General features: G+C 54.7%; 6 protein-coding genes across 19 annotated transcripts in view; 4 read left to right on the top strand and 2 right to left on the bottom strand.

Moving 5' to 3' along the window:
* FKBP5 (FKBP prolyl isomerase 5) overlaps nt 1-10,355 on the top strand; it is a 17,545-nt gene extending 7,190 nt beyond the window's left edge. For 5 of the 6 annotated variants that reach the window (XM_042888010.1, XM_042888015.1, XM_042888014.1 and 2 more), the window contains 10 exons: nt 1-2; nt 666-810; nt 929-1,071; nt 1,659-1,773; nt 5,132-5,288; nt 5,878-5,968; nt 6,808-6,891; nt 7,429-7,614; nt 8,086-8,325; nt 9,543-10,355. The exon at nt 1-2 is cut by the window's left edge and continues 127 nt beyond it. In XM_042888010.1, coding sequence (XP_042743944.1) covers nt 1-2; nt 666-810; nt 929-1,071; nt 1,659-1,773; nt 5,132-5,288; nt 5,878-5,968; nt 6,808-6,891; nt 7,429-7,614; nt 8,086-8,325; nt 9,543-9,626 — 1,247 coding nt within the window. In that variant the 3' untranslated portion in view covers nt 9,627-10,355. Of the gene's footprint in view, nt 3-665; nt 811-928; nt 1,072-1,658; nt 1,774-5,131; nt 5,289-5,877; nt 5,969-6,807; nt 6,892-7,428; nt 7,615-8,085; nt 8,326-9,247; nt 9,318-9,542 lie in introns of all 6 variants that reach the window. The other variant, XM_042888011.1, reaches the window with a different exon arrangement.
* Nucleotides 10,356-11,831: 1,476 nt separating this feature from the next.
* Nucleotides 11,832-17,842, top strand: TULP1 (TUB like protein 1). The gene is given in 14 exon segments (XM_042888033.1): nt 11,832-11,928; nt 11,931-11,984; nt 13,238-13,372; nt 13,476-13,622; nt 14,072-14,209; nt 14,293-14,406; nt 14,584-14,718; nt 14,809-14,897; nt 15,084-15,254; nt 15,741-15,853; nt 15,987-16,095; nt 16,244-16,342; nt 16,587-16,758; nt 17,548-17,842. Coding segments are annotated over 14 exon segments (1,707 nt in total). The 3' UTR covers nt 17,682-17,842.
* Nucleotides 17,843-21,529: 3,687 nt separating this feature from the next.
* Nucleotides 21,530-42,043, top strand: TEAD3 (TEA domain transcription factor 3). 4 transcript variants are annotated; one of them, XM_042888007.1, is made up of 13 exons: nt 21,530-21,709; nt 30,121-30,374; nt 33,322-33,386; nt 34,725-34,787; nt 36,794-36,805; nt 37,159-37,296; nt 37,472-37,515; nt 37,597-37,658; nt 38,068-38,201; nt 38,310-38,483; nt 38,825-38,965; nt 39,169-39,321; nt 39,804-42,043. In XM_042888007.1, the coding sequence occupies exons 2-13, from the start codon at nt 30,239-30,241 to the stop codon at nt 39,915-39,917; spliced, it is 1,236 nt and encodes a 411-aa protein (XP_042743941.1). In that variant the 5' UTR covers nt 21,530-21,709; nt 30,121-30,238; the 3' UTR covers nt 39,918-42,043. The 4 variants fall into 4 exon arrangements, with proteins under 4 accessions (XP_042743941.1, XP_042743940.1, XP_042743938.1 ...); XM_042888006.1 differs by having other exon boundaries at nt 34,725-34,976; XM_042888004.1 differs by lacking the exon at nt 21,530-21,709 and adding an exon at nt 34,914-34,976 and having other exon boundaries at nt 30,151-30,374.
* A 781-nt stretch (nt 42,044-42,824) lies between these two features.
* On the top strand, nt 42,825-46,141 carry SMPD2 (sphingomyelin phosphodiesterase 2). 2 transcript variants are annotated; one of them, XM_042888008.1, is made up of 11 exons: nt 42,825-42,926; nt 43,481-43,557; nt 43,946-44,042; nt 44,127-44,203; nt 44,267-44,360; nt 44,446-44,535; nt 44,794-44,876; nt 44,981-45,113; nt 45,195-45,299; nt 45,369-45,525; nt 45,735-46,141. In XM_042888008.1, exons 2-11 carry the CDS (start codon nt 43,508-43,510, stop codon nt 46,079-46,081), a joined length of 1,233 nt encoding a protein of 410 aa, XP_042743942.1. In that variant the 5' UTR covers nt 42,825-42,926; nt 43,481-43,507; the 3' UTR covers nt 46,082-46,141. The 2 variants fall into 2 exon arrangements, with proteins under 2 accessions (XP_042743942.1, XP_042743943.1); XM_042888009.1 differs by having other exon boundaries at nt 43,468-43,557.
* On the bottom strand, nt 46,140-57,398 carry MICAL1 (microtubule associated monooxygenase, calponin and LIM domain containing 1). 2 transcript variants are annotated; one of them, XM_042888002.1, is made up of 24 exons: nt 56,928-57,398; nt 54,018-54,279; nt 53,099-53,306; nt 52,911-53,027; nt 52,585-52,839; nt 52,254-52,354; nt 51,914-52,171; nt 51,442-51,557; nt 51,224-51,350; nt 50,811-50,883; nt 50,290-50,440; nt 50,031-50,221; nt 49,820-49,929; nt 49,687-49,740; nt 49,525-49,602; nt 49,086-49,254; nt 48,887-48,993; nt 48,315-48,795; nt 48,163-48,233; nt 47,964-48,062; nt 47,775-47,868; nt 47,600-47,699; nt 47,443-47,516; nt 46,140-47,360 (listed from the first exon to the last, which is right to left on the bottom strand). In XM_042888002.1, the coding sequence occupies exons 2-24, from the start codon at nt 54,276-54,278 to the stop codon at nt 47,230-47,232; spliced, it is 3,426 nt and encodes a 1,141-aa protein (XP_042743936.1). In that variant the 5' UTR covers nt 54,279; nt 56,928-57,398; the 3' UTR covers nt 46,140-47,229. The 2 variants fall into 2 exon arrangements, with proteins under 2 accessions (XP_042743936.1, XP_042743937.1); XM_042888003.1 differs by lacking the exon at nt 56,928-57,398 and adding an exon at nt 54,357-54,425.
* A 358-nt stretch (nt 57,399-57,756) lies between these two features.
* On the bottom strand, nt 57,757-64,520 carry LOC122189158 (inositol 1,4,5-triphosphate receptor associated 2-like). 4 transcript variants are annotated; one of them, XM_042888034.1, is made up of 15 exons: nt 64,412-64,520; nt 63,266-63,414; nt 62,551-62,597; nt 62,158-62,234; nt 61,983-62,037; nt 61,667-61,742; nt 61,501-61,528; nt 60,787-60,927; nt 60,547-60,678; nt 60,203-60,350; nt 59,704-59,756; nt 59,158-59,208; nt 59,002-59,078; nt 58,788-58,907; nt 57,757-58,531 (listed from the first exon to the last, which is right to left on the bottom strand). In XM_042888034.1, the coding sequence occupies exons 2-15, from the start codon at nt 63,379-63,381 to the stop codon at nt 58,372-58,374; spliced, it is 1,281 nt and encodes a 426-aa protein (XP_042743968.1). In that variant the 5' UTR covers nt 63,382-63,414; nt 64,412-64,520; the 3' UTR covers nt 57,757-58,371. The 4 variants fall into 4 exon arrangements, 2 of the variants coding, with proteins under 2 accessions (XP_042743968.1, XP_042743969.1); XR_006181719.1 differs by having other exon boundaries at nt 58,441-58,531; nt 59,002-59,074; XR_006181718.1 differs by having other exon boundaries at nt 58,444-58,531; nt 58,724-58,907.
* Nucleotides 64,521-66,299: the final 1,779 nt, after the last annotated feature.

Below are 66,299 nucleotides of genomic sequence, written 5' to 3'. Positions count from 1 at the left end.
AGGTGAGTGGGACCTGCAGTTGTGGCCATTTGTCATGGCCCTGGGGCCGTGTTCTGTCCCTGTATTCCTGGTAAGACGGACACTTCTGAGCATCGAAGGATGGAGCGAACACACTGCACACGGGTTCAGTCTGCTGAATGAATTTCACTGCTATTGTGTTTCTAATCAGATTATTAGCCTCAAATTCCACAAAGCATTTTTGTGTGTGACTCACAGACATTAGAAAGAGCACATTACTTAGGTCATGCAGTCTGCCTCGCAGCTCCTGGTTCTCATTCGGGGCCATTTCTGGATAGTTCTGCTTACCAGCACTTGCTCTTCTCCAGCTGAACAGGACCTTCCCTCTAATAATAGCATCCTCCCCTGTTGGGAACTGCTTGTTCCAGGCTGTAGCAATATAAAAGAAAAAAAAACAAGCGTTGACAAGAAGCGAGGAGTGAAACAACACACCCCCATGAGTAAAGCCCCATGCAGGGGGAACTGCACTGGTGTGGGGCTGGGTTTTAGGAATCAGATGGCTTGCCTACTGCCTTCCCCTGTGTTAGGGCAGCATTGCAGGAGAGGGTTTAAATGTGTACACATGCCTGTATTTTTTTTTTATAATGGATATATATGCATCCTAAGCTCAGCGCAGACTCTTTCCTGTGGGTGGATTTTCTCCGTAGATCATCAAGAGACCCGGGAACGAGGATGAGTTCCCTATGATTGGAGACAAGGTGTATGTGCACTATAAGGGCAAGCTGTCCAATGGCAAGAAGTTTGACTCCAGCCGCGACCGCAACGAGCCCTTTATCTTCAGCCTGGGCAAGGGTAAGGGGACGAGGGACTCCCGTGTCCCCATGGGATTAAGGAACAGCTTTCTGGGGTCCCGCTCTTGTGGGCTTTCTTTTTTTTTTTGGGTTCCTTCCTGATGCCACCTCTCTCCCAGGCCAGGTGATCAAGGCATGGGACATCGGGGTTGCTACCATGAAGAAGGGTGAGGTCTGCTACTTGCTGTGCAAACCGGAGTACGCCTACGGGGCTGCTGGCAGTGCTCCTAAAATCCCCTCCAATGCCACCCTTTTTTTCGAGGCAAGTACAGGGCTGGGAGATCTCTCTGCTTTCTGCCTTGCCAGCCAGCTCTGAGAAAGAGGAAAAAAAAAAAAGCCAAACAAAAAACAGCTTGCATTCCTGAAACGTGTCCCTCTGCTCCAGGAACCAATGCCAGTGTTTTTTCAGCAATGTGTGTCTGAGCCGAGAGTCTGCGGTGGGGAGCAGCCCTGTGGGGAGAGCCGGCACAGCCTGGCTGTGCAAAGGCACGCGAGTGGGGAAACAGCTCGGGAACACCTCCAGGGGTTAAAAATCTGCTCCTGTGCTCCCCCTGCACCTCTCAGCCACGGCTGCGCTCTTCCCTGCAGGATTAATAAACTCAGTTTTGCTGTTACTTTGTGCTGCACTTCAGGTACTGGATGTGGCCCAATTTCTAATAAATTGGGTGTATTATGCTGTGGCTTGGAGCTGGCTTTTATGGGCAACTTCTGCTTGTCAGCTGAGCACAGAATTAGTTTGCTTGGCTCTCCGGCTTGGGGATGAACTGTTGCTTTGTGGATTTTCTGTTGTTTTTCTCCTCTCCTTCCTCTCCACCCACAGTTCTGCCTACCTTCCCTTTAATCCTTTAGATAGAGTTGCTTGATTTCAAAGGCGAGGACCTGTTTGAGGATGGAGGGATCATCCGGAGGATCAAGAGGAAAGGAGAAGGCTATTCCAATCCCAACGAAGGTGCTACAGTGGAAAGTGAGTACTGGGTTGGGAGCTGCCCTTGGCACAGCATGTGACAGCTGTTCCAGAACTGCTGGCTCGGAGGGTTTTACTGGAAAACCTTGAGCTGCGGGAGCAGCCAGCTGGGGATGGAGCCACTGCTCAAGGACGGACCGCACTCTGTTTCTCCAGTCCCTATGGGGTCTTGGGGTCAGCCTCTTTCTTTTTTGTTTGCCCCTCCCTTGTCTATGAGTGGCTCCAGGATGTGGTTGTATCCAGGACCAGTGAGGTGGATGCTGAAAACTCAGGCTGTGAGTTGGATTTCAGCCTGTAGCACTGGGATTGCTGAGGTTTTTACTTAGTGTGCAGCTTGCCGGGTGCTTGGGCACATCTTTTTGTCCAGAGGAGGAGGCAGCAGCCTCTCTGGTCTCCTTGTTGCTACGCTTATTGCTGTTTTGGTGGTTTTCATTGCATCCGCTGCAGCATGGGCTCTTTTCCTTCTCATGTGGCCAGAGGACAGTTTCAAACTTCTGGTCATAGCTGATGGGGGATGAATTAACACAAAAGGGGTCTGTGGATTCAGTGTGGTCCATAGTGCATTGCAGTTCATTCTGTCCAGTTCCTCGCTCCCTCTCTGTAAGCGGGACTGAGTGATTCTGGTCATGTTTATGGAGCGAGCATCTTACTCAGGTGGGGAGAGCCAGGCTTTTGTTTCTCCTCCTGCGAACAACTCAGCCATAGAAGTGGAACTAACATGCCATCTCTGTAAGGCATCTAGTTTCTTATCCCCATTCCAGAGCTCCTGTTCGTTCAAGAGAGTCCAATTAACTTCCATTAGTGAAGGTGAAATTAGATCTGAACTTACAAAACTCACTGTCTGTTCCTCTCACAGACTTTCTTAAGACGATGTTCTTGTCTCATGCTGATCTATCTGCCTGTCACGTGGCTGGACCCTGCTGGGAGTAGGGTTTCAGGCTGCCTTCCCCATCTCTGAGGTTAACCTGAGAAACAGGCTAAACAAAATGACAACCAGCCCCATTTCCTCCTGCCTTTTTAACACTGGAGCTCTGTGTGGGGCTGCGTTTCTCTGCACCTCAAAGCTGACCTGTTCCTATTTCAAGTGGATGCTTGGTTGCAAGCAAACACAGAGAACAGGAGCACACACACAGTCAGGATAATAGAGATGAATTCCCTCGGAGGCAGTGCTGCGTAGAGCAGGAGCACTGCGCCAAGGTGGCTACGGGTCCTTTGCACCAACCTGCGATCTGGGGCCAGAGACCGTAAATGCATCCCAAGGAGAAAAGATGCAAAGGAGCAGTGAGCCAACCTGGCAGTCTTGCAGGGAAACATTTTGGGTGCAGAGAGGCTTTTTATTTTTCAAATGCATTGCTGTTTACCTCAGAGTACTTTGCTTGAGGCTGGTTTGCAGGGTCACCCAGCAGCAGAGGTGGGACCCCAAGGAGCAGCTTTGGTTTATGGGAGTGCACAGGCAAACTCTCTGTTCTTCTCGCTTCCCACCAAATCCAGCATCAGGGATAGCTCCCAGGTGCCCGAAACCTCTGTTTGAACCATGCTGGGGAAACATGTGCACTAACCAGGGCGAGCACCTCCAGGCTGGAGTTTCATAAGCAGTTCTATCAGTTAGAGTTTTACAGGCTGTAGTTTGCAGGTCCATTTCCTAAAACACGGGCTGCAGTCAAAATCCCACATTCCAGCTTTTGTTACAACCTTTCCCCACCCCCTCCCCCTCCTCTCCATTTTAATCTGAGTACAAATTGCTGTCAGCACATCAAGTTCATGTGCCAGCCGCACTCGGTACACTGTGTTCTGAGCTCTTCAAAAACAAAATCACTGCAGGCACCGGGAGAACAATAAGTCAGCACTGCAGCCGAAGGGATGTGCAGAGCCCGGCGGGGGCTTTTCTTGCTGTAATCCAAGAGCAACCGCAGCCAGCTGACCTGCTTCAGATAGCGCTGAAATGCTCCTAGAAACCGGAGCAGAGATTTCCCCGTTGCTAGTGTACAATTAGAATAGAAGGAAAACTCTTCTGCTTCTCTTGAAGCAAGGGCTGGGAGCTCATATTCTTCTGGGCATACTGTTGTGAGGAGGGCTTATGGGATCACTGCTGTGTTCTGCTGGTGACAGGTGACCCAGGGATCCGCAGTGCCGTGTGCTTGGTGCAGGGCCACGGACAATGGGTGCAGAAAACACAAGCAGAGACAGCAAGGAGCCGTGAGGTTGGTGGGCTGCTTGTGCTTTAGGCTGAACGTTCCATTTTCCCAAGGAGATCAGCAGGGTTTAGCCCTGGAGTGGACTTGCAGGAGTGTTTTCCATCATGCAGCCTGGCTGCACAAAGCAGAGTGCTGTCCTCGGCAGCGCATCAATGAATGGCCAAATCATCCCCACTTAGAAAAGGGGTTAGTTTCTTCCCAAGGCTCTCACCTCTCCCCATTTTACTGACATTTATATTGGCAGTAGAAACCTTTCTGGCTTCTCAGCAGCATGCGTGTGAGAAGCTCATGTCCATCCATCCATGCTGTTGGGTTCTGCAGCAGTGAGCAGCTGCAACATACTTAAGCACTTTTGGAAGCATTAATGCCTAACCATGATTTTTTTTTTTCCCTTGTTGAAGGCTTTTGGGGAGTTTTCCTGCAGTAGGTGGGAGTGTCTTATGAGATTGCTTTTATTTTGTTTGCTTTGAGTGCAGGGAACACCCGCTGTCCCCCATGCGCACACCATCCTCAGGATTGAATAAATGAGGAACGATCTCAGGGTGGAAATCATGCCAGGAGCACCAGGTGGCAAATTTGCCGGGTCTGCTGTTCGTTCTCCAGCTCCATGGGCTGGAACAGTGTGCTTATTGGTTGAAGACAAAAAATATAAATGTTTATTTTGTACTTTCGGTTCAGTAGAGGCAGGAGAACATGGCCTTGTTTTCGAGGTGTAATGCGAGCGTACAGTGTAGTATAGGAGATCTGTAATCACCGTGATAAACTCCACGTGGCAGTGTGCCAGGAGCAGTATCCAGTTCCAGTAAGGCTGACTCGTGCAGTGCAGCACAAGAGGAACATATTAGTCATAATGTTTATCTGTTGTCTGGTCCTTGCTGGGATGAGATATGGCTGCACTGCTTTTTAGCAATGTTCTTCAAGCCCTCCCACCCCTGTCTGCTCACTGTCTCCCCTGATGCTTCCAAGGCTCTGGCTCAGCTTGGGGGAGGATGTGGGATTTTGGGGTCTTGTGGTCGGTCACTGGATGGAACTGCCCCATCTCTGCTCCCGCTTCCTTAAGTGCCACCTATATGCAAAATCCCTTGGAAAATGGTTTATGGGGAGCCACAGGGCTCAGGGCCCACACGGTGCTGACTGCCTGTGGTCTTCACTCTGTCCCACAGTTCACCTGGAAGGGTTCTGTGGTGGAACCCGCTTTGACTGCAAGGATGTGAAGTTTGTAGTGGGCGAAGGAGAGGACCACGACATCCCTATTGGCATTGACAAAGCGCTGGAGAAGATGCAGAGGGGAGAGCACTGTGTCCTCTACCTAGGGCCACGGTAAGGGATTCTGCGCCCATGCTGCTCGGTGCAGGGTTGAAACTTCCAATATTGGAGGCCATTGGAGCATTTGTGAAAATGCAAATGTGCCAACAGAACTTCTCTGGGATATGTTAGTATCACCAGCAGGGAATGCCAGAGTGGTAAGTGGGAGGCAGGTACTTGAAAGGGGTTTTATCCAGCTGTTGGCGCTCAGGAAATCACTGTTCCTTGTCCTGACGCATGATGAAAGCTGTGTAAAGCCAGGTCTGATGCACCTGTGTGCATCTGGAGATGCACATGTGTAATGCATCGTATGCTGCAGCATATATTTGCTTCTAGAGGATAATAGCACTCCAACCCAACAGCATTAGCATGGAGCCGGTTGTGAGAACAGCAAGCCACTTGGTTGTGTGCTTGCTAAAATGAAGATACAGGGGATTTAGCTTTCCTCCTGCTTTTTAAAGATGCTGGTTGATGAAGGGGGGTATTTAGGAGGAGAATGGCCGAGTCAGCAGAGGAAGGAAGGGGCTGGGGGGAGGCTGGTCCTGGGGGGAGGCTGTGGGTGCCCTGACCTCCCCCCCGAAAGCTTCTTGCTTCTTCCCTACAGATACGGCTTCGGCGAGGCAGGGAAACCCAAGTACGGCATTCAGGCGAACGCTGAGCTGGTGTACGAGGTCACGCTGAAAAGCTTTGAGAAGGTGAGGGCAGGACTCCCCCGCACTCCCCACACTGTGCTCACCCTTTGTCCCTGGCCTGGCTGCGCCAGGGCCCCTGCCGAAGTGGAGACGTCAGCAAGGATCGCTGTGTTCTTAATTTGTTCTTGTGTGTTAGTTTGTTTCATTTTTCTGGCCAAGCTCCAAGGCTGGTCCTCTTATTTGTTCCTAACCTTGTTCCTTTTGTACTTTTTTTCTATCTCCTTGGGCTGCACAGAAAAAAAAATATTAAGATTTGAGTCCTGATGGGAGAGGGTTGGGGTGAATGCTGGAGGGGCTGGGGATGGGGACAGGGACTGGGGACAGCATAGGGATAGGGCAGGTGCTGCTGGTCCCCTAACCTTGGCTGGAGCAGGGATGATGCCAAGACCCTATGCTGGGGAGAGATCTTCCTTTTTTTTTTTTTTTTTTTTCATTCTGTGGGGTTGCTATGTGTGTACCACAGTGGACAAATCATGCTGTATAGCTGGGCTCAGAGTGCATCCTATCCCTGCAGTAGTTACTCTGCACCCCAAGGCATGCCCTTTGTGTGCTCCATGAATGTTTCCTATTCCCTATCTGCTCCACTCCTTCAAATTCAGCACTCTGTCCTGTGCAAGACCACCTTGCTGAGCCCCACTCTATTAAAGAGAAATCCTCCAAAGCTTCCTGGGGCTGTCTGGATTGTGGCATCCCATTAACTTTGCTCTTCTTACCGCTTCCTAAGGGTGTGCATGCAGGTGGGTCTGGTGCTTTGGAGTTGCATGGTGTGTTGATCTGGCGCTGTTCCCACCCTGCAACTGCTGCTATGCCTTGGGGTGGTGGCTCTGAGCTTGTCTTTGCAGGCCAAAGAGTCATGGGAGATGGACACCAAAGAGAAGCTGGAGCAGGCTGCCATCGTCAAGGAGAAGGGGACAATGTACTTCAAGGTTTGTGACACCTGGATAGAAGCAGGGAGCTTGCACTGCTGGGCCCTTGGAGCAAGTCCTGGTTCACCTCACTGGGTCTTCAAGGAGTAAAAATATCAGAAATGTCCCCTCCCAAAAAGTGCCAGTCCTCTGCCAAGTCCTCTCCCTGCGTAACAAATACACTCCATAGGCAACGCAGCATTACTGGGGCCATGCAGCCTCATCCACTCCTGCCTGCCCAGCTATTCGCTGTCCTCAGCAGATCCACTGTCTTTCTGAGTCTGGATTCATAAAGTAGAATCATAGAACCGTGGAATGATTGGGTTGAATGAGAACTTAAAGATCATGAAACTATGGAACGGTTGGGTCAGAAGGGCCCTCGCAGCCCTGCCGCCTTCCTCCCCACCTCAGGACACCACCAGGGATGGGGCACCTTCTGGGCAGAAGTGCTGGATAACCTCACTGCCCTCTGAGTAAAAAGCTCTGCCTAACATCAAACCTAAACTTCCCCTTTTTATTTTAAACCCTTCCCCGTATCCTGTTTTTGCTCCATCTCAGGAAGGCAAATACCTGCAGGCGGTGATTCAGTATGGGAAGATCGTGTCCTGGCTGGAGATGGAGTATGGCTTGTCAGAGAAGGAGTCAAAAGCCTCCGATTCCTTCCTGCTGGCTGCCTTCCTCAACCTGGCCATGTGCTATCTGAAGCTGCGCGAGTACACCAAAGCTGTTGAGTGCTGTGATAAGGTATGGGAGCACAACTTTTGTTTTACTCTTCCTTTCCTATTCAGTTTGTCTTCGCAGCAGTTTCCAAAGGGCACTGTGTTGGTGGCATTAAGAACACTTAACTATTTTATAAAAGGCTCAAATTTACAATTGTTTGAGTTGGAAGGGACCTTTGAAGGCCGTCTGGTCCCACTCCCTGAGCTGCACAGTGATACCCACAGCTCCGTCAGATTCTCAGAGCCCTGTCCAGCCCCGACCTTGGGTGTCTTCAGAATTAGGCATCCACCAAAATTTAGGAATCTTGCCTCTGGTTCTTCATTGCATAAGGCTTGCTGCCTTAACTCAAATGGAAGTTACCAATGAGACGCATCTGTGGCTCTCAGGAAGCTTTCACTATAAGGAAATAACATGAAGCTGGGACAAAAACTCACAGTATCCATAGTGAACACGCTGCTGAGGGTTGCTGGGTTCTGGAGAACTCTGTGCTTGCAGGCGCTGGGGCTGGACCAGGACAACGAGAAGGGCTTGTACCGGCGGGGTGAGGCCCGGCTGCTGATGAACGAGTTTGAGCTGGCAAAATGTGACTTTCAGAAAGTGCTAGAGGTGAACCCACAGAACAAAGCAGCCAGGTCGCAGATTGCCGTCTGCCAGAAGAAGACAAAGGAGCACAATGAGCGGGACAGGAGGATCTACGCCAACATGTTTGCCAAGTTTGCTGAGAGGGATGCAAAGGTTTGTCGTGCCTGGAGGTTGGGTTTGGGATGCTCAGCATGGTGATGGGGCTGAAACAGAGCAAATGGAGACTGGGACAAGGATGGAGGTCTGGATGGCAGTTACAGGTCACGCGTGGGCTGCAGCTGTAGGTCATGCATGAGTTCATAGAATTTTAGAATCACCACGGTTGGATAATACCTACACAATCATGCAGTCCAACCATCTACCTATCACCAATATTTTCCACTAAACCATGTCCCTCAGTACAACATCTAAATGTTTCTTGAACACCTCCAGGGTCAGTGACTCCACCACCTCCCTGGGCAGCCCTTTCCAGCACCTGGCCACTCTCTTGGAGAAGTATTTCCTAATGTCCAACCTGAATCTCCCCTGGTGCAACTTCAGGCCATGAGGGTCGTATATGTGCTACAGCTATAGGTCTGTGTGGGCTGTGGCTGTAGTTCACTTATGGACTGCAGCTGTAGGGCTGAATGGGCTGCAGCTATAGACTGTGTGTGGGTTGACAGAGCAGCATGGGAAGGAACCCCTTGGTTCTTGGTCTGTTGCACACAGAAGCTGTTGTCAGGTGCTCACTTGTCGATTAAAGTGTTTAGGACATGGGCCCGTGACAGCTGGCAACAGATTTGGTGTTTGTGCTCCAGGTGCTGTCCCCTGCCTGTGGCGATTGATGACATGGGTAAAGCAAAATCTCAGCCGCTCTCTGGCAAGGCCGGGGGGAGTTTGAGACATGATAGTATGAATTTCCTGAATCATATAACCCAACACTCTGCTCCTCTGCTTATATAAGAGATCGCTTTCTTGTAATAGGCTCTTATCCAAAATTCCTTCAAACAAAAACCAATGCACAGTGTACCATAACGGGAGAGGACAACTTTGCAGTCTGTGTGAGTCATTTTTGGTATAATCTCTTCTGAACCAGTGTCTGAAAATGAGGCGGTGGAATATGTGAGTGCAGTGGACAGGGAGCAGCTGTGGCCCAGCACCAGGAGGTGGGTAGGGAGCGGGGCTGTGCTCAGCTGCCAGCTGTACGTGGGCTGCAGGATGTTGTCCTGCACCCGTGGGTCTGGCTGCAGCTATAGCTTGTTGTGTATGGGCTGCACCAATTGATTGGCTGCAGCTATATCTCCATGTATAGACCACAGGTACTGCCCAGCACGTGGACTACAGCTCCATAGCCCATCATTCCTGTTTCTTGCTCTGTATTTCTCTTTCAGGAAGCAGCCAGCAAAACCAGAGTAGAAAAAGAGGCAGCGACAGCATCATGTGATGAAGGCAAAGAGACAGAGGGGCACGTATGATGGAGGAGGTGGCAGAAGGGCAAGCCTCCTGCCTTCAGCCTGTGCCAAGAACTTTGCCAGGACTCAGGACCTGCTGGTGTTTCCTTGTAAAGTTTGTTCCAGTTTGTGTGATTGTGGAAGCAAAAGTGCCTCGCAGAGATCAGACCAGCCCGGTGCTGCTGCCAGCTGCGAGCAGTTGGATGGTGTGGGACCACCACCAGTGGAACAACCGCCTTCGCAGGGGTGGGGGACAAAGAAATCAAAGCTGGAACTCCTGGCTTCAGGAGGCTCACCTTGCTCTATGTCCTCTGGGAGCAACTGGGATGTCGAAGCAGTGTGGCAGGTTGCAACCAAGCCTTCCTCATGCACTGCCTTCCTCCTCTTTCTTCTCACTGTAGGGCTGGGGGAGCTGCAACAGGGTGTCCGGACCCCACTGTGCTCACTGGTTGTGTTCCCTGTTCAAATTTTTCAACAGAGGTTTCATGGCCCATAGGAACAAAAATAATTAAAAAAAAAGAAAAAAAAAAAAAAAGAAAGAAAGAAAAAAAAAAAAGGAGAGAAGCAGTGGTCAGGGATCAAAGGGGAGGTTCTTGTGGAACTGGTGCTGCACGGTGCCATCCTCCAGCCAGCCCTGTGAGAAAGGATGTGGGCACTGCCTGCAGAGAACAGCTTTCAAGTTTTTATTTTTACTGTCTGGTCTTTGTAATACCCATTGGAAGCTGGAAAATAGAGAACTGAAAAAAAAAATAAAAATTGGTTAAAATAGAAAAGTGCTTCTCTGCTCCATCCCAGAGGGGATGCAGCAGTTTGAGTGTGTTATGGAGTTATTGCTGTCTTCTAGGCCTGGTCCTGCTTTGGAAAGCTGTTTGTAGTCCTGCTTTGAGATTCTGCTTTAGGGTATTGCTTGGGGTCCTGCTTCGGGGGTGTTGCTTTAGAGTGCACCTTTGGATGCTGCTTTGAGGTCTTGCTTTGGGGTTCTGCTTTGAAATGCCCCTATGGGTGCTGCTTGGGGTCCTGCCTTGGGGTCTTCCTTTGGGGTGCTCCTTTGGGGTCTTGCTTTGTGTTGCTGCTTTGGAGTCCTGCTTTGAGGTGCCACTTTTGGGTTGCAGCAGTGCAGACATCCCATCCAGGGGAGTTTGTCCCAATGCCTTCATTTGTTCAGCACCACCGTTTGGGAGATTTGGGGCTGGTGTTTCGGGGTTTCGCTTGCCACAGGTCTGGTTCTGGGGTAAAAAGTTGAATGGAAGTGATGGCTCTGCAAAAAAATGTTTTCATTTTGCAAGCGGGGCAAACAAGTCACTTTGGATCACTTTGGATCAGCTAAAGTCATGTTTTCCTTAGGAAACGACTCTGGCTTGCTCCACAGAAACTTGTAACTCTGGCTACACGGCTCGAGGGTGGCAGTGTTGAGCACACCATGGCTCAGGGTGCTCCTCTCTGCGTGGGGTGTGCAGTGTCCAAATGCCACCTAGTGGCACTGGGTGCTGCAGGGAGCAAGGCTTCAGTGGGTTTGATGCTGCAGTGGGGTTGTGTTGAGGAAGGAGTGGGTTTGATGCTGCAGTGGGGTTGAGTTGGGTAAGCAGTACGTTTGGTGCTGCCATGATGTTGAGTTGGGTAAGCAGTAAGTCCAGCAGGGATCCTTGGCTTTTCTGTGCAAACCAACCCCAGTTCTGTGTTTCTATCCCCAACAGTGGGTGAGAAAAAGGAGGCAAGCCACAAACAAATCCCTCAGGTTCCCTTTTATTGGGATTACTGCGACAGCTGTCACTCTCCCTGCAGGGCCGGCCAGCCCTGAAATCCTATTACTGAGTTTCAAGAGAAATAAAAAGTTAATCATCTCCTCTGCGCACTCCTGCGCTGCTGGCACCAGGGCTGAGGCTGCACCCATGGAACCAGCTCTGATCCTATAGGCGCTGCAGCGATGCCACTGCAGACTGAGATCCTGCGTGAGGTGTGGGCCATCGACAGGTGAGGTCCCTTTTTCTCCCTTTTCAGTTTAATGGTTTGTCTTAGTGTAATTCTGTCGAATTTTTTCTCTTTTTCTCTTTTTTTTTTTCTTTTTTTTTTTTTCTTTTTGCTTGTTTGCTTGCCTCAATGGTCAGTGCCTCGGTGCTTGGTGGCTTGCAATGGGAAAAGCATTAATTAGGGCACATTCCCGCTGGTTAACCTCACTGCCATCAGCACTGACCAAAGCAGAGCCCAGCCTGTGCTTGGCCCTGTTGGGATATGGGGAAGCTGCTTTGGAAAACTGCTATCCGTTTTGGCTCACGTTCATCAAAAAATAAACTTTCCAATGGGGCCAGCCCTCACCCATCTGCTTCCTCTGCCCACAGCCCCAGCGAGGAGCTGAGCAGCCCTCAGCAGCAGCGGCTGAAGCAGGTGAGGAGCAATTCTTCTACGGGCTGAGGATGGGTGCAGCCCCTGGCCACATTGTGGTGGGAGTGGAGTGGGGTTGGTGCTCAGTCCTGGGTGAGTGCAGGCGTTTGTGGGACCCTACTCTGCTTCTGATCTGCGCATCCTTCCCAAGCCCATCTCCATCCCATCAGATGGGGCCTCAGCTCCTGATTAGTGCTTTAATTAATCATTTCAGCTGTCAGCAGTGTCACTTTCCAGGCTGTGACCCCTTCTAGGGGTGGCTGCATTTTGAGGCAGCCCTTTGGGACAGACCCTGACAGGGGTCTCGGCAGCAATCTGAGTACTCTGCTGTTATTAGCAGACTTTGTTAAGTCTGCTAACAAAGTGGAGGGCCATCCTATCCCTGGGCTGCTCAGGTGATTAAAGGAGGGAAAGAGCTTTTTTGTAGCCAGCTGAAAGAATTTGGGATTTGCAGCCCCACCACGAGACCCTGAGGAATATGCACTAGGAGATGGCAGTGGGTTAGTGCTGTGGGGCAGATCCATCCTTTTGTGGTGCTGAAGTGCTGGGGGCTCTGCCTGGGAAGGATCCCCTCAGAGCAAATCCCTCACAAAGGGGGGATGCTTTGCACCCAGATGTGATCAGTGCTGATGCAATCAGTGCTGCATCACTCCTGGGGGACCCCGACCAGGTGCCCTCTCCCTCTGATGTCCCCTGCCTGGTGCTGAACCACATGCTCTGCATTTGGTAAATCAGCATTATTTATAGCCCAGGGTAAAGAGGATTAGGTGTGCTGCCTTTAATCCCCCACTTCCTCCTGCCCTGCTTCTGCTGACCTCGATCCTTGCAGCTCTGGTGTCCCTAGCCTGTCTCAGCACATGGCCTTCAATCTCCACCCCACAATCCGGTTTCCATAGGAAACACATGTGGGCGAGAGGAGCCAGAGGGATTTTGGTCCCCACACTCCCTGTGTATCCCTTGTGGCTCACATATGGTGGTATGGCATCATGTCCCCCATCCCCTGGACAGGCATGGTGTGGTACTGCTGCCCTCCAATCTCTCTGCTAATGGCCCGTTCTGTTTCCTTCCTGCCATCCCTCTGTGGGCCAACCCCATGGTAAGTTGTTCATGTAACAGTGCAGCACGTCCCTTGCAAGAGCTTTTGCAAGAACAATGCAAGAGCTGCCGTGCTCACAGAATCCCTTTCCAAAATGCACCAGTGTGCTCCAGCTGCTGTAAGAGCAGATGCTGAACCATGGCACGGTCGGTCTCTGCAGCATCGTCTGTGGGGCAGAAGCTGAAGAAGAAACGGCAGGAGCCAGCAATGGAGCCCGAAGCCAAACCACGACGGCTGCGGGTGAAGAAGCCAAGTGATCCCAGGGGTACCGAGGAGCCCCATGGCCCAGTGCAGGGTGAGCAGCTTATGGGGGCCCTCTGCCAGCTCCTGTTCCCTCCAAAGCTTATGCCCCATGCACCCATGGTGCTCCTTGTCAAACGGGCTCTTGAAATGTGCAGGGGTGAAGAAAGTGGGGAAGAAAAAGGAGAAAGGAGAGGAGGAGGGTGATAAGGAGCCCAGCTCCAAACCCCTCCGGGAGCCTCGGAAGAAAAAGGAGAGCTCAGCGCCTCGATCCCATGTGGCCAAAGGCCAAACAAAGCAGCAAGGTGAGGGGACATGGCGGGCAGCAGCCACCCTCCATGGGCACATGGAGGTTGTACCACAGCATGGTACAACCACATTCCCTCACGTACCATGTGTCCCCACGAACCACAACCCTGTGTGTCACAACCCCAAGCACTTTGTCCCCACTGTCCACCCCACTCATATCCACAGCAATTCTGCATCCCCTCAGGGTGCTTTTTGCCCCCAAATCAGCCTCATGCATCCAAAAAGGATGGGGAAACTCCAGCCCCATGTCCCCACGCCTCATGTCCCCACTCACCACATCCCTATGTCCACGCTATCAGTTTCTGCAGAAACCCTGCATACCCCTGTGGTGGTTTTTGTCCCCAAATCAGCCTGATGCATGAAAGGTGGGAACCCCCCAGATCCATGTGTGTCCCTCTGTCCCTTGTGTGCCACCACCATCTCTCTGCTGTGTCCCACTGGGCAGAGGTATCTGAGGAGGAGGAGGAGGAGGAGGAGGAGGAGGAGGAGGAAGATGAGATGGAGAGTAAAGATCCTCCCAAAAAGCTGAAGAAGAAACTGACGAAAGAGCCACCCTCAGGGGATAAGAAGCTGAAAGCAAAGGGTGAATACACAGGGGTGGCACAGTCCCAGTCCACTGTCACCATGTGACCTCTGTCACTGGCTGTCCCTGGTCTGGCCCTCCAGGTGACAAAAGTGATGCTGACAGCAAAACCAAATCTACCAAAAGCGCCAAGAAGGAGCTGATATCTGTGTTCCATGTGAATGGGGAGAAGAAGGAGAAGAAGAGCAAAAAGAAAGGTATGAGGTGAGCGGGGTTGGCATCCTCATCCAGCAGCTCCCACGATGTGTGATGGTGTCCCCATGTTCCCATAACCCTGTGTTCCCATGCACCGTTTTCCCATATCCCCACATCCCTGTGTCGCTTTGTCCCTGTGTCTCCATGTCCTCATGTCCCCGTGTCCTTGTGCCCCCCAGCTGCCACTGGCAGTGATGAGGAGGATGACTCTGATGCCAGTACCAAACCTATCCGATCGGGTAAGAAGAAGAATCCGGTGTCACTCTTCCAGACTGGTGGGGACCCTCCCAGAGAGAGAAAAACCAGGAAGAAAGGTGGGAGCAGCGCTAGGGGGCTCCAGGGCCATGGGGGGCCTGGCTATGGGGCATTATTAATGATGTGTTGGCATTCTCTCCTGTCTACAGCCCCTAAAGCAGCAGAGAGCGAAGAGGACGCCTTGGAGACACAGCAGAAGAACTCCAACAAGAAGGGCAAAGGGAAGAAATCTAAGAAGGTAATGGGGGGAAATGCCAGAGACACCCATACAGTGGGTCAGGAGCCTCCCCTGGAGTAGGTCTGCATGGCCATACTGCCCCCAGAGCCAAATCCTGAGGGCACGTGGGGTGTAAGGAACTGGGAAATGGCAGTAAATGGCACAGGGCTTGGGATCCCCCAAAAAAGCTGTGGTGTGGCCCTGCAGAAGGAGGAGAGGCCGCTGTCACCTGTCATCGAGGTAGACAACCTGGAGAAGTTTGTGCTGTCCCCAGCGCCACAGGGGGTGACCATCAAGTGCCGGGTGACGCGGGACAAGAGGGGTATGGACCGGGGCCTGTACCCCACCTACTACCTGCACCTGGATAACGACAAAAAGGTGAGCAGGCAGGGGGCCGGAGACCCATGGGAACACCCAAGGAGTGCACCCATACGGTTTTTAGGGCATGCCTATGCGCACTCCACTGGGTTACTTCTGTCTCATTTTTCCTTGGAAATGCCAAAGTTGATGCAAGGTATGATGCCAGAGAGGTAATGCTCGTGCCACGCATAGGGACACTGACAGTGTTTTGGGGCTCAGCTGCGCCACAGTGGTGCTGGTGGTAGGTCAGTGGTTGGATTTGCTGATTTTAGTGGTCTCTTCCAACCTTAACGATTCTGTGATTCTATTTAGGGACATGGCTTAGTGGCCATGGTGGGGATGGGTTGATGGTTGAACTGGATGATCTTAGAGGTCACTTTCAACCTTAATGGCTCGATGACTTTACAACTTACACAACGTCACAGCCGTGTCCCCATTGCACAATGCAACATGCGGAGGGTAAGGTGAGGTGACAGCTCTGTCCTAGCCACGTCATGCCCCCAGGTCTTCCTGCTCGCTGGGAGGAAGCGTAAGAAGAGCAAAACCTCCAACTACCTCATCTCCATCGACCCCACAGACCTGTCACGGGGTGGGGAGAACTTCATCGGGAAGCTGAGGTGGGTGCCACCAATTTTTGCACATCAGATGTGGGATGGGAGTGGGATCAGTGCAAAAGGAGAGGCTATGGATGGTGGGATTTGGTGTGAGATAGTGATGCTGGTGGCACCAAATCTTGTCCCTCTGCTGCAGGTCCAACCTGATGGGGACCAAGTTCACCGTGTTCGACAATGGCTCTAACCCTGATCGGGCCAGCGCCGATTGGTCCAATGTGCGGCAGGAGCTGTCGGCTGTGGTTTATGTAAGAGTTCCCCCCAGCAGAGACTGAGGGATCACCAACCTGCACTCCCTTGCTGGGGCATCACTGGGGGCTGCAGAGCCATGGAGCCGTGCAATGAGGCTGCAGCCCACAGCAGTTGCTTCTTTTATGAATGGGGCATCTCTTGCAGGAGACCAATGTGCTGGGGTTCAAAGGGCCCCGGAAGATGACAGTTATCATCCCTGGGATGAACTCAGACAACGAGCGGGTGCCCATCCGGCCCCGAAATGTGAGTCAGATGGCCAAGGATCAAGTGAGGATGGAGCCAGCAAGCCCTCTGGGCTGGGTTTGATGGGGTTCACTTGAGGTTCACCTGGTTGAGGCATCCCTCAATCTCAAGGCACCTCTGTGGGAGGTGGAGGTGTGGCGTTAGTCTCTTCCCAGCCATGTCCTGCTTCGGAGTTGTGTGCTCCAGAGCATCCAGGGACAGCATCCCACTGTGTGCCAAGTCTCACCCTCTTTGCCCTCCCCAGGACAACGATGGGCTGCTCATGAGGTGGCAAAACAAGAACATGGACAACATTATTGAGCTGCACAACAAGGCACCGGTGTGGAATGACGAGACCCAGTCCTATGTCCTCAACTTCCACGGCCGTGTCACCCACGCCTCCGTCAAAAACTTCCAGATTGTGCATGGCAGTGACCGTGAGTGGAGGGATAGGGTGCAGGGGGGACTTGGCTGACTCCCAGCACCCATTTTGCTGTTTATTTCTTGCTCAACTGCTCTGGGGTTTCCCTGCGTTCTGCTCCGGCAGAGGGAGCACGTGGGTCGTGCACGGTCATGCAAAATAGGGCATGACTCGATCCTGGAGGGTGCTGAACTCTATAGCACCGCAGCATCGCCGCCAGCGCACACCCCATGCGTGCTCCCCATATGCACATCTTTGGTGTGCATCATGCCTTGGGGATGGTCCCTTAGGGTGACCCTTTAGGGTGATGGACACAGGATCCGGATGTGGCTCAGGGGTACATTTGTACCCCCTTTGCCAGCGGCACTGCCTGCCCCACGGCAAAGCAGACACGGCCCCATGGCAAGCATCCCAGCATGGGGCAGCACTCAACCCTCGTCACCTGTCCCGCGCAGTCAGAAGCCATCGGCACCCGCGGGTGTTGAGTTACAGGACAGAAAAAAACCTGTCGGGGGCCCCCGGTTATTTTTACAGATTTCCTGCCACCCGTGCTTTGGTAACAGTGAGTGTCCCATGGGGGGCAGTAGGCTCTGGTTCCCAGGGACAGGGTGCTGGGGGGACCATCTCCTCTGAGGTGCAATGCAAAAACGCTGCTTTTTGGTTAATTGAGCTGCAGGGCAGTGCAGCAGCAGCCAGTGTACGAGCTGGGCATAGGTGCCCCCTTCACAGTGCCACTTGGAAAGGGAAGGTGTGGGTGTGGGAGCCGTCCAGCCCACACCAACACACTCTCTACTCTGTCCTGCAGCTGATTACATTGTGATGCAGTTTGGACGTGTGGCAGATGACGCCTTCACCATGGACTACAACTACCCGCTGTGTGCCGTGCAGGCCTTTGCCATTGCTCTCTCCAGCTTTGATGGAAAGCTGGCCTGCGAGTAGCTCCATGCTGTCCTGTCCCCATCCGCCCCCCTGGTTCCTGTGTCTGACACCACTCCATTGGGCACCACTCTGTCAGGCACCGTTTTGTTGGGCACTGCTTGCCTGGCTGTGGGCAACTTCCCTGGGAACTGGTTACTGGTCTCAGACAGAAGGAAGAGTTAAACCTGAAATATATATCTTTTTTAGTTTCTGTTTTGGGTTTTGTAGCGCAATCTTTAAACAAGAAGAGGATGTGATCTCCTTTGGTTGGCGGTTCTTCATACCCACACCAAAGGTCACCCCCAGCCGCCAGCAGCACCCAATACCTGATTTCATTTAAGAACTGTCAGCAGGAACAGTGCTGTTTCTTGGAGACAAATCTCCAGATTTGTCCCAAATTGCCAGCCTAGTGATGCTCTTCTGTTTTCCAAAAGCTGCATGGCTTTGGGCTTCATGAGTCATCACTGCACTGGGGGCAGATGGAGCCCTACATGGGTGCATGCATAGCCCCATCCCTTACCCTCGTGGGAAAGCTGGAAGGAGAAACAACTGGTGTGGTTTAGGGCCAGCATCTGGCTAGGTGCAGCCAGCAAATGTGGGGGAAAGCCAGATCTTGCTGCCCAAATCCAGCTGCCAACCACACATTTGTTTGAGATTGGGAAAGGAACAGCTGATGGTTAGGGACTGCCTCCATCGGCACTTGTCTCAGTTTCCTGTGCATTTGTGGGAGGCAGGAAGCCAAAGCTTGGTAAGAAAGTGGGGTTTGGTATTGGGGTCCCCAGAGTGCCCCCTCTCAGAGCATCACTTTTCTCTGGGAGTTCCTCCCTCCAGCACACCCAAACATTTTTTTTTTCAAATATTACTTGCAGTTCCCCCAAATTGCCAGCCTGGGGTGCAGCCAAAGAGAGCAAAAAGCAGCACTGTGTTGGAGATGCAATGCAATCCCATCCCAAACCCATCACCCATTGGGTTGGAGACACAACACCATCCCATCCCAAACCCATTGCCAGCAGCAGCGATTCTAATGTGCAAGCACTGCATGCACAGCCCACAGCAATTACAGCATCAGCCACCTCCCCCAAATCACTTACACAAATCCTCCTAAACCAAACCAACTGCAGCATAAGAAGCAAATGAAAGCAATTTAATAGGGTTCTGGATGTTCGGGCCCTTTGTTTGCCCTGGCTGTTAACACCAGTGGAGATAAAGAATTGAGGCAGTTGCAATGTGTATCTACTTTGGCCGATGGAAAGTGTGACGGATGCTCAGGCAGACCAATGGGTGAGGATGAGGATGTGTGCGTGGGTGTGGAAGGAATGCTTGCTGCAAGTAAAGATCAAAAAAAAAAAAAAAAAAAAAAAAAGAAGTAGAGAAGAAGAGGAGGGAGCTTATCAACTTCTGAGGCCAAAGTGTGCATTGTCCTCAGAGAAATGCTTTTCTGAATCCAGGGGATGAGATTTACCCTGAGGCAAAGGCTTTGAGGCTTCTTATGGTTGAGTTTAGGGGTTAGGGTTGGGCTGGTGGAGCGGGGATGGGTTTAGCCCCATGGAGCACATAAGCTCTTCCCAGGATCCTCCAGGGAAATGCATTGTATTTTTTGCAAAGGTGTAAGGAAAAGAGAGAAGAATGCATCCCACCTTGATGCTGCATATCCTACCTTGATGCTGAGCACCCCACCCCATCCCTCTCCAATAAGCGGAATGGTGCTGCTCTGGGCCACATCCCAGTGGTATGGGTGTGCAGGACATGCTGCTCTCAGCATGATAACCAACAGGCAGCACTGGGAAAGCTGATATTTTTCAACTGCTTTAAGAAAGGAATCATTTTTAAATTAGTGAATCCATTCTGGAGAAGTGTCAGAGTTTTACAGTGTTGTAGCTGTTCTTGGTGTGTTGCCTAGACTTGGATGTTCCAGCCATAAGAAAATATTATTTATGGCATTGCTGCTCACAGCTCTTTTATATTATAATTTGGGAAGGGAAGTTGCTGTTCCCACCAGTGGACAAAGAACAGCAGAAACCAAGTTTAGGAAAAAGACCAATCAGCAGCACCACAGCAAAGCACCGAGGGCAGAACTGGAACAGGATGAGATCGTGTTGCAGCCACTCACTGCACACATCCAGCTCGGCACAGCAGTAACCCCACTGCTGCTCCCCTGTGCAGAACGCCATGTGTTCCTAAACATTTGCAGATCAGGCTTTTCTTCATGGGCTAATGCACGCCTGTTTGCTCATGCCTTACTCAGACTAAACTCCTATTGAACTCAATTAAGTCTGTCATCTCCAGGAGCAGTCAATGTCATTTTTGCCCAAGTAAGGGATGAGTAACGAGTGCTGCGAACGGCCCTTGGAGAATTGCAGCCATTTTGCTGCAGTTCTTGGTCCAGATTCTTGCAGTCAGCACCAGGCCAAGGGTGGAAGAATGCGATATGGCCATATTAATCACCCAGATTGCTGAATGTGCTGGATGGGTGTGTGGAGAGCTGCACCATTGGCTGTTGTGTCCCAAAATGTTTCAGTACAGCTGAGTTTGGCATGAAAATCAGAAAAATATGTTTCTGAAAGGGATGGGATGCAGGGAGCATCCTTATCCTGAGTGAAGTGCCTGGAGGATCCCATTCCCTGATCTACGTCTGCATGCACTGCGCCATGTGTCACCCAACCTGCCCACATCCTTGCTGTGTGCCGAACTCGTGCTCAGCAGCGCCGGGCTTTCTGCCATTGGGACCTCAGATCCCAACACTGGGGCTGGGCCATGGCCAAGGACTTGCATGCAATCAGTGTGTTACCACCCCTCAGCCCTGCTGCTGGCTAGGCTCCCTGGGATTCCACTGGGAATCACAGGCACATGGGCTGAAATCCCCATCCCGGTGCCACGGGGAAGAATGGGTGTTCAGGAAATGGGGGACTGTGGTTGTGTGGGGGAGTGCACCGAGGGATGAAGGTATGAGAGAAAGAGGATGGAGGTGTTTGGGGAGGAATGAGGGTCTAGCATGGGAATAAGGGTATGAGGATAAGGATGAAAGTATTTTGGAAGGGATGAAGATGTTTGGAGGGGGATGAGGAGGTAAGGATGGGGAGGGGGGGGGGAGGGATAAGGAAAAGGATAAAAGTGTTTGGAAGTGGATGAAAGTGTTTGGAGGAAGATGAGGATATGAGGATGGTAATGACGAGGAAGAGAATAGGGATGAAGGTGTTTGGAGAGAGATGAGGGTCTAGGATGAGGATAAGGATATATAAGCAAGAAAAAATATGAAGATGTGTGGAGGAGGATGAAGGTGTGAGGATAAGATGAAGGTATTTGGGAGGGGATGAAGGTGTTTGCAGAAAGATGAGGGTGTGAGGATGAGGAGAGGGAGGAGAAGGATGAAGGCGTGTGGCACAGCATAAGGGTGTGTGTGGGGGGTGATAGAAGTGTAGGGGAAGGGGTGAAGGTGTGTGCAGGGGGTGAAGATGGATACTGGGGGTGAAGGTGTTTATGGGATGAAGATGTGCAGGAAGGAATAGGGGTGTGCAGGAGGCGAGCACAGGAAGATGAGGATGTGCACAGAGGACAATGAAGGCTGGCACAGGGCAGAAGCACCCCAAGCTGAGGGAGAAGGAGGATAAAGGCTCCGAGAAGTCCCTCCCGGAGTCGGGGCTGCGCTGCCCCTTCTTCCCGCTGTGCTGTGCTCCGGGGGGGCCGAACCCTCCGTATCCCCGCACCGCGACGGGACCGCGAATCGAGGGTCGGACATGGGACCCGACGGGGCGGGAGTACTCGGAAGGAGGGAGGGAAGAGCACCGGGAAAGGAGGGTGGGAGGAAGGCCGGGGGAGGAGGGTCGGCCCTGCCCCTCCGCCTCCTGATTGACTCCCAACTTTCTGCTCCTCCCTTGCATAAACTTTCCCGTCCCTGAGCCTGGTTCCCTGTGCGGACTCCGGAGCTTGCAGCGCTCTCGCATTCCTATCGTCCTCCCCCGGCCCATCCCCGGCACCAGCTCCGGTCCCGGTTCGGTCCCAGTCCTCTCCCGGCTCCCGTGGCCGGCCCAGCCCTCCGGAGCACGGAGCAGGTAAGCGCCGTCGGGAAGAGATCCCTACCCCCCTTCCTCCTCCTCCTCCTACTCCTTCTCCTCCACCTCCTGCGCTCCTTCCTCTCGGCCCGCAGCCCTCCTCCGCCTGCACCGAGCCCGGGAGGGGCGGCTCCGGCTCCATAGGATGGCGGTGGGGAACGGGGGTGGAGGGGTAGGTGAACAGAGGGTCCAATGTGCCCCCCGACCCACCAGCAGCCGGGCGGGAGCTCGGCTTTGGGAGCGCCCCCGGGGCCTCTCCGTGCGCTCCTCCGGGCCGCTCCTTCTCTCCCCGGACGGCTCTGCAGTGCCCCCAGCCCACTCAGTGCCGGGACCCCCCCATCACGCAACTCCCCCCACCCCTCTCCCCACTTACCCTCCCCCCCCCCCCCACTCCAACCATTTCCCATTTTCAGCGCTGCGGGACGGCTCATCCCTCCCCGACCCCACTCATCATTTCTCATCCCAGAGGGTTTGCGTCGGGGTGAATCCATGTTTTTTCCCCTTCACGTTGTGCATCTCCGGATTACACATAGGGTTACAAAGGGGCCTTGTGTGCAATAGAGCCTATACTTTGGAGCGGGCGTTACATAAACAGCCCTGGCACAATGCCCACTCCACCATGCCCACCCCAAAGGCAGTGGGGTCGCGGGGCACGGGGACGTGTCACGTTACATGTGTGTCACACACATGACCATGCGCTGAGTGTATGCTAAACACTTTGTGCCTCGTCATAGGGGCGCATTGCTAACGAGTCAGCGATTAGGTGTATAATTTTCGGCAATGTGTCATCTTTATTATTATTATTATTTTATTTTTGCACTCTCATTCAGTTTTGTTTTGTTTTGTTTTTTCACTTCTCCTGTTCAGAAGAAAAATAACATCCAGCCCAAAATCACCCAGGAAGAAGTCATTTTTAGGGAGAAAACTGCTGGGAATGGGGAAGCATGCACGTGTGTTGCTGGTCCACACTGGGGCAGAGGGTCTGGGATTTTTCTGGGGGCCATGGCAAGCTAGGCCAGGCGACAGTGTCGCAGCAAAGCGCTAATCTCTGTGTCAGGCGCACTGGGGTATTTTGGGCTCCAGCGTCCTCTGCCCCCTCCTATCGCTTTCCGACGTGTGCACCGTGAGTCAGGGCTTTGCGCTGCCTGGGGGCACTGTGTGTTTGCTGGGGGGCTGTGGGGTGCATTGAGCCCCACTTTGTGCTGTCACATCTGGTGCTCTGTTGGCCCCAAAGCTCTTCTCAGCCATTGGATTTTGGGGTGGTTTTCCCATGAGTGGCTCCCCAAATGGGGCATGAGGAGTCTCACTGAGGTCACCAGGGATGGCCCAGTTGGTGGGGAGGTGGCAGCTGCTCCCTGATATAGGGGACATAAGTCCCATTGGGGTACAAAGTTTTGGGTTTGGACATGCTTGAGTCTATGCAGGGATCTGCCCTGCTCAGTGGGGATAGGGACATTGAGTGGGGATGGGAGAATGAGGGGACCTTCCTATCCCTGCAGAACCTCAGGCACAGCTTGAGGCCGGGCTTGCCCCCAGGTTTGGCACAGCAGCAGCTTTTCTAACAAAAATAACCCTTTGGGAGCGGCCACATTGCATAACGGTGCTGCAGGGGCTCTCAGCCGGGCTGGGCTGACAGCGCAGAGCATGGGGATGGTTTGACCATGGCACTCCAGGGGACAAAAGAGGTTCTGCACAGGGACCAACCTTCTCAGCCCATATCCCCCTCATGTCTTGCAAAATCCCTTCCATCCTCCAGACCCATCCATAGCCCACAGCAGAAGAACTCACTTGCGTTTCCCATGACATACGGTCACTATTTATCATGATACCGGAAACAGCACCGTCTTTAATTGCCGTTTAACCCCTTGTTTGCTGTGAGAGTGGGGCTGGGAGCATCTTGGTGTCTTATGGAGATGTGGGAGTTGCTGTGTTCACTGGCTATAATTAACCTATGAAACATCATGGAGCTGCACCATTCCCATCCAACACACCAAGTGTGACGAAGGGTGAGATTGGGATGGGGAGAAATGGATGATGTTGGGCTTTCTGTGGAGAAAATGGGGCTTTCTGCCTTCCATCTGTGGGAATAGGGGCAGAGGTGGATAGCAGAAAATGGGCTGTGGAACCATTCCTGAGGTTCGTGGGTTTGTGCTCACAGAGGTGGGACAGACACTATCTGAAGTATTGTGATCCCAAAGAGCTCCTCTTGTACTTCAACCGCCAAGGTGCTCCAAGGCTGTAAGGGACTATCATGGTTTCTATGTGTTGGCCCAACCTGGGGTGCTGCTGGGAAATATCCTTTTTTGGGGGTCAGTGCCCGGGTCAGGCACTGGGAGCATGCCAGGGTGGCCAAGCCCAAGCACCTGTGTTGTGGTTGGGGACAGCACCTGAAGAGTGTGGGCGTTCGTGATTGCCACCGTCACGTGTTGTGTTACGAAATGTTTTTTTGGACGAAGGGAGGGAGGCAGGTAATGATGGGGTGAGCCGTCGGGGCTGTGCCCCATGCCAGCCTGCAGCGGGCACACAACGATACAGTGCGGGTTTGGACAGGTTGCTGGAGCGGTGGTTTTACCCATTTGGGAGATGGGCGCCGTGGCTTTACGGTTATCCCATCCAGCCTCAACCCATCCTACCTTACCCACTGACTGTGTCCCTCGCTGCCATATCTCCGTGGTTCTGAACACCTCCAGGGACAGTGATCCCACCACTCCCAGAGGCCTCAGCCACTGGTGTCCCAGCAGCTCTATGCCTCAGTTTCCCCAGCTCAGTTGGGAAGTGGAGTGAAAAAACATTTCGCTTCTCGCCCAGGAGCGCCAAGCCATATTATTTCCCCACGACTGTCTCCTCCTCACTCCTCATCAAATTAAATCCAGCTGTTCACAACAGCCACTAACTTCTCTCCGGAAGATGTTCAAAGTTTACAGCTGCACTGTGCATGGAGGATGGGCTGCGGGCCCGTGCCAGCTCCCCACTGCCCTCCCCCAGCTGCTGACTCCTGCTGTGCACACAACCAGTGTGGACATTGGGTTTGGTGATGATAATGATACGGGCTTCATCCCTCTCAAGGTGAAGGCACTGGGCAGGACCCTGTGCCTGCCTGCCTGATGGGAGTGAGCTTCCCCCAAGACTCCCAGTGGGGACAATAGATGGGTTGGGCAGTGCTGAGAGAGATTGGGCAGAAAGCACACAGCAGGGTGCTTCGCTCACTCACTTTGCTTGTCTGAGGTAGCAAGCAGTGAGGTGATGCTGAGCCTAAATATTCCTTTCTGGGAATAAAGTGGTACAGCACTCAGTGCTGCGCTGTTTTTGCATGGTCTTGGTTTGTAGGCTGTCCCATGTGGGTTGGTGACACTGGGGACCTCATAGCAGTGACCCCACTGTCCTTAGCTTGGGAAATCAGGCAGGAAAGGTTGCATTCTGCAAGCCTTCCTGTGACCCTGCAAGCCTTTTCCTATGGGTTTGGGGGTTGGCTGTTGCTCCCTTTGCTGCATGCCCCACTGGTTTCCTGTTCTGTGCAGTGCTGTGCTCACCCCGTGGTGTTGGTGCAGGCAGCAGTGCAGCTGCTTCAGGGTAGGGTTGGGTTTCTTGGGGGCGGAAGGGGGCAAGTGAGAAATGCATTGAAGCCTTCCTCCTCCTGCTCTTCTTCCTCCTCTTCGCCCAGAAGTCTCCATCCCTAAGAAGATGTTCTCCCTGCAGTGGGGTCAGCAGCGCCCAAACCTTCTCCTCCGTGGAAGGAGTGTGTCCTGAGGGAGTCTCTGGGGTCTCTCCCACCCAGCAAGGGGACATTGCCCCATGTGTGTGCACAGAGCCCTGGTACCCACAGCTCTCCCTTGCCCTTGGTGGCAATGGGTCTTGGGGTCCTGGACACAGTGGCCACCCTGTGGTAAATGTCCCCATGCATACCAGGATGGGCACATTTTGGGGGTGGGAGCAAAGCATATTCCTTCATATCCCTTCCATGTTCCAGGTCACCTGGTGCTGTGGGTGTCATGGGGTGGCCATGGTGGTGGCCTGTCTTCAACCCCAACCCTGTTGTTTTCATTGCTCTCGTTTCATAACACAGAGAGTAATTAATGCCGTCAAAGCTTTCTATTTATGACCTGACGGGTGCAACGCCCTGGCTGGGCAGGGTAATTGGGGCAAGGAGGGACAGAGGATGGGGTACAGTGTCCATCTGTCCCCATGTCCCGGGCCCAGAGCCTTGGGTGAAACTAGTGTAGGTCCTCCAGCAGCCAAAAACCAGTGTGGAGCATCTTACCTGAGGCACCATGAGCTTCACCTAGGTCTTATCCCTTGACCATACCCTAATTTTACAGGGACACATCAATGAGATTTCCCCATCGTTTGCCCTCATGATTTGAAATGGAGCATCCTTGACCAGTGCAGTGATGGCAGTTTTTTGGGGAACTGTGCTGAGGTCTGCAGGGTGGGGTCGCAGTGTGTACCCCGTAGGTGGGCACCTTATGGTTGGGCACCCCACAGATGAGTATCCCATGATTGGATGGCCCTAATGGCACCACAGACCCCGGTGGGATGCTGCCACGTGGCCTCCTGCAGTTTCCCTGCTCTGATTGCTTCCTGAGCCGTCTGCCAAGCCGGAAGGGACAGGAAGCGATAGAGGAAAGGAAACTAGTCAGGCTGCTCTGTAGGAAGTACCAGGGGCTTGTTGGTGGCCCCGTGGCACAGCCCTGGGTGGAAGGGAGCAGGGGAGTCCCACACTGCAGCCCCAGAGCTGCTGGGAGGAAGAGAGTGGGGTCAGCAAAGCTGTGCCACCTCCAGCCCCAGTGCCGACAAAGGGTCATTGCACAGTGAGCATCATGGTTTGGTGTGCAGCATGGAATATTAGTGAACAGGGGAACGTCTTCCCATTGCTGGGGTCTTCCTAGGAGACCTTGGGTTGTTGAAACATCGGTCATGTTCTCATTGCAGGTGGGACTCCACTGCCCCACTCACAGCCCCGTGGGATGTGTCATGGTGTGGGTGACCCTGTGCTCCTCCCATCACCGAGGAACACGTGGACAGTCCCACAGATTGTCTTCTGGTGTCTGGGTGGGCTCTTGCATTGCACCCAATGCATTGGGGCTTCTGCTTTGGGGTTTGTTGGCTTGGGGTTCTGCAGAACCAAAGGGGGCAGCTCCTCTTGGCACCCCGAGTGTCCTCCTCGGGGCACATCGCACCCATCCTGCCTCAGTGTCTGAGCAGCACAGCCCAACGGAGCGATTCCCTCTGTGCCACCAGTGGTGATGACCCCGTGTTTCCCCCCACCCCTCCCCATCAAGTGTCTGCACCACAGCAGTTACTGTGCAGGTGAGGCTGCGCCCGCCCCGATGCCTGCCCCAACTTGTTGCTGAACTTTTATCCTTTTGCTATGGGGTCCAAGTAGGGAGGGCTGGCTTGCCCCATTCCGCTGCGCGCGGAGGGAGTAAAGTGGTGGCGGTAGCCCTTTGTGCTGCGTCTGCTCATGCTCAAATGTGTGTGCCCCAATTTGCAGTCCTGAGGCTGCTCCCCATGGAGTTGGGGAAGCTGTCACCCACAGCAGGGCCACCTTGATGCCACTAGGAGGGCAGGGGTGGCTGTGGCAAGTGAGGAGCAAGATGAAGGTCCTGGTCCCTGTGTCATGATGATAGCCACCATAGGATGGCATCTTCCTCCATCCATCCATCCTCTCTTGCTTTGGGCAGACCCCAAATCCTGGCTTTCTGCTCCACATAATCGGGATATGGGGCTGCAGTGATGTGTGGTGGGTGGAAGTGCTTTTGGGGCTAAGCATGCTGGGGAGAAGAGTATGCACCTTGACCCCAAGCTCAGTAGCTATGCTGGGGATGAGGTGTCACTCCATGCTCCCCATTCTATCCCCATGCTCCCAGCTCCATCCCTGTGCTCCCAGCCCCAGTTGCCCTCATCCTCCTCCCACACATCCTCTGCCCCCCACAGTCCTTACTGCATCAGGTTCTGCTGCTCCTGCCCCCACTGTGCCCTGCCAGCACTCTGCTCCTGACCTGGGCACTTGGGCACCGCCACTGTGTCCTCAATATTTCCATTCCCCAGTCTGTGCACCCACTCTTTGCAACCCCTTGGGCAAAGCTTTTGATGCCACAGGGTTTGGCAGGGATTTCTCATAGGATTTTAGGACTGAGGACCCTCACCTTGGTGAGCCCTTGAGCTGCACTGGGGCCAAGCTTGGGGTGAGCACGCAGCCCACAGGAATGCCACATCTGTTTCTATCTCCCAGTTTCACCTTGGCCATGCCCTGGTGGCCCCCTCCATGCCCACTGTGAGTACCCATCCTGTACCCTCTTAGGTACCCCAAGGTTGCCACGGTGCAACAAGCATCTCTTTGCCGTGTGGCTATGAATGTCTCTGCTGAGGTGCCATGGTCCTTGTGGGACAGAGGCTCAGTCCCTGTCCCAAGCAGAAGCCAGGAGGAGGGACACACTGAGATGTTATTATTCCTGCAGCTCCAGTCCCTCCCAGCCTTGATCAGGTCGGGCAGGCTGGTACCCAGGTCCAGCCGTGCTGGTTTCCTAATTGCTTTTCTGGTTGCTGTTTTGTAAGGTTGGGTGGAGCGCTGTGCTCGGCCCCTTACGTCAAAGCTGTGACTTGCTGCCTTTCTGCACCCTCCCTCCAGGAAATAAAATCTCTTGGCCTAGCTAAAAGCAGGTTTGATGGAGGAGGAGCTGTTTCCTCGCACCTTGGCCAGGGCCCCACTTTGCCCTCCTCCTCCCTCTGTTTTTCCCCTGCTTCCCTGAAAGGGCTGCACTGGGATTTCCCTGCTGGGGAGGGAGGCAGTGAGGTGGGAGGGATGTGGGGAGGCTGCAAGGAGCTGGGAGCTCTTGGAGAAGGGGATGGTGACATGTGCCACTTGTCACCATGTGGGCAGTGGTACTACTAGTCCTATGGCTCCCCAAAGCCTCCATTGCCTCAGGCTGTAGCACCCTGCAAAACTCCTGCAACCCAATTCTCAGGTCTGTCCTCTCCTGGCACCCGAATCCCATGAGGGGGATCCCACTGCAGAGGGGGGGATCTCACATTACTAGGGGAGACTCCAGGTGCTTCAGAGCTGTGGGGTCTGGGTGCTGTGGGGTCTGCAGGGGGTCTCCTCAGCACCAGTATAGGGTTTACATGGGAACAGGGTTCCATTGGGCTGTATGGGATGGGCTCAGTCCCATGTGCCAATCCATAGGCAGGCCGCCCGCATTCTGGCAGTCCCTCTCCCATCCCTGCACCCACTGTGGGGTTTGCATGTTGACAAGATCCCAGGGAACTGCATGGGGTGGGCGCTGGGGGGCTCAGCCCTATGTGATAGCCCCTCTGCATCATCCATCCCTCTCCCATCCCCATTGCTCACACACAAAGCCCCTCCCCCCCAGCCTATGCAGCCCCCCAGGGCTGTGCTCAGCGTGGGGTACAGAGCAGTGCAGCCCGCTGCCGCCATCCCTCCCCTGGCTGCCGGCTCCATCCTGCAATCCAGTTCTCCTTATTTGGCCACAGTGTTCAGCAAGAGGGTGAGCGCTGGGGGGGGGTGAGGGGAGCGTTGGAATGGGGGGGAGCAAGCAAGGGGGGGTCAGAGGGACTGACATCACAGAGAGGGTGGTGGCAAAGAAGGAGGGGGGAGAAAAGTTTCTTTTTTTATTAAAAAAATTAAAAAAAAAAAAACAAACACAACACAACACAAAGCAGCCTGGGCGCGTGCCCGAGCCAGTGAGTTGCTGCAGTTCCTTTAAAAGGAGATGTCTGCGTGCTGAGACCTTTGCACGCTCCCACCCCAAACGGGAAGCGTAGCACTGCGCAGCGAGACACCTCCAAACAGAATCCAATGCTGCTCTGCAAAACTGTGCAGGAGGGCAGGGAAGCATCCTTGGGCACCTGGTTTGTCAAATCCCCTCCCCACCTTTTGGGGGCTCAGGTCCCCAAATGTCATCTTGTGCCCCATGGACACACGTGGTGCCCGTGTGTGCTCTGTGTGTGCACTATGTGTCTGAGTGCTTTGTGAGTAGTGCAGTACATGGGCTATTCCCAACTGGTATTTGGGGTGGGCATCTGGTGGCTTTGCTCTGCTGAACTGGGGGTGCAGGGTTGAGGCTCACAGGTCCCCAAGTGTCAATGTGTGCCCAAGTGCTCTGTATGGGCACCATATGCCCAAATGTTTTGTGTGTAGTGCAGCACATGGATTGTTCCCAAGTGATATTTGGGGTGGGCATGTGGTGGCTTTGCTCTGCGGGATTTGGGGTGTTTAATGGCAAACGTGGCCATGTCCCCAAGGCATGCAACTGTGTGCATGCTTGGCACCGGAGTGCTCTCCTAGTGCAGTGCCAGCATGGGGATGTACTGGGACCATGCTGTCACCTGCGACTCCAACATGGCCATGACAGTTGCGGCCAAGTCTCAGGGGTGTCTCTTTGTTCTTGCAGGTTGCCACGTGTCCGTGGGGGCTCGGGCTCAGAGCCCAGAGCAGCCAGCACCATAGCGTCCAACAGCTGGAACGCCAGCAGCAGCCCCGGGGAGGGGCGGGAAGATGGCCAGGACGGGATGGACAAGAGCCTGGACAATGATGCTGAGGGAGTGTGGAGCCCGGACATCGAGCAGAGCTTCCAGGAGGCTCTGGCAATCTACCCCCCCTGTGGCCGGCGGAAAATCATCCTCTCAGATGAAGGCAAGATGTATGGTGAGTGCACACACAGGATGGGTTGGGCACTGTGTGTGTCACTGTGCACTGGGATGGGGCTGGTTCCGAGCCCTGAACCCATCTGGGATTCAACCCAGAGCACCCCAACTTCAAAAGTTCTTTCCCAAGCTGTGTGGCTTTGGGTACCAGAGGGCAGTGACCCGTGTCCCCATGGTGTTGTCACAGCCATCTCCTCCCTCCTGCTCTCAATGTGCTGGACTGACAGGTTTGGTGGAGCCGTGGGGCAGGGAGTGGGCATGGTCCTGTCTCATACCACTCCCTGTAGTGTCCTGAACCAGGGAGTGCTCCAAGAGAATGGTGGCTGTGGCCCTCAGCCCACTCCAAGCCACCTGTTCTGCATCAGGTGACATTGCCCCATTTGTGAAATGCGTTTTGCTTGGGCTCAGCCTTGTTTCCGCTGCAGCAGGAAGGATGAGGATGGGTGATGAAGGCAGGGGTGCGCAGTGCCACCAAGGAGAGGACAAAAGTGTGTGTCCACATCTGTGCCACAGTGGGGCTGTCCCCTTCTCTCTCCCTCCCACGATGTCAGCCCCTGACAGGTGACTTCAGATCTCCTTCTTGTGGGACACGGTGCCACACTGCTATCCCTGGTGGTGACCTCCAAACCCACCAGTGACAATGCCGTCATCATCCAATGGCTTATCCACCCACGGCACAGAGGGCACTGGGTACCTGGTACATACCATCCCCATCCCCATTCCAGTGCCACCCTGGGGCACCCTGGTCAGAACTGGTGGCTGAAAGGCAGTACAGGGCTTCCTGAGCGGGTGCATTTTTTGGATTTCTCCTGGAATAGCTGAAGTGCCGCTGGGAGTCTGGCCCTGCGCAGCACACCCGGGCGCAGACCGGTTTTTCCAGCCTTTCAGAGCCATCTGGCAGCTGTTTAAAGAGGCAGTGGCCCCCACCTCCCATCGCACACCCAGAGGGCTCTGTATTTAGGGGTTGGGGGTGGCATTGCAGAGGGCTCTTCTCTCAGAGGTGCCTTTGGAAAGTGGGGTTCAGAACAAACCTGTTGGAGAGCAATGGGTTTATACTGGGTCCAAGCATCCCCGCATGACAGCAATACTTTGGGACCCCCTTGGAGCACCCAAAGGATGAGTGGCTTTGGGCACTGCAAAGGGGGAAGGCAGGGTCTGAAACATATTCATAGGGAGAGCGATTGGGTCACACTGGGGCTATACATCTCCAGGTGGCACTGATTTGGGAACCCTCTTGGAGCACCCAAATGGGAGGATGAGTGGCTTTGCTTAGTACTGTGCTGACTCAGGGGATGGTGCCAGTGTCCCATGGAAATGGGGTGGGGATGTGCACGTGCCCCAGGAGCAGGTGGGAGCCATGGGGTGGGCTGGTCATGCTCGCACCGCTCTTTGGCCGCCGGCGTGTCCCACTGGGTTATTTTTAACAGAGCTGTCCAACTGGTTGACGTGGTGGTGTCAGGGGAGAGGAATTTGGGGAATGTGGTAATTTGGAGGAGGATGTGCCCTCACCGAGGGAATGGCATGGCTCCGAGTGAATCACAAGGACACAGCCATGGGCACCCCAGTGGGATGAGGCAGAGGTGTGGGGAGATGTCCAGTGTTGGGCATCATGTTGGGTGCATCGCTGCATCCAGGTTTCATTTCCCGTATTTGCTTCCACACTGCTGAGCATGGGGATGGGACATGGGAATGGGCTGCGTGCAGCCAGAGTGCTGAAGGTCCCAAACCTAACACCCCACAAGTCACAGGCATTGCTGCACCCTGTGGCATCACATCACCGGTGCACCTGTGGGTGCTGGACAGGATGAGGCATGGGTGCATGGGGCACCCTTGAATGCTGGGCAGGATGAGGCCGGGATAGGTGCATGGTGCCACGGCTCCTTCCAAGCCAGTGTTTTGGCAACCAAGAGCAAGTGAGTCCTGGTCATTAGGGGCTGCTCATTAATTAAAAGGCAGGACTGATGTCTGCACCACCATTTTGGGGTTGCCATGGGGTTGCACCAGGGCACCATGGCTGCTGAACAGAGGACAGGACTGAACACAGGGACCCTTCTCTGTGCCCACATTTCCAATGGACCCATGGTGACCCCCCTGTGGCCACCACCCCCTGCCTACCGCAGCTACCCCATAGCACCTGGCACTGTCAGTCCTCATGTGTCCCCTCTCACCCCCCTCCCCCTCCCCTCCCAGTTGCTCTGGAGCTGCCCAGGGTAGGGTGGTGGGGATTTTTTAATTTTATTTTATTTTTATTTATTTATTTATTTTTAAAGCTGAAACCCTCTCCAAGGGCATTTCGACAAGTTCCAACCACCACCATCTGGTCCATTAAAATAAATCTGGCGTGCCTTGCCGCCCCCGTGTGCGGGGGGTGAGGCGTTGGGGGGGAACAGGGCCGGGTTGAAGAATGCTCCCAGCTGCTCTGACGTTGGAGCACAGATTGGCCACAGCTGGCCCTGTAAAATGTGGTGCAAAAGCACTTCTGCTTTGAATTAAGCTCAGGACGTTAGGAAATACTGGTGGAAAGGGCGGCTTGGTGTGTTGGGGGAAGCTCAGTGCTCAGGGGGCACCCAGGACCCATGTACAGAATGGGGTTGTGCTCAAAGGAGTGCCCTATTGGGATGGTTTTAGGGGATCCATGGTCACCTATGTTGGGGACACTTCTGTAGGGGGGGGGTACCAGTGGATACCACCCCCTGACCACCAGTCTGTCCTCCATGGTGCTGGGGGTGGTGGACACAACGGATGTTCCCATGTTCCCATGTATTCGCTGGCGGCTGGCCACTCCAATGTCCCCATGGGCCACCCCAGTGTTCCCTCGGGCCACACAGCTGTCCTGGCAGCGCCATCTCCTGGCAGAGCCTCCTCCCTTGTTACAGACCAGTGTCCCCTCGTCCCATGCTGTCCCCTTCTCCCTGCTGTGCTGGGGCTGATGCTGCACATCCCCGCAGGTCGCAACGAATTGATTGCGCGCTACATCAAGCTGCGGACAGGGAAGACACGGACAAGGAAGCAGGTGAGGCTGGCACTCTGCTTTTATTGAGGGTGCTTTTATCTGGGCACTGGGGATGGGGTGCCCAGAGGGGTCTGGCTGTGCCATGCATTTGTACTTTCTCCTCACTGGGTCAATTTCTCCGTAACAGCACTCAAGCTGCAGCTCTTGTAGCATCGCCACGCATTGCCCTTTCTTTCCACCTGGAGCCAGAGGTTGTTCCCATGTCCCAAAAGCTCCTTGTCTGTTTGTGTGCCTTGTGTGGCATACAGTGCGCTTGAAGGTATTCTGAGGGCTGAGTCCCAGCTGTGCCCACTGCAGCCAGGGGACAGCGGTGTGGCAATGGTCCCCAGAGTAACACTGCCTGGCAGTGGCAGCATTGGGGGTGGCAGCAGAGCAGTGAAACATGGCCTTCCTTTTCTGCTTGCACAGTGCTTGCGGCCCTCTTTGCACTGTGCCCACTTAGAACATACACATGGCTCATCTCTGCCCACTGTGCATCCTCATGGATGTGATGACCTTCCCCAAGGGGACATGGGACAGAGGGGTTGGGGTGACCCATAGTGGAGTGGCCCCATGCCACTGTCCCTGCATAGGATGGATCCTGGTACCCGTATGCTGTGGGGAAACTCTTCTGAGACTGATGCTGGAGGAGAGGACTGTGGTCCAGCCACAGCCACTGCATTCTTCATTTCTGGCTTTGAGCCTTGTGTTTCACCTTCATGCTGGGTATCTCTGGTTGCAAGCATCTCACTTGGATTTCCTTCCATCGAGAGAAGGAGAGGGCACAGATGAAAGCAATGCTCTGGGGGTATCAATGTATGTGACGTTGTCCCCCTCATGCCTTTGTTGTCTGAGAGAGTCGGGTGCTGGTGCTGAAGTTGCTCCCCCCCAAAGTGAGCCCTACTGGGAGCAGAGACATGCACTCAGGATCTGCAGATCAGCCCCATCCTGCGCTTGGAGCGCTCTGCACAAAAGAAAACCTCTTATTGAATTTCCCACCTGCAGTATCAGCAGGGGTCCCAGGTATGCTGCATCCCCTTTGGGACCAGCAGTTTCATTGCAGCTCTACTGAAAGCACAGCAGGGATGTGTGCGCTCACAGGTGTGGGGCTGTCTTTTTGGGAAGCTCCGACAGATGGTAAACACTGAGCCACCGCCTTCTCCCCATGGACCCCACTTCCTCCCCCTCAACTTTCCTTCCTCCAGCTCAGGGCAACTGCAATGCTGTAAGACCACGAGCATCTCCTGGAGCACTCTGGATCTACGTGCCCCATTTTTCCCATACACTTTCCCCTGGGGCAGTGCAGGGACATGTCTTCATGCTCTGTGTTTTCCTTTCTAACGGCGTGGTGGGCGCTAGGTGTCCAGCCACATCCAGGTTCTAGCTCGGAAGAAGGTGCGGGAGTACCAGGTTGGCATCAAGGTACGTTGGCACCCGTGCCCAGGTGTCCTCGGCGGTGTCTCTCTGAGCATGGGCAGCCCCTCTCCTTCCTCTCTTTTCCTCTGGTTGACGGCTCTGCTGTTCCCCTCTCCTGCTCTCTCTCTGCAGGTCTCTAGCCACTTGCAGGTTCTTGCCCGACGGAAATCTCGGGAGATTCAGTCCAAGCTGAAGGTATGCGCCCGCTTCCCTCCTGCCTGCTGACCACTAACACTCTCCACTCTCTAGTGTGCAGCTTCCTCTCCTTTTGATGGCTTTTTTTTTGCTTCCCTCCTCCCTTTGCTCCTGGAACTGATGGATTGGAGTGGCTGCAAGGGCTGCACGTTCCCTCTTGTCTCCCAAAAATGTGGAGGTATCCATGGTGTCCTCTCCACCCCCCGACCTGGATCACATGAAATTGGATTTACATCCTCCCCTTGTGATACACTCTGCTCTTTTGGGCATCTCCCAGTGGGGAAAAGACCCATCCCAGTGCAACTAGCAACAAAGCAAAACCCAAAAGCTTTCCCCAGACTTGGGATGGTCACAAGGATTGTCTCCCCCTGCTCTTGTCAGAGGCTAAAACAGCAATGTCCCCAAGCAGTGTCCTCAAGGATGGCACACACCATGTTGTGGGGACAGTGTTCCCAGTTGGGGACACAGTGATGGTCCCAGGACGACCCATAGTTCCAGGGGTGAATGGAGCCAAGCTAGGAAAAACTGGATCGCCTGCTGCTGTGGTTGGCTTTCCTTTCCTTCCTTCCTCCTAACTGCAGCCCGACTAACCTGTCCTTAACCATTTCTACTGTTCCTGGTGTTATTTGTTGGGAGGGTAGGAATGGAGGGACACAGCAGGCACTGATATGCCCAAAGGACTGAGCCCTCCTTGGATTGGACCCACCCAGGTGTCCCCACCCAGTGGTCCCCATTGGTGACCATTGAGGGCATCCCATTTGCACAGCCTGGGCTGCTCCTGATTCAGTCCCCTCAGCTGGATTCAGGCTCATTTGGGGGCCCTGAAAGCTTCTGGCCCCAAGAATACAGCATTCTGTCTCCAGAACTTCTGGGTGAGGTTCACTCAGTCCCCAAAACATCGCCGCCATTTGGGTCTGAGTGCTCCTGCACTGGGGCTGGCAGGGGGGCGTCATTCCAGGATTACCATGCTGTGCCCTCTGAAAGCGCTGAGCAGGTTTGGTAGATCCCAGTGCCACAAGGACCATCCGCCGTCATCCCCAGCTGTTTGCTGGGAGGGGACCCCAAATGATTTGGATTGTACACCAGACCCCAAGCCCAGGAGCGGGGACAGCTGGTGGAATAGAATGAATGACAACAGAAAGCTTTGCAAAAAGTAATTTTAAAAGGGCACTGGATGAGTGGCTCCAGCTCCAGCCATGCTTCAGGGCTGACCAAGAGTAATGCTCCGAAGCAGTGCAGTGTGAATGTAGAGCATCCTTTCACATCCATTCCTGGAGGCAAATCTGGGACCTTAAGACAAATTCTCATCCCACTGAGTCAGAACTCTCATCTGTCAGCAAGTGGTGACTTCTTTAAGGTGCAGTCATATTCTTTGGGTTCGTGCTGCCAACGTGTTCCTGCACACACAGCTCAGCATTCCCTCAAACCGCATTTATCTCACATCTGCTGTGCCCCAGGTGTGAATAAATGGGGCCATAGACCCCTGAGCGGGGTGAGGAGGGGAGTGAAGAACTGGCTTGTACACTTCTCCCTGCAGATGGGGAGTGCCTGCTGCCGTCAGCTTCTGCCCTCAAAATGCGAGAAAAAATGTGGAAAATGGATTTCTTGAAGGAGTCTGGTTCTCACCTTCTCACTGGGGCAAGCAGGATTTGAAGGGTATTACAAAGCAGTGAAGGCAGGGGTCCCCACCACCAGGATGGCATGAGAGCCGGGGAGTCAGTCCCAAAACGAGGCTATGGTGGCAAAGTGGAAGTGCAGGGGGTGTACTCAAGATCCCCTTGGCTCTAACCATGTCTTTTCCTTTCTTTTGCGGACAGGCCATGAACTTGGTAAGTTGAGCTCTGATACTGTGATTACCCCGTTGCCTTTTGCTAAACCCTTTGTGCCCCAGGGAGGCAGTGGGGACACCTCCTAGACCTGGCAGCTCCCACCTGGAGGGGTGGTACAGCATGTGTGGGGAGGGGAGGTAGATGAGGGGGGAGGCCATTTGCAGGGTGATAGTGTTCATTACCTTTTGTAGTTTTGGTATTGGCTGCATTAACCATGCCCCTTCCCCCCCCCCCCCCCCATCCTGATCTCTTGGTTGCACAACACCTCCACACTTTGCTAAACTTCTGGGGAGGTGTGGGCAGCCCACCCAAAGCCCTGCATAATGCCCATTTCCTCTCTTTACTCCCCCAAGGACCAAGTCTCCAAAGACAAGGCTCTGCAGAGCATGGCGTCCATGTCCTCCGCTCAGATTGTGTCGGCCAGCGTCCTACAGAACAAGCTCAGCCCCCCCCCTCCTCTTCCTCAGGCCGTCTTCTCTGCTGCCCCCAGGGTGAGGATGGCTCTGTGCCCATAGTCCCCATACTTGGGGTGGGGGGAAAGAACCCATACATGGACCTGGGGGAGTCACAGCCTCTTGGCTGCATTGTGGAAGGGGCACTCTGGAAGCTGCTGATGGGTCTGGGGGGTGAAGGGGTGCTGACTGTGTTCTCTCTGCTCTTCCCCAGTTTTGGAGTGGGCCGATCCCAGGGCAGCCTGGACCCTCTCAGGAGTAAGTGCAAGCCCTCATGTCAACCAGCCCCACCATGGGACCCAACCTTGTTAACCTAACAAGGCACTTTTTGTTTTTCAGCATTAAACCATTTGCACAACCAGCTTACCCCATCCAGCCACCCATGCCTCCATCACTAGCCAGTAAGTGCTGTCCTTCCTGGGGGTATCACTTGGTACCTCACAACTGTGCTGGAGATGCAGCTTTCTGTCCCCTCCATGGTGCCACCTGATGTTGCCAGCCACCCTGGGGCACGCTCACAGCTTTTTGTCCCTATACTTTTTGTCCTTATACTATATAGCAATGTCACCCATCCAAGGTACCTCTCCCAGCCTCCTGAGGTGAAAACTTGGGTTTAAACCCAGCTCCAAACCCCATAGTCAGCAGGTCTCTACTTTCCCCTTTTGGGATAGGGTGCAAATTTTCCACCCCACAGCAAAATGCCCATCCTAGAAGGTTGGGGAGGGACAGGGGGAGCACACCAAGGCAAGCAACATCCTGGTGGTACAAGAGGGGCTCACAACAGTTGACACTGCCCCGTGTCCCCCCCAGGTTATGAACCCTTGGCCCCGCTGCCACCAGCTGCCTCAGCTGTGCCGGTCTGGCAGGACCGCACCATCGCCTCTGCCAAGCTGCGGCTCCTCGAGTACTCTGCCTTCATGGAGGTGCCACGGGATGCCGAAACGGTAACACCGCCTTCCCCATCCCCTAGACACCTGGCCACCCTCACCCTCAGTGTCACCCAGCTTTTTCAGCTGACCTCCACCTTGTTTTGACCCCGTTTGCCCTTACAGTATAGCAAACACCTCTTCGTGCACATTGGGCAGACGAACCCCTCATATAGTGACCCACTGCTGGAGGCTGTGGACATCCGCCAGATCTACGACAAGTTCCCTGAGAAGAAGGGTGGCCTCAAGGAGCTCTATGAGCGTGGGCCCCAGAACTCCTTCTTCCTCGTCAAGTTTTGGGTATGAGACTGGAAGGATTGACCTCCAGCCCTTAAAGATCATAGAATCATGGAGTGGTTGCGGTAGAAGGGTCCTTAAAGATCGTAGAACCATGGAGTGGTTGGGTTGGGAGGGACATTAAAGGTCATAGGACCATAGAGTGGTTGGGTTGGAAGGGATCTTAGCCCCCTCCCAGCCGCACCCCTGCTGTGGGCTGGGTACCCCCCAGCAGATCAGGCTGCCCAGGACCCCGTGCGTGGCATGGGATGGGGCACCCACAGATTTTCTGCACAACCCATCTTAGTGTCCTGTTTCCCAAGAACACAGTGGCTCATGACAGCATCCCTCTCTTTTCTCTTCAGGCTGATCTGAACAGCACAATCCAGGATGGGCCAGGGACTTTCTATGGTGTCAGCAGTCAGTACAGCAGCGCAGAGAACATGACCATCACAGTGTCCACCAAGGTGTGCTCCTTTGGGAAGCAGGTTGTGGAGAAGGTGGAGGTGAGTGCTGTGCAGTGTTGGGAGTATTTGGGAATGGCGTCCATGCTTCGAGTCCTGGGACAGTGTGGGATGGATAAAACCCCAGAAGTGAATGTAGGGCGTGTGGGCACAGGCTGTGGTTATCCCACGGTGTCCCTGTTGGCTGCCACATGCATTCCCCATTATTGTGTCACCCTCCCGCTGATGCCTGGCTGTCATTGCAGACAGAGTACGCGCGGTTGGAGAACAGCCGCTTTGTCTATCGCATCCACCGCTCCCCCATGTGCGAATACATGATCAATTTCATCCACAAACTCAAGCATCTCCCGGAGAAGTACATGATGAACAGCGTCCTGGAGAATTTCACCATCCTGCAGGTATTCACCCTTCCCAGAGCTTTGTGCATGGATCAAATGGTGGGACATGTCATATTGGCTATGGATTGCTGCAGGGGGCCTTGCGAACTGCCCTAGTTATGGACACCAAGTGGTGGTGCCACAAATAAAGCAGCTGTGCCCGAGTGCATGCAGCCTACTGGATGGTGATTATCAAGCGTGGGGTGGCACACTGAAAGCAGCAGTGCATCCATCCCCAACACATACCCACTGCAGGGAGCACACTCTGATGGTGAAAATGGAATGGCTGTGCCCAAGCCCATGCACTCACTCCCTAAACAATGAGGGGGGGCAGAGTTTTGGTGGTGCAGATTAGTGCAGCTGTCTCTGATTCTGCACAAACCCCCAAGTAGTAGATAGCAAAATGAGTGCATATAAAGCTGCCATGCCTGAGCCCACACAACACCCCCAATAACAGCATCCACCCCCAGTACACTTACTGATGCCCCTCTGCTTCCCCACAGGTTGTTACCAACAGGGATACCCAGGAAACCCTGCTCTGCATCGCCTTCGTGTTTGAGGTGTCCACCAGCGAGCACGGCGCCCAGCATCATGTCTACAAATTGGTGAAGGACTAGGGGCCCTTGGGACAGGCAGGGGCTTGAGGAACACAGGGACGTGGGGAGGGTTGTGCAGAAGTGCCGCCTGTTGTGCCCCCCAGCCCCACTGGGAGTCATTGGAAGAGAGGAGGAGGAGGAGGAGGAGGAGGAGGAGAAGGAGGAGGAGGAGAAGGAGGAGGAGGAATAAGAAGAAAAGCAATAGCCAAAAAAGACTGACTTGTGATTGCAGATGTTTTCTACTTTAGGAACAGTTTTTAAATAAATATATATATTAAAAAAAAAAAAAAAAGAAGAAGAAGAAGAATGAGAATGAGAATGGAAATGTAGGGAGGAAGGAGAAGAGCCCGTGTCCAGCGCTGGATGGGGAATGCAGTGCAATGAGCCAGGACCGTGCAGGATGTTGGAGCGGTGGATGGTGCTGCTTTTGCCTCCCTGTTCAGGTCCCCGCGTGGTGTCACTGGGTCCATGGTGATATCCCTTGAACAGTGGTGTAACCCGGCACTGGGAGTGGTGGTGAGGACATGGAGCCCAGGGCAGAGGTGGGATCAGATGGGAGCAGGGCAGGGGTGGTGGCCTTAAGCAGGAGAAATGAACAGGAGAAAGTTGCATTGTGCCTTGATGAGGATGAGTGTTCCTCATCCTGTCCTGGCAGTATTGGGAGCGGGAGATGCAAAGCGTTGTTTAATGGCTCTTTTTTTTTTTTTTTTTTTAAATTAAAAAGTGCTTTTTAGTACTGTGCTCAGAATTGAGCTTTTTCCATCCTGTGCCACTCCACAGTGCCCAGGACTCCCTGCTGTCACCTCTGGTGCCTGTGGCCGGAGCTTACCATGGGGCTCGTGGTCATCACATTGCTGTGGTGTTTGTGCATACTCCAGGAATTGCATTCAGGCTTTTCTCCAGCCCCAGCACCCCTCGGTGCGATTTGCCATGGTGCGGTGGGTTTGCTTGATTTATTTTGCGTATGTACATTTTCCATCTTTTTTTGGCCTGTTTTTCTGTTTTTACAGTTCTGATATTGGCTTTTTCTCAGTGGGAAGCAGCCGAGTCCGGAGGATCATGGAGCTGAGCTGTGAATGGGAAGAGGAGGGGATAGAGAGGGGACCGAGAGGGGACAGAGGATATGTGGGATGCAAGACTGGGTCTGCTCAGAGGGAATATGGGGCTACAGCCCACAGTAACCCAATGCACTCTGCCCAGTCCTGCAGGTTGCAAGGGAGAGCATCCCCAGGAGGGTTGTGCAGGGTGACATGGAGCAGGGGGCAGGAGAAACACTTTGTCTGCCTGGAGGAAGACTGAAGGCAGTGGGAGGTGCAGTGCAGAGTGTTTTGGGATGATGGAGCTGGGGATTGGTGATGGGATGCTGGGTGTGCAGGGGCAGCGCAGAGCTCAGGAAATGCCCTTTGCTGATGCCATGTGTTGGGGCTCCATCCCAGCAGAGCCACTCCAGTGCCGGGTCAAAGGGAGAAAGGGGAAAATCACAGGGACAGCCTCAGACCCCCGTCCCAGGCTCTCATATGTAGCATGTTCATTTGTTATTTGTGGTTGTGCCGTTTTTTTTTTTCTTTTTTTCTTTTTTTTTCTTTTTTTTTCGCTCACTGATTTAAACTCTGGGAATCCAAGTTCAAACCTCCCACCATCACATGGAACTCTTCGTTAACTGGACCGCTTTGTGCTCCTTCCATCCCTCCCTCCATCCCTCCATCTACCTCTCCATCCATCCCTCCCTTTCTCCATCCATCCCTCCTTCTCTCTATCCCTTCATCCCTCCTTCCTGCCCCAGCTAAGACTCAGCCACGGCCTCAGAGATCTTCCTTGCCCTCCCCATAGCCCCTCTGTTCTCCTCCAATGTATTTATGAATTTCACATGAAGTACTGTTTTATTTTTTTAAAGACTTTGTAAAGCTTTACCAGGGTTACAATCACCATTTTTAGAGCTGTGTCAGTCCACAATGTTAAAAATAATAATTTTTTTTATGTATTATATTTTTTGTGTATTTTTTTAATCCAGCTGTGAAGGGTTGTATCATGTATTTGTTGTGTTTACTGTATCTGTCCAACTTCAAAGAGAGGAGACTGTGGAGCTCCGAGAAAAGTACGGTCTGCTGAAAAACCATTAAAATTATTTGTTCTTGTGTTGGCTCAAATAGTTCTGTCGTTCCTTTGGTGTTTGTTGTGACAGTGGGGTCTATGGGGCCTGCTATGGTTGGGTTACACTTCTGCAATTAACCCAGCGCTGGAATGCATCCTGCAGTGGGTTACTGTGTTTTGTAGGGTTGAATGAGTGGTGATAGGTTTGTAGAATTGTATGGGTTTACAGGGTTGATAACGGGTTTGTAGTGTTGCCTAGGTTGGTAATGGGTTCACAGGGTTGGCTGTGCTGGATTGGCCTTGCCCTGTTCCCACTCTCTCCCTGCCCTGTCTCCCAGGCTGGAGGGAGAAGCCCTGCAGCATTGCTGGGTTCACTGACCCATATTTAGGGGATTGCAGACTGCTTGTGCCAGCATCAGGCATTGGAGGTCTGAGTGTGTGCTGTCAATAACAATCGCTCCTTACAGCTTTGCTTTCACTCCCGTGGCTACTTAACACCCTATCTTCTCCCATCGCAAGGCAACACAGAGGCCGTGTTCTAACACTGGCCATATTTCCTCTTTCTGTAAGCCAAACTGTCCAGCGTGGCATGACGGCACCCGAGATACTTATTTCTACTTCACCCAGCTCAGCTTGCACGCTGGAACAAAAAGAGTAGCGGGCTGCAGGGAGCAGCGGGGCAGCACCACCCGAAGGCAGTCTGCAGCGGCGCGCGACGCACCGCCGGGGGACTCCGCGACTCCACTGACTCCGCCCACTGCCGCCCTCCCCCTAGTCCCTACGCACCGCCCTCCCGGGGCCGCTCCCTGCTGCCTTCCCCTTCCCGTTCCGCACTGCTGACTGCCGGGACTTGTAGTCCCCCGGCACGGCACCGCAACCCGACCTCAACCGGCACGGCACCGCAACCGGAACGCAGCTGGACCGGCACACACGCACCAGGTGCGCTCCTGATTTTGCGCCGCGCTCCGGCACCGCGCTCTGCTCCGCTCCCACCTGTTGCTCCGCGTCCCGATTCCGCCGCCCGCCGAGTGGCATCGGCCCGGGCTGAGAGTTCGGTGAGAGCTCGAATGGGAGCTCTGGGCCGGTTCAGGCGCCCAGCGCGGCGGCGGGGAACGTGCACATGGCTCTTTTATTTTTTCTTTTTCCAGTTTTTAAAACTCCTTTGTGTGACGCGCAGTGGGACAGTGGAGTTTGACTCGGGTCAGGGTCCGTTCCCCATAGCTCTCCATAACTGTTCTCATGCTTGGGGCCGTGCTGTAGCACTGTGGTTAAAGTCTATCCAGTGAGCACAACTCAGTATAGGGAGGTGCCCCATCCCTGCCCCCACCCCTTTCAGCGCCCTCCCTGTCCCCATCAGCACAGAGCAGGTTTGGGCAGTTGGCTCCCTGTTTTGGGGCAATTTGAGGTTCAGGGGGAGAGGGAGGGAGAGCAGGTGGCAGGCTGAGCATTGTGCCCTCTGTGTGGCTCTGTCACCCCAAAGCTGCTTGCTGCAGGACCCTCCAGTGTGCTGCTGCTGGGCAATGGAGAAGGACCCTGCACTGCGGCTCCGTGTCTTTGACCTCAACTGCTGGTAAGTGCTGAGCCTGGTGAGGCTGTGAGTATGAAGACATCTGCCCTAGGAGCACCACCTTCATGCCTGCTTGGCTGTCGGATCACACTATTTTCACAGCCCAGAGGGCAGGGCACTCAGCTGGGCTTTGTCCTACTCCTTGTCTGTTCCCCTGTGCTCCCCATTCTCCCGTGAGGAAAGTGCCCTCCGTGTGCCCCCCAAATGGGGATGCGCTGCTTCACCTTGGAGGTGGGAAAAGCCATCCTCAAAGAGCCTCCCCTGCACATCCCTATTGCCCCACGACCCTATCATCCCATCTCCCCCCACCTGAGTTGCAACCTGCCCCATACCCTCTTCCCCAATTTGTGTCCCCATGAGCCCTTATCCCCAGCTCCTCTCCATGGCTTAGGGCCATCCGTTACCTGAGCAAGCGGCGGCAGGAGCGCATCCGCCTCATCGGAGACCGGCTGTGCCAGGAGGGCTTCGACCTTGTCCTGCTGCAGGAGGTGAGCTCACTCGTGAACTGATCGTGCCAGTCCCAGCCCACATGCTGAGCACACCCAGTCTCAGCCTATCTCATTGTCCTGCAGATATGGAGTGAGCGTGACTACAGTGACCTGAAGGCAAAGCTGGGTGTTTGCTGCCCCTTCTCCCATTATTTCCGAAGGTGAGAAGGGCTGGGATATTCCCTAGAGGGAGGGAGGTGGTTGTTCACTGTGCCCCCCTACAGTGGTGTCATCGGCAGCGGCCTCTGCGTCTTCTCCAAGTTCCCCATCCTGGACACACTGCTCTACCAGTACTCACTCAATGGATACCCCTATATGGTGAGTGGGGTGGGTAGGGCACATGGCATCCACAGGGTGCTGCTGAGCTGTGCAAGGCTCTGCCTCCCCCCTTCCCCTTTGGCAGCTGCACCATGGAGACTGGTTCTGCGGCAAGTCTGTGGGTCTCGTCGTTGTCAGGATTGCCAAGATCACCTTCAACATCTATGTCACCCACGTGAGTACCTGAGGGAGACAGGTGGCTGCACCCCTCCTTTGCTGTCCCCTCTCTGGGGACACTGCTAAAATGCAATGATTCAATACTGCATAGGGTGGGGGGACAGTGACCCCAGCTGGGCAGCACAGTGGAGTGAAGGTCCCAAGCTGTCAGTAGAATGAAGGCAGAGCCATGGGACCAAAGCATTGCAAGGAGCTGTGGAGCGGGATAGGTGCTGCAGGGAGGAGATCATGGCTGCTTTGTTCCCTGCTTTTCCAGCTGCATGCTGAGTACAGCCGGGAGAAGGACGCCTACCTGCCCCACCGTGTGGTGCAAGCCTGGGAACTGGCACAGTTCATTCGGTGAGTGCTCACAGCTTGCAGCCAGGACTATGGGAGGGGTGCACCATGGGGTGCCCCCTCCCCCAGAGCTGAACCAGAGGGCTGAGTCAGTCCTGTCCCTGCAGCCACACGGCGAAGGCAGCTGATGTAGTGCTGCTGGGGGGAGACCTCAACATGCACCCTGGAGACGTGGGCATCCGGCTTCTGCGTGGCTGGACGGGACTGCAGGATGCCTTCACCGAGGCCAAGCACTTTGAGGTGAGTGGTGGCTCAGCAAGCACACCCCCTAGCCATGTGCCCATCCTTGCCCAGTGTATGGCACAGGGCTCTTGTTCCCAGGGCTGTGAGGACGGCTGCACTCTCATTCCAAATAATTGCTTCGCTGTCAAGTCGGAGCTACAGCCCTTCCCATTGGGCATCCGCATCGACTACATCCTCTACAAGGTGACTGGGTCCCTCCATGCTGCACACGAGGCAGAGGACAGCCAGTGACCCCACTGCCCCCTCTCCCAGGCTATTTCCAGCTTCACAGTGAAGTGTGAAGAGCTGAGGACCACAATGGGAACAGTCCCAGGAATGGACATCCCTTACTCAGACCATGAGGCTGTGATGGCAGTGCTGTGCATCCAAAGGAGGGGACAGACAGCGGGTGTCACCATTGGCACAGCCAGTAAGATTTGGGGACACCACTGAGGTCCCCTCGACATGGGTTTGAGGAAGCCAGTGGGGTCCTGCATGCACTGGGGATACTGCTGACCACTGGCTTTGAAATGGGGAGGATATTATGGGGCACCCCTTAGAAGGGAGCTGACAGAAATATGCTGGATGGGGACCAAATGGGTGTGGATGGGTGTCACCCCCAAGCCCCTGTTCCCACAGTGCCAGCATTGGTGGAGGTGCTGAGTGAGGCACGGACGGAGGTGTGCATGGGGCTGCTGACAGCACAGCGGCAGCGTTATTCCTCGGGCAGGATGGCAGTGCTGGCCATGCTGCTGCTGCTGCTACAGGCAGTGGGAGTGCTGGGTGTGCTGGGAGGGCTGGCGGCTGGGAAGCCCTTCCCTATTCTTTCCTTCTCCCTGCTGGCCTTCCTTGCCCTTGCTACCTTCCTCCTTGCTGCTGGCCTCCACCTCTTCCACAGCATCGAGGTGAAGATGCTGCAGGGCACCAAGGAGCAGATGGAGATGGCGATGCGGGGGCTGCAGGAACAGCCCCTCCCCTGCCACTGACCCAGCCCCATCCTGACCCCTTTTTTAGCTGAAGAAAATAAAAGAGGTGTTTTAACCCTTTGTGCCATGTCAAGGAGGTTTTATTCCAAGGCAGGGGGTTGCAGCAGAGTGGGAGGTGCAGAGCATCCCACACCCAGAACTCCCATACTGTAAGCACCACATCACTGTGGAGAACAGCTCTGCAGCAAATGGAAACCCTTTAAAGGTCCATGCAAAGGCACTGGAATTGGAGAAGCCCAAAAGGGCCAAGGAGGATGTGCCCTTTGTTCTGTGTCACAGATAGTGCCAGCTCTGGGCAAAATCCACTAGGAGAGCTGCTGGGGAAACATCGTCATCCCACATCACATTGCACAGGAGTTTCTGATCCTTGTATCCTGTGGTGGATGGGGACAGTATGGAGTTGGCACCCAAAAGTGGTGATACAGAGGTATGGGCTCAGTCTAGTCTGGCCATTGGTGGCCCCATTTGTAGAGCCAGATGTCAGGGGTTGGGGTGGATGTTCCCATCTGGGATGGATGTCCTTGATTAGGATGGGTGTCCCCAGCTGGGATGGATGTTCTTGATTGGGATGGATGTCCCAGAGTGGCTTCCAGGCGCTGCTCCTGCTGCTGCCCCACCACATCTGGCATGAAGCTGCCACCTGCCCATGGTGGCCATGGGCCCTTGGGGTCTGGTGGGCATGGAGCTGTCACGCAGTGGGACTGAAGCGCTGTCCTGAGGAAGGCAGTGGAGCAGCTTGAGCACGAGGGGTTTTGCAGGACCAAAAGCTTTCAATGCCACCAGTTCTGCCTTGTGGCAGCATGTGCCTGGAAGGGGACACAGCTGTGGGATCTCTTGCAGCGAGAGAGACTCCAGTTCCCCTATGGGGATTTTTCCTCCTCTGGCAAATACTGGGCAGAGCCATGCAGCCCATGTATTTCATGTGCCCTGCAAATCTCATTTTCAAGCAAGCACAAGGCCAAGGCAAAATTAAGCTGGATGTGGAAGGCACTTCTTCTGTGCTGCCGAACGGGGATGTTCCTTGCTGTCACCCCCTCCATAGCAAGTGGGGAGCCAGCTTCACCATGGCAGCTGCCTGCAAAGCAGCTTGGGGTGATGCTTAGCCTAGGGAGGGGCACTGCTAGAACCTCTCCCGCCATGAGAATCCTTCAGGGATGTAGCTCACTGAGCCGCTTCTCCTCCTGCATGTGGATGAGTGCGTTGCGCTTGTCCACCACCTTCAGCAGCTGAGCCAGGATCTGTTGCTCAGCTGCATGATCCTCAGGGGTCTTCAGGGCTTCTGTGGGAGTAGCAGGGGCTGCAGCATGGCTGGGGGTCCCCACCACACACAGCCGCTGCCCCCAGTATGCACAGACGCTTACCTTCTTTCTCAATGTACCAACGCAGCTCCCGGTCCAGCTGCCACTGCTGCTCCTCCAGCTTCAGCTCCTGCACCCTGTGGGGCAGAAATGGAGAGAAGTGAGCATGGGGCCAGGGGCCTGCGGGGAGGAGCCCATGCAGCATAATCCCCAGATCTACGTGATCATGAGATCCGACTCCTCCAACATCAGGCTGTTCTTCTTCTGCACCAGGTACAGCAACTGGTTCATCCACTGTGTCTTCTGGTCAGCTGGGCTGTCTGCGAGGCAGGGCAGGGTGAGTGGTGTGAGTCCCTTCCTTGGGCACTGAGAAGCCCCACATACCAAATCCTCACCACTGTCGTCCCGAAGGAACTTCTCCAGCTTGATACCCTGCTGCTCCAGCTCCCGGAATGTCACCTCGATCTCCTCCAGCCGTCGCTGGATGGCCTGTGGGGTGTGGAGGGGTAGCAGGTGGCCAGTGCATCCCAGTGCATGAGGTAAGGACAGGGATGGGAACTGGCCTCCACAGCAGGGCTCCCTACCTGGGCTTTGCAGAACCGCTTCATCTGTGCCTCCCGTGCACGGCGGTCCAGTATGCGTTTCCAGACGGGGTACTTCTCTGTGCCCTCCACTATCAGGTTCTATGCAGGCACATGGGGAGGGTGAGGCCATTAGAGCCATACCTGATGCCTTGGTGTGGGACAGTGTGGGACCAGTGGGTTTGCTGCTGCCTGAACATACCAACTCTCCCACGATGCCCAGGTCTGAGCCTTCTTCCTCCTCCTCTTCCTCACTGTCGCTTTCTTCCAGATCTGTGTTCCCCCAAAGCACAGAACAGTTGAGGCACAATGGGGCCCAAGAGGGACCCTCAGCCCAGCTCAGCAGCCACCCACCTTCCTCCATGGCTGCTTCTTCTTCCTCCTCCTCCTCCTCCCAGGCCACCTGTGCCTGCACTCCTAGCATGGCCTCAAGTGGTGCCTGCAGCCGCAGCCGTGCTGGCTTGGGGGGAGGCTCAGCCTCTGTGTCACCCATGAGGCTCAGGGAGGAGAGATGGAGCTTCTCCAGGTCTGAGAGGATTATCTTCCTCCTGCCACCACTCTCTTCGGAATCCTCCACTGCCTTCTGAGGCTCTGTGCTGGGACCTTCACTCTTCTCATCCTCCTCCATTGTATCCTCCATCCCCAAAGGCAGCAGCTCCTGCTCCACTATCTCACCAGTGCCCGTACTATCCTTCATTTCACCAGTGCCCACACCCTCCTCTACCTTGAGCTCCCCAGGTGGCTGTGGGGAAGTGGGTGGGGGTCCGGACTCCTCCTGCTCAGGGGATGCACAGGGGCACCCAGCATCTGAGAGCACATGGTCAGTGACAGCATCCTAGACCCGCAGGGGTAGTGGAGGAGTGATGAGTGTGAGGCTATACCCAAACATTCCCTCCTGCTATTTGACCCCATTCATGGCCACTTACCCCATCAGGCAGCATGGAAGGCTTGTTTGGGAGCAGCACTGGTGGCTCACGCAGGGGCAGCTCCATGCTAAGGGTGTCAGGGAAGTGAAGTGAGCAATAGAAGTGACCTGGGAGGATGGTGCAAACCACGCAATGAGCAAGCAAAGAGGTTGCAAAGAGAGTCACCCACCCCCCCATCTCTGTCTCCAAACACACTCACCGTCCTCCTCGTTGAAGGCGTAGTCTCCTAGGCGCAGCGTGGCCCCACAGCGCCAGCACTGGAAACAGCTGCGGTGGAAGAAGAGTCCCTCGGCGCTGGCCCGTTCCAGGATGTAGACGCGGCGTGCACAGAAGTAGCAGGCATTACTGCTTTCTGGGCGAACTGATGTCTGTGGGAGGACAGGACGGATTGGGTTAATGTGGGATGACCCAGTCTTTGGGGTTGGATCGTGCTGGGGGCTCCTCTTGTAGAGGAGCTCAGTTGTTGACGCAGGGAGGAAGGGAGCTGCAGCGCCTGGCTCCAGAAAACCAGTTGGGTCAGGAAATGCTGTGGGAGGAGCCGGGAGCTCATAGGCGTCTTCTGACGCAGCCCGTGTGCCAGCCCTTGGCTTGTCCCCATGCACAGGAGGAACCCCCCCAAGCACAAGGTGAGGACCAACCTGTGTGGGGTCCATTGTGGCAGCAGGTTGTGCATCGTGGTCGTTATTCACAGTATTTCCAGATGGCACTACATCAATCTAAGGGCACAGCACCAAGCAGGGTTCAGTATTCCACAGGCTGCATCACACAGAGCATCCCTTTAGTATTCAGCAGGCACCCACCTCTGTGCTGTCCCTATTGCTCTTCTTGCCCTCAGCATCCTTCTGCACACTGGCCTGCCAACACAAATATGGGACTCAGAGTTATGAGGGATGGCTGTGGGGAGCAACATGGGGTGATGAGGGTAGTCTTCACCTGGGTGTGCTTGTGAGCCAGGATGCAGTTCTTCTGCAGCTTGCTGAGAAAGAGGATGGCCCCTTTGGTGCCAGAGGGGGACAGTGGCTTCTTGCTGAGCTCCATTGACGCTGCACAGAGGGGATGGGGACACGTTGAGGATGTAAATGGGGAGCACCCAGCTCGCCCCATGGAGGGCTCAGGGTGGGATAACCCACCCTACAATTCACACCTGGAGGAGGAGGCTTGAATGCTTCGTAGAACTGGCTGAGGTAGGTGATAAGCCCCAGGCGGTTGGGCTCAGCCATAGAGGCCATCTCAGCACTGGAGAGGATAGGCTGGATGCCCAGCTCCTGCTCTGCCACATCCAGCATCAGCTGGTGGGTGCGTATGGGGTCCTGTGGGTCCATGGCATCGAAATCCCTGCAGGGAGGGTGCATGTAGTCAGGGTGAGTACTGTAGGGCGGGGGTCTCTGGGGCTGGGCACTTACACCAAATGGGGACGAAATCGATGGATGAGGGCACAGAGAGCCAAACCACTGGTCCAGGAGGATGTGAAGTCAGTCACCTCTACTCCATGATACCCATCTGTGCTATCCTGGCACCAGCGCAACAGCTCCTTATAGGTGTCTCCGCAGACAGCTGGGAAGGCAGCAGCACTCATGTCCCCATCCCAACCCAAGGACACCTCCGCAGAGGTCCCCCACCCATGGCATCATGCGTTAGGTGGGGACTTTATCATGCAGTGTCCCCCAGAGCTCAATCAATGAAATGAGAAAGCATCAGGAGGAGGAGAACAAACACATCCGAAAGAAAGCAGTGGGGTAGGAGCTGTCTCCACGGGGGCTGTGTCATAGAGAATGGGATGGGGATGCAGACATTGCTGGGAGGAGCACAGTGCCTGTATGGTTTTCAAAATGAGGGGGTGGGGAGGGAAATCAGGGCAGGAGCCACTCTGCCATGGCCTGCAGGAGAGGTCCTGGAGGTGGGAGGACCATAGGGCCACTCATACCGGTGCTGAGCCTGTTATCAATCTTCTTCTCGTGGTCCACCTCCACCTTGCCTATGAGGTAGAAGTCCCGGACCTGCCAGGAGGGACACTCAGGTCACTATTTGCACCCAACCAATGCCATCAGAGCTGGCATTGGCAAAGGGGACACCCAGACACCCCCCTTCCCTTCACCACCCAGCTGCCACAGGAAATGCGTAGCACACCTTGAGGAGCTACGGCTGTGATTTCAAACCCGTGGGGGACAGGGGACCATGCCAGTTAGGAGGGGACCATGTCAACTGATGGCACACAACTGGTGTCACCTCACTGATGGGTACCAAGCTGGATGGCTGCTGTCTCTCCCACCCAAGCAGGATACCCCTGGGCTGGGAAGTGGAGAGCTGATGCTCTTCACCCATACTTCAGGCCAGTACCTGGCTGGGTCTGATAGCCTGCAGGTTGAGGTTGGGGTAGCGTGTGGTGGGGTCGATGCTGTACTGTGCAACGTTCTTGTTGGTGTTGTCCGGAGAGGTCTGCGACAGGCGCTGGTAGATGCTCTCCCTGGGCACAAGGGGATGGTGCTGGGTGTCACATCCACCCTCACACCTCCCCAACACACTGAGCACACAACCATTCCAGGGTGGACTCTCACCTCTCTGCCAACACCTCCAGAGGAGGTGTCCCGGCCGCCCACCGCCGCACCATCCATGCTGCATCGAAAGCGGCCAGGAAGCCCCGAGCCACACCGGTGCCCAGAGGCCAGAAGGGCTGTGGAGAGGAAGATAGAGGGGTGGGGATAGGGATGGGGATGGAGCTGTGCAGCCAGTTGGGGTGGCTGGGAGGAGGCAGGGAGCAAGCAGGCTTGGATGGAGATGAAAGCAGGGAGAGGTGGCGAGGCATGGACAGAGGGAAAGATAGACATCTCCTCCCCAGCTCCACAGCTGCACAGATGCTGCTGCATGCTAGGAGGAACTGGGCTGCATCCCAACCATCTCCGATGGGTGTGGAGAAGGGATAACCCATCCCCATCAATGTATCTTGCTACCAGCAATTTGGGTATATGTCCACGGGGATAGGGTGCACTGAGCAGCTCATGGATAGGGAAACTGAGGCACAGTGCTCACCTCCACCAGGCAGTCGCCCACCAGCCCCAGCAGTAGGCGTGCTCCGTTGTGCTCCCGCACCAGTGCTGCATTCTCGGAGCGTGTCATGCAGGTGAAGTCAAACAAGTCAACGTCTGGCTGGTTGCGATGGTTGAGGGCGAACTCCAGCTCAGGCAGGCAGTAGTTGGTGGAGAAGTTGGCGGCCTCCTTGGCATAGCTGAGCAGTGCATCCCAGTTCACGTTGTCTGGGGACAGGAGGCTCTCAATGTCCGCTTTGTCCTACAGGGATAGGTGGGTCCAACCAGGATGGGAAGTGGCATTTGTCCCCATCCCAGTGGCGGGACAAACCCACTCGCCTCACCTGCAGGATGACGCCCTTCTTCAGCAAGCTCTGCTTCTTGGCTGTCATGACGAAGTAATGCGTATCATCCTTGTAGTAGACAATGTTCTCCAAATCAATCCCTGGTTATGAGGAAGGAGCTGAGCTGAGCTGAGCTGAGCTACCAGTCATCCTCACCAGTAGGATCACTGTGTGGGGATATGCACCCACCACAGGGTGCATATCTGGAGCAGAACCTATGAACTTTATGGGGCCACTGCATGTCCCCACCAGTGTGGTGACCATGTGGGGACATGCACCCACGATAGGGTGCACACCTCAGGACCCCCCTCACTGACCCAGGACCACCAACCTGTTTTGTTGTAGAGGTTTTGGAAGAACTTCTGGTTGTAGATCCGGGCCACGCCGCTGATCTCAGCTACCTCCACCTCTGCCTGGCTGTAGCGGTTGATGAAGTTGGTGGTGATGCCAATGGCCAGCTTGCCCCGCATCTCCTTCCGCTTGAAGCCTTCTGGGACAAACTTGCCTCCCCCAGCCGAGATGAGGACATCAAACTCATAGTGGCTGAGGGGAGAGGAGCTGGGCTGCAACACAGCCCGCCAGCCGCCTGCGGGACAGGGGAGTCACTGGGGTCTGCTTGTATCCCCAAGATGCCACAACCCTACAGCCATGTCTTACCCTGTCCAGCTGCTTTGCCTGTTGGAAGCTGGAGGCCTTTAAATTCAACCTTGGTATGCACCTCCACACCCAGCAATAAGGCCACCTTCAGCAGGATGAGCTGCAGCTGCCGGATACCTGCAAGTGGACACAGGAGTAATGAGAGCTGCACTACCTGCCCAACTCTGGGGTGCACCCAAATCACTCACTGATGTGGTCCAGTGTGCCAGTGCAGAAACGCCCGTAGAACTTCTTGGCGCCCAGCGCCCGCAGATCATGGATGGTGAAGGGCCAGAGGTGCAGCACATTGTTACGGGAGAAAGAGTCACGCTTCTCCAGCAGCACCACACGGGCGCCAAGGAGCGCCAGCTCGATGGCAGTGCGCAGCCCACAAGGACCAGCACCCACCACCAGACACTGCAGAGGGGACAGATGGCATGATGTCCCCATGGTGTGACATCCCCGTGATGTGATATCCCAGTGATGTGTCATCCCCATGGTGTTACGTTAGGCTCAAGGCTAATCTCACCCTAATCCACTTTAAACCATTGCTCCATCCCTTCCCACTCCCCTCCTTCCTCCCCATGCTGCAAACAGGGTGCCATGTGGGGTGATATCCACCTCCCCACAGGCTGAATCTTGCCTTGGTGTCACGGCAATGGTAGCAATTATGCACCAGGCAAGATAAGGAGCACACGCTTTCCCTCTCTGCAGATAGGGAAGTTTCGCTGGTAGCAGACCCAGTAATGAGACTGAACTTTGAACCGCTGTCAGGCAGGAAGTGACAGTGGGGAGGAGAGGTGACAGTGGGGAGATGGGGGAGATGGGGGAATTGAGGTCACCAGCCCCAGGAGGACACATGGTGTTGGGTCACTATATCCCTCCATTCTTTTGCAATCCTCACAGTGGGGATAGGATGGACACTGCCAACTGAGCAGCACCAAAGTGGCTTCGTGCCATGGGAGGACATGGGGGCTAATTAACACATCAACCCACTTCAAGACATTAAACTGCATTGCCATCCCAACTGGCACATCCTGCACCCTCCTCCAAGGACATCCCAAAGGATGTTCCCACTCCGTGGACACAGCATAGGGACCCAACCTCACATCCCACAGCCACCTGTACCTTGGTGCGGGCGCAGGCAGTGCCCTGGTCGTAGTCCTTGTGTCCTGCTTTCTTATCCAGCTTGCTCCACAGAGCCTTGGCACTCCAAAAGTTGAGGGCAGTCTTGAGGCTGTGGTACAGCTGCAGCCCATTGCCCCGCAGCCCCAGATGTTGACACAGCTCCACAAAGCAGCTCAGTACCTCCTGGCACTGCCTGGCGCGTACGAAGTGCTCAAACAGTGTGTGGGCTGGATTGGTCGGCTCCTCATCGGGCGTACTCATCCTGGGGGGACAGCAGGGATAAGAGGAGGACCCCCAAGTGCCATCCTCCAGTCCATCCCTATAGGGATGCTGCAGAACCTGGGGTCTCAGCACAAGGTTTTTTGCAGCACGGGGTGCAGTAATCTTGATGATGGTGACACTAGAATCAGGGCCCTTTCCGGCTGCACCCAGTAAGCCACGGTGTCACCGTCCAGGGTGACGTCAGGGAAGGGGACGGCTGCAACTTCCTTTGTGCTGTGTATACCTGCAGCGAGTGAGAGCACTGTTTCGGAGCAAAGATACCGCTTCCTTCCTCTTGTTGGTGAGGTCCCAGCTGCAGGGACAAACCACAGTGCCCCAAGAACAATAAAACTACTGCTGGGCAGGAAGGGGCAGGACCCTGCTGCCCTGGTTTGAGAGCAGGATTTACTCTGTGACAGCCCGGCAAGGTGGAAGCTGCCATCTTGGAGGCAGACGGAGAGCAGAGGAAGCAATGTTGGGAAACCAAAAATAACCAAATGACACACAGACAGTCCTGGCAGCATGCAAGAAGATTTCCACCACAGCTGGGGTGTAGCACTCCCCCAAAACCCTGCCCTTGCTCAGCATCTGCCCAATGCTTGCTCACTGATCTCCATGCACCTCTCCCCATACCTGATGGCACCACACTGCTGTCCCATGCCACAACTAGCACCAAGCTCTGCCATTTCCATCCACCTCCAAACCATGGGACTGGCTGATGCTCCCAACCTGGCAGGAGAAGCAGCATGGTGGAAGTCTCATCCTGCTGCACTGCTCCTCAGCTGTTCTGCTCCCTCTTTGAACAGTGAGCATTGCCCTTGCGCTGTGCCCCAGCTCCCTGAAGCTCTCCATCCTTACCAGTGGGAAACAATGAATTTGAAGAGCTTGGGGAAACTGAGGCATCCTGCCCACAGCCAGTGGTGTGGGGCCAGGGCCATGCCCCATGCCAGGACAGCATTTCACTACAGTGCTTTGGCTTGGCAAGGAGGAGGCAGAACAACAAGCTCAATGTTACTTTGAGTTTCCTATGGAAACGATGCTTGTGCTAGCAATTCATGTCCCCTTTAGTGTGCTTGGACCCCTATACAACAACAGCTTTTAGCAGTAGTCGGAATCACTCTGGCTGCTCAGTTTCTGTAGATTTGCTGCCACCAAAGGGGGGGCAAGGCACTGAGCCTCCGCCTCTGCACTCCTCAGATGAAAGCACAAATACTTTGTTCATTTCTTCCCTTAAAGGCAGAGAGAGGAGGTGGGTTTGTAGCCAGTCCTGACTCAGTCCAGGACAACTCTGGTTGGAGCAGCTGCAGAAATGAAGCTCATAGGGAAGTCATCCAGCACCAGTGCATGCAGAGCAACCCTGGAATGGGGGTGCTCATTTGTGCTGGTGGGGGTTTCCCCTTGTCCTGACTCACGGGGATGCAGAGGGGAAGCAGCCCCAGGGTGCAGAACTGCTGGCAAGTTCACATCCTCCGGCACATGGAAACAGGGTAGGGAAGGACAGAGCAATTGCAGGCTGGGAGGGCTTCCAAAAGCACAGCTTGGCAGCTGGACCTCTCCCTCCTGCTGAGCGTGCTCCCAGCACAGACTGGTATCAGCCCAGAGAACCCATGGGCCAGGCTCCGCAGGACTACCATCAAGGCAGGATGCTCTCTGCCAAGGGTTTATGAAAGTGGGTATCAAAGCCCCTTGGGATGCAGCAACCTTGTGCAGACCCCGGGGGGGTCTCAGCCACTTGCCGTGGTAGTGAGCACTTCTCCGGTACACTGTGGGATTGTTCTGCACAGGGGGTCCATAAACCACATCCTGACCACATCCCCGAGAACATGGGAAAAAGACAACACTCAGGGGCACCAGCACCCCGAAAAGTCGTCTGAGCTCATGGGGCTCAGCCATGCCCCCCACTAAGCACCAGCCCTTCAGGCTGCACAGAGGTCACTGCAGCCAAGGGAATGGGACAGCTCAGTCCCTTGTCTAGGACAGCACTGGTAGTGCTACCAAGAAGCTGCTCTTGCTTGGGCTGGGGCTGAGATGGCTGCAGGCAAAAATAACCTGGAGTGTCCTCTGCTCTGGGCTCTCACTGCCTGAGGGGGGTAGGGCGGAGTGGGATGCCCAGCAGTTCTGCTCTGCAGCAGATGTACCCTGGAGGGACAGCAGACTTGCAAACCCCAACTTCAATTGGCAAAATGTCCCGGGGGCTCCTGCACACCAACTGAGCATCTTCCCCCTGCACCCAAGCAAGGGGCCAGGATGGGAATAAGCCTCTCCCTTTGCAAAGCTCTTCCTGCTCCATTGCTCTTGGTACTGGGAGCACTGGTGGGACTGGGAAAAGAGTGCAAGATGAGGGGACTACTCCCTTTTCCCTTAGTCCTGGTGGCAGCGGAATGTAGGGGTTGGCAAAGTGAAGACCAAGGGGAGACTCATGCAGCCCAGCATCCCAAAATAACCCCCAGGGCTTCAGCAACTTACAGTACATCAAACCGGAGAGATGTTTCCGGTGCCACTCACACAATGCGGGCCCCCTTTTACCCACATTTTCCTTGGAGCAGGAAATAGAGCTGGAAGGGGAGGGGAGGGGCCAGGAGGACAGCAGGGTGACCCCTTACATCCCCCTACCCACCAGGGATTCTCTGCCCATCCCCTCTCACTCACCTTCAGGTCTGCGCAGTGCAGGAACAGCGCAGAGATGGGGCTGGATGAGGGTTGAAAGTGGTTCCGGCCACCCGATTCAATTCCTCCCGGCTACTTTCCTTCTGACTTCGTTCCTTTCCTCTCTTCTCGACTCCTTTCCTGCTGGAAGGCGGTGCTGGGATCCCAGCAGAGGGGACAGGGCTGTCTCCGGGTCTGCCCCGTTTTGTGCTGCCACAAATTGTGCTGCAATCGTGGTTTTGGAGAGCAGTGATGAAACAAAACGCTTTGCTTTTCGTGCTGTGCTTCCTCCCCGCCCCCAGAAATAAAGCCTAGAGCCCAGCAGCCAGGTCCTGCCCTGGGTGGGAGGGATTTGCTCAGCCCCTGTCTCTAAATGAACCAATAGTGTCCCCAAGCAGTGCCACTCGTGGAAAATTTTGGGACAGCACTTCCACCTTAGCTGAAGGGCCACAGGGGGATGAAGCTGCCCACTCCCCAAAGATTGACCCCAACTGGGTGGATTTTAGGATTTCCCAGCAGTGAACTCCTTGGGTTGCTGCTGTCTGCTCACCCCATGCCCCTAGTGATGGGGCTGGTGGAGCGGTGACACATGGTGACAACCTGCCACGAGGCTGCGGTGACTCAGGGACATGGGGCAAGGAAGCACATAGGGACCATGAGTCATGTGCAACAAGAAGGGACAGGTGTCCCAGTGTCTCCATCCCTCCTTGGATCCTCCCAAGAGTCCCACAACAGGACCATCACCCATGGCCCCACCGCTTGGCTGGGCTGGCTGGAGTCCCCCAACCCCATGCAAAACCCCCAGAGTCCACCCATGTTTTGGAGGTGTGGATGCAGAAATGAGGTGCCTGTGCAGAACTGGGGCTGGTGTCAGCCATGGAGCTGCTTCTGACAGCTCCCTTTGTGAGTACTTTGTTCTACTACAAAGAGGTCTAAGTGCTAATAATCAGTTCCTTCCAGGTGTAGGTTTGTCCCTTGGGGGGACAGATGTAGAGAATTAGCATACATCTTAATTAAGGCAGAAAAGGAACTGGAGGTACAGATCCTTCCTCTCCCTGTGTGCCCATGCTGGGGTTGAGGATGCAGGGGAAGGTGTTGGCATTCCTTACAGTGCAGGGACAAAGGGAGCATAACTGAGACACAGCCCTAAAGCAAATCCACGGTGGTCATGGGCACTGTCCCCACGGGAAAGGGGACATGCAAGGGACATCCCTGTATCCCTCATTGTGTCATTAGAACCAGGAAACTCTCACAGGGATGCAGGCTGATGCAGCTTTATGCCTCCAAGCTCCAAGCACAGAACGTCACCCTTTGCTCCAGCATCAAAACTCCCCATTTTTTTTCCTCCAATTTTATTTTTCTAGGGCCTCCGTGGTTTTGGGGGGAGAGCAGGGAGGGAGGAGGGGGAAAGAGTGTCAGGAGGAGCAGTGATGGGGGGTGGGTGCAGCTAAGCTTTGGGTGATGCTGCAGGCTGCAGCCGCTGCAGCTCCAAAAGGTGGAGAAGGAGGAGGAAGGCGACGCTCAGGAGAAGCAGGCAGAACACAACCCAGTAGGGCTGTGAGATGAAGAGCCACGGTTGCCACAGCTCCACAGAGGACTCCTTGGACCTAAGGACAAGGCAATAAGGGACATACTTCACCCAAAGGGCACAGCACTTGTCACAAAGCAGGGACAAGATTTAGCCCAAACTTGGATGAAACAAGAGTGAGGAAGGCACACGTAACTCACAATGCATGGGGAAACTGAGGCAGGGCAGGTTCAGAGGGACAATCACAAAACTCCATCTCCCAACATCCCACCTCCATTCCCACATGCTGGCAGCACTGGGACTGCAGAGCCCCAGGGATGAAGGGTGTTGCTCACATCATCCTGAGCTGCCCCAGCTCCTTGCCCCCTGCGATTGATTCCAACTGCTTGCCACCTGCTTCCACCACTAGCCCCTCGCACACCAGCTTGCCCTGGCTTGGTGGCTCCAGTTTGCTCCTAGGGAGGGAGAAATGGGACACTGTACCCCATGGGATGGTGGCAGACAGAGCCGTGTGGTCCCCCCACCCTTCCACTCACCCAGCACCATTACCTCTGGGTGCTGGTCTGGTGTTGGGCACCCTCAGGCCCGCCAGCCAGGGTTGCTCGGCCATCCACGTCAGAAGCTGGCTGGGCACCAAAGGAGGGAACGTGAGCACCCAGACCTGATGGTACCGAGTCTGTCTGTCCCCACTGAGCATGTCCTTACCAAGAGCTGCTTTGGGATGACAGCAATGCTGACTCGGCGACGTGCAGATGACTGTGGGGAACGGAGGGGATAGGGTGAGCACAGTGCTGATCTCTCCCTGCATTTCCCAACCCCAGTGTGAGCAAGGGACAAGGAGGAGGAAAAGGGATGCTGCCAGCCTGCCATCAGTAGGTGATGAGAAGAAGGGGCGTCAAAGCCAAGAGCATTGCGCCTGTTCCTGCTGTGCCAAGCAGTGCCACCTAACCCCTCCTGAGCGCTCCCCTACCTCATGAGCTGTAGGGGAAGAAGAGATGAATTCAAGCTGGAGCTAGAGAGCAGCCTCCTCCCCGTCAAGCCCTGCAATGCAGAGGGACTGCCTGAGGTCTCCAGGCCTGCAGCTCTCCCCTACATTTTGCCCCAGTGCTTCTAGCAAACCTTGCCTACAGCAGTGGCTAGGAAGAGGGATGCTGCCCTGGGGGGAGCAGTGCTTGGGTATAGCAGGGAGAAGGATGTTTGCAGGGCATGAGGTGGTACTGGGAGTTGGGAGGCGTGCTGTACTGCCATTACCTGTTGGAAACCTCGCATCAGGGGGTGAGGCCTCAGCCGCAGCTCTGCATCATCTGGAAGAAAAGAGAAGAAGCCTCATGTTGCCTCCAGAAAGAAAAATGGGGCTGACATGCAGGCAATCATGAATGTCCTTCATGTTGGAGGCAGACAAGACCACATGCTCTCGGCTTGACATAAGCCACAGGTGTGCTCAACCAGGGGGAACTGCTTGTACACACACACTGTGCATGCGGTTTGCAGGGACAAGGCACCCTTTGTGTGCCCCCACTCTGAATTCCCCAGTGGTCTGCAGAAGAGCCACCAGCACCTGCTCCCACTCTGTGGCTGCTGTTACATGCACCCCTCACATTTGTCATCAGGTCTGGCAGCTGCAGCCCCAGCTATCATCCACCCCCGGTCCCCAGCTGATGGCTCCACAGCACAGGATCATGCTGTCTACAGGGGGGGGTTAGAACTGAATTCTGCAGTGTTGCCTCCCTCAGGGGTGAGACCACCTCACCCTGGGTCTCTGCCAACTGCCGGTTGCGGGAGTTCTGCTGGATCAGGCACTTCATCTCCTCTAGCTCAGCGTGCTCACGCAGGTGGTGCCGCTTCAGGTTCTCCACATGCTGGACCATCACCTCCGCTGCTCGGCTCATCCGTGCCTCCTGTGTCCGGGAGGACCAGCCATCGGTTCCCAACGTCCCCATGGACGATGCCCCCCACTAGCTCTCTCTGGGTGCAAATCGTCCCCTTCCCACTCCGAGGATACCCCAGTGTGTGCCAACAAAACCCACAGGAGCACTGGGAGGAGGAAGCACAGCCGCCAGCAATGCATTCCCAGCACCTCCATTCCTCACCCACCTGGTGGACAGCTCCCAGCTTCTCTGCAGCACTGGTGGCACGCTTGATGGCAGCTGCCAGCACAGCCAGGCTGCACTGCAGCTGCTCCAGCACCTCCTTGCAGCTCACATCCATGCAGGATGCAGTCAGCCTCTGCAGGGGGAGAGCATGGAGCTGCTGGAGCTGGAACTTGGAATTGCCCAAACCCTTCTATAGCTGGAGATCCCCAGCAGACGTCAACCCCCTCCAGTGCCCACCTACCTCCAGGAAAGTCCGGCACTGCTCCAGCTCCTCCAGAATGTTTTCCTCTGCTGCATCTTGTGCTCGCTTCTCCACCTGCACTCGTTGCTGCAGGGTGAACATGTCGCAGCGAAACGCCAGGGCGAGGTGGGCAAAGGCTGCCTGTAGGCAGGAGGGCAAAGGACTGGGACATGAAAGGGAGGCCGCCGGGGCCATGCATGGCTGTCCCCAAGACACAGCCAGACTCCCTTTCTTGTGCCATCGGGCAGTGCTCCATGAGGACCATCAGCACTGTGTGTCTCCAGCGCTCATCAGGACACTGCACACTAGGGGCAGACTCTGTGAAATGCCACAAGATGGGGACATCCCCTGGCAGCCAACAATGCACTGGAATCCCAAGGCCTGCTGGTACTAGGATGTGGTGGGCAGACACCAGCTCTCGCTGTAGGTCACGGTTGGCATGCAGGGCAGCAGAGCCTGACTCAGCCCTAGCACTCACAGAACAATTATTTTTATGATGAGGCTTCCACTGCCTCCCTGCTCAGGGAACTCAAGGAAAAATTTGAGGGATTACTGGGTGCTCATCGTGCCACAGAAATGGAGCTGAATCCAAATGGCAACTGCATCACTGTCAAGGGACTGCAGATCCTGGGAGCAGGACACAGTCCCCCAGCTGGGATTCAGTAGAACATTGGTCTCTTTTCCCCTTTCCCTAGCCCACCTGCAAGCCCTCACCTCCACGTCCTGCTCCGTCAAATTTGTGCTGCAGAAAGAGAACAGCTGTCAGAGCTGGAGGCACAGTGCGGACTGCATGCCAAAATGCCCTTGGTCCACCTCCAGGGGTGCCTCCGGACCCCAGTTCTGCAGCCCCCAGCAATGACGCAGCCAGTCACCCCTTTACCTGTGCAGTCCCAATTTCTCCAGCACTGAGAGCTCACTGGGGAAACTCGGCAGCTGCTCCTCTGGGGTTTCTCCATCTGTGGGGAGGACCATATGTGGGGGCTTTTGCTTGGTCTTCCCTCCTCCCTCTCATCCTCCCATACAGGTGCTAGTAGGGTGGGAACGCCCCAGCACTTCTTCCAGGAGGGACGGTTCCCATGTCCCCATCAAGGAAGCTAAACCCTGTCAGGCCACACAGTTCCCATACTTGTCCCCAGTCACTTCATGCTCCACCAGAAGGGCATCCAGCCTAGGACATGACATGGTGATTCACCCACCTTCCTCAATCCCATCATCATCTCCAGTGCAAAAAGCCAGATCCGTGCCTGGTTCCTGCAAAAGGGCACTTTCAGACCAATCCCCTTCCTGGTGCTGAATGGCATCCCTCCCCCCAAAAAAGCATCACTGAGTAGCTCTACAGTCCCAAACCCATTGCCCTCCTGTCCTCCTCACCTCACTGACGCTCTCCATGCTCTCCTTGCTCCCAGCCAAAACCCTATCCAGGTGCTCCTGGGGACTGATCATCCTCCCTGGGGACAGAGAGAGGTGGCAGCAGTGTGGCAGCATCCCCGTGCCAGCCTTAAGATCCCCAGAACCTCCAGGATGCTGGGGAGCGTGGGCTGGCAGGTATCCCCCAAAGTATCCCTCACGGGATTAAGGATGTCCCCATCATCCAGGAGGAGCTGTTGGAAAGCAGATAAGGGTTGCAGGACTGGAGGGGATATGATAATGCAGGGAGGTGCTGCTGGGATGAGGGACCCCCACCCAGACCCATGCTATGCTGCCAAGGGAGAGTGGAGGCACAAAGCCACTCCTTTCCACCACCCCCACCCCAGATATCTTTACCTTCATCCGGAGCTGTGAGGAGCCTGGGTGGCTCTGCATGCTGCTCCCTACAGAGAGGAACTAGAGTAAACCCGAAAGCAACACTGGCAGGAGAGGCAGCATCCTACCCGCAGTGCCCAGGACCTTCGTCCTTTCGGGGCATCCTCCGCAGCCCACTCCATCCCCATTGTCCCTGGCATGGGCGTAGAAGCTCTCCCTGTGCCTAACAGCCCTTCCATTGCAGAGGAGCCAGCAATGAGTCACCGGCCTGCAGCAGTGCTTCTTAGCACATTTATTTTGTCCTGACTGCCAGGCAGATCTCACTGCCAGCTGGCCTCCTTGCAGGCACAGCACCAAAGCTGGCTTGTGCCACTGCTATGGGGACAGCAGGCTTTATCATGCGGTCACTCCCCCAAAATCTTGCCCCATGTTCACAGAGTTCTAGCAGATCCATGGAGCCAGGGATGCTGTAGCATCACAGTGCATGGAGACACAAGGGCTGCTATGCAAGCAGCAAATATGTCAGAGCCCAGCACCCAATTGGGGAAGAGTTTGCACTCCCAAACTTTGTTCCTGGCTCCAGGCAGAGCTCAGCAGCACTTTTCCCTCTCCTCCCAGCAATTTGTTCCTCAGGATCAGTGCCCAGGAGAGAAAGCATTGCTGCACCAAAACAAGGCTGAGCACTACATCTGGCACTGCCGTCCCTATCCTAACCCTACCAAACTGGTGCACATACCTGCTCTGGTGGGGGCTCTGCCAGCTGCCCCTGCACTGTTTCCGTGCCACACGCCCCTGGGCTTGTCCCCGCACCTCTTTCCCTGCTCCCAGTGAGGTGTCCACCCGTGGCTTCATCTGCACAGCACAGAGGCTCCGGGACCAGTACACCTATTATGAGAGACACGTATTAGCCATGCACAGATGGGAAAACGCCTCTAAATGTTATATTTTTAAAATGTTTTCTCACCCAGCGGCAGTGCGGAGGCATTTGTGGGTTGCAGGAGGATGCCGCTGGGATGGGCATGGGGAGAGGCAAGCGAGGGATTTACATCAAACCACCTCTGTGCAGCGCTGAGGATGGGCTTTCCCTTCCACCACCCGTTTCCCACCTCCCACCCATGATTTCCAACATCAGCAGCACAACCCTCACCCCTCCGTGGGATACATTTGCACTCCCTGCCTGGTGCAGAGAGGAAGCAACCTGGGCTGGGGTCATCCCAAGCATCCTGGCAGGCAGGCTCCTGTGCAAATAAATGCATGGGATTCCCACATCCCTTCTATAAGTAAGCTCAGGTATCTCATTTGAGTTATTTTCCAATGTTTAAACAACAGAGAGAAAGATGGCAGTAAGCCCAGAGAATCCCTGTCGGTCCCAGGACCTGAGCCTGAAGAAATGCAGCTATGGGGCAGAAGGAAATTTATTTCTTTTTTTTCTGTTTATTTGTTCTGGTCAGGATACAAAATGAAGAACAGATTTAAGGGGCTGACTATGTGGAAAGCCTCAGCTGAGCCCAGCCATCCCCCTTCTCCCAGAGATCAGTCTTGATCTAGGAATATCTAACAACTTTCACATGCATTGGGAGTTGTCCCCAGAACCTCTGCCTAGGGGTCCAGGAACCCCAAAAAAACAAGCAAACTCATCCCATTAGTGAGCATCAGTTTCATCCAGAGGGGTAGTCCCTGCTGCAAAGCATCAACTCTGGGACAGTTGTGGCAGACCCTGGAACCTGCTGCTTTACCCCATCTCACCCACCCACCCCATATCTTTGCTCCATAGCGGGAAACACTGAGTGCAGTTCATTGAACAGCATAGCTTCAATAACACCCAGGCAGCCTCGCTCTCCCTTGGCTCACTGACTTCACCAAACATTCCCCAGGTCATTACCTGCCCGAATCCGTCCCAAAAGGCCCCAGCTCAGTCCCAGTCCTCTGCGCAGTCAGGACCCTGGGGATGGGAGCCAGGGCACCAAGCAGTGCACACTGCCAGCAGCACAGCAATTGCATCTGTGGCAGAAGGAGCTGCCAAGGGAACAGCTTGAAGGGAGAAGGCCTTTAAAGGACATGCACGAAGCAGTCAGAGTTCCCCATGCAGGGCCAGGCTGGGTGCTGCACAGGTGGCCTTTCATCCCCTGTACGGGGGCTAGAGGGGAAAAGCTGAGCCTCAGCACCAGTTGGAAGTCCCCACACCTTCATACAGGGCGCAGCATGAGGATACACCAGGACAGCTTGTATGTGGTGATATGGGGAAGCCCCATCCCTTCTCTCACCCTGTTTCACCTCAGTCATCAACCTCAATGACCCTTTCTCTGCTTGACCTCTTTGATCGAATCCACTACATCCCCAAAGCTGCTTCCTTCCCTAAGGAGCTTACACGGAGTCAGACTTGATACTCAGCACTACAGAGGACCAGCCTGCAGGCAGGCAGGCACTGTTGTCTCCCTCATCCCATGTCCCCACTGCAAGTCTCTGGGGGTCTGCCAATCTTCAAAGCTTTCAGAGGGCAGCCAGCAAACAGCATCTCGTCATCCGCAGCAGGGCTGGCCCAGCTTTGTACCAGCTGCTGAGAGCTCAAGGGCTCAGCCTCACAGCCACAGAGCAAAGAGAGCTGGGAGAGGCCACTAGGAGCTCTGAAGCAGAAGCTGGGCTGTGCCAAAGTAGGATGGAGCCTGAACGTGGCCATCAGCAGCTCTTATGGGCACAGTTAGTGGGCATGGGGTGATGGCTGGACTCTATCTCAGAATTCTTTTCCAATCTTAATGATCTCCCACCAAGATAGGGTTGCAAATGCCCCTGAAGCTCCAGTGATGGATTTTCCCTCCTGGGGTCATCGCTTTCTGCTTTGACCCGACCCCACAACAGAGCTGATGAGAAATCATGAGTCACTGTATGGGAAGGAGAGTCCCACAACCCCAGCAATGCAAGCACTGTTGTGCATGATTAGCACCAATTAATGACAATTAGCATATTATAAGCTCATACTGCCAGCTCCAGGAAGATACAGGAGCTCAGCAGAAGCTGCAGGAGTGTGGGAAATAGCCACGGACATGCCAAAAGGAAAGCTGGCACTGCCACCCCCTCCCTTTGTATGGGAACTGCTGAGTCCACGGCCTGAACCTCTGATTAATCACCTGAGGCGAGCCATAAGTCAGCCAGAGTAGCACAGGTGAAGGCAATTCACCTGTGCTGCCGGAAGGGGTGGAGCCAGGCTGCACCCCTCCTAGACCTATTTAAGAGCTGGCTACCAGAGGGGAGGGATCTCTTCTGGAGATCACCTCTCTTGGTGTTTTCTGGTGAGCTCAGCTGAAGGGTAAGCTCTTCCACTTATTCTCTTTTTGTTATCGTTGTCTGCTTTGCCTTACTCTCTTGATTATAGTGCAATTATAACATCTTGATATCTATTGATTATACACAATTATATTGTGATTATAACGTCTTGGTTATACACCCTTTATACAGCCTTAAAATATCTCCCTCAGGATCTCCTCCCTTCCCTATCTCTCTATGTTAAGTTTGCTGCCCACCTCCAAGAGTTTCAAGGTGCAAAGAATGGTCACTTGTGCTTCTTTCCAGAGGAGGATTTGCAGTGAGCAGAGGATGTTGGTCTGAGCTATGAGAGGATGCCTGAAGTTTGCAGGGTGCAACTATGCAAGTCCAACCAGAGATAGTGGAGCAGGTCTCAGAGCAGCAACATCTCTCCCATTCCTCAACATCAGTGCTTTCCCGGCTGCTCAGCAAGCATCTTCAAAGGCAGAGGAATGGTCCTGGTAGAGACA

Source organism: Lagopus leucura, unplaced genomic scaffold (assembly GCF_019238085.1).
Source record: "Lagopus leucura isolate 7727_CA_CO unplaced genomic scaffold, USGS_WTPT01 Super-Scaffold_100136, whole genome shotgun sequence".
Taxonomy (NCBI): Eukaryota; Metazoa; Chordata; class Aves; order Galliformes; family Phasianidae; genus Lagopus; species Lagopus leucura.
This window is presented reverse-complemented; position numbering and strand designations above follow the sequence as displayed.

Bases quoted from the DNA above. Each gene is read 5' to 3' on its own strand.
- TEAD3 (XM_042888006.1), top strand. From the start codon at position 30,239: ATGGACAAGAGCCTGGACAATGATGCTGAGGGAGTGTGGAGCCCGGAC. The intron at 30,375-33,321 runs GTGAGTGCACAC...ACATCCCCGCAG, and splicing joins AGATGAAGGCAAGATGTATG to GTCGCAACGAATTGATTGCG. The intron at 37,516-37,596 runs GTAAGTGCAAGC...TTTGTTTTTCAG, and splicing joins CAGCCTGGACCCTCTCAGGA to CATTAAACCATTTGCACAAC.
- MICAL1 (XM_042888002.1), bottom strand. From the start codon at position 54,278: ATGAGTACGCCCGATGAGGAGCCGACCAATCCAGCCCACACACTGTTT. The intron at 50,441-50,810 runs GTATGAGTGGCC...CTGCCTTCCCAG, and splicing joins TGATAACAGGCTCAGCACCG to CTGTCTGCGGAGACACCTAT. The intron at 49,741-49,819 runs GTGAAGACTACC...TTGTGTTGGCAG, and splicing joins TGGCTCACAAGCACACCCAG to GCCAGTGTGCAGAAGGATGC.
- LOC122189158 (XM_042888034.1), bottom strand. From the start codon at position 63,381: ATGAAGCCACGGGTGGACACCTCACTGGGAGCAGGGAAAGAGGTGCGG. The intron at 61,529-61,666 runs GTAAAGGGGTGA...CTCTTTCTGCAG, and splicing joins GAGAAATTGGGACTGCACAG to CACAAATTTGACGGAGCAGG. The intron at 58,908-59,001 runs GTAATGGTGCTG...CTCCCTCCCTAG, and splicing joins CACCAGACCAGCACCCAGAG to GAGCAAACTGGAGCCACCAA.
- SMPD2 (XM_042888008.1), top strand. From the start codon at position 43,508: ATGGAGAAGGACCCTGCACTGCGGCTCCGTGTCTTTGACCTCAACTGC. The intron at 44,204-44,266 runs GTGAGAAGGGCT...GCCCCCCTACAG, and splicing joins TTCTCCCATTATTTCCGAAG to TGGTGTCATCGGCAGCGGCC. The intron at 45,300-45,368 runs GTGACTGGGTCC...CCCCTCTCCCAG, and splicing joins TCGACTACATCCTCTACAAG to GCTATTTCCAGCTTCACAGT.